General features: G+C 40.1%; 2 protein-coding genes across 2 annotated transcripts; both read right to left on the bottom strand.

Moving 5' to 3' along the window:
• Positions 1-19,171: 19,171 nt before the first annotated feature.
• LOC121992174 (auxin response factor 12-like) lies at positions 19,172-56,876 on the bottom strand. The gene is made up of 15 exons (XM_042546367.1): positions 56,400-56,876; positions 56,195-56,310; positions 55,997-56,095; positions 55,853-55,909; positions 55,612-55,767; positions 55,434-55,518; positions 53,452-53,542; positions 53,187-53,348; positions 52,978-53,100; positions 44,871-44,946; positions 27,054-27,195; positions 25,267-26,243; positions 25,011-25,201; positions 19,681-19,788; positions 19,172-19,509 (listed from the first exon to the last, which is right to left on the bottom strand). The coding sequence occupies exons 1-14, from the start codon at positions 56,425-56,427 to the stop codon at positions 19,719-19,721; spliced, it is 2,373 nt and encodes a 790-aa protein (XP_042402301.1). The 5' UTR covers positions 56,428-56,876; the 3' UTR covers positions 19,172-19,509; positions 19,681-19,718.
• Positions 56,877-65,863: 8,987 nt separating this feature from the next.
• LOC121990811 lies at positions 65,864-67,365 on the bottom strand. The gene is made up of 3 exons (XM_042544876.1): positions 67,306-67,365; positions 66,480-66,860; positions 65,864-66,403 (listed from the first exon to the last, which is right to left on the bottom strand). The coding sequence occupies exons 1-3, from the start codon at positions 67,363-67,365 to the stop codon at positions 65,864-65,866; spliced, it is 981 nt and encodes a 326-aa protein (XP_042400810.1).
• Between the last annotated feature and the right edge of the window lie 4,724 nt (positions 67,366-72,089).

Below are 72,089 nucleotides of genomic sequence, written 5' to 3'. Positions count from 1 at the left end.
TCAGCGTCAAGATGACCGCACCCTAGCTTCTCGCGGACAAGTCGGGCACTTGGCTCGGGAGGAGGAGAACAGGAACAATGTCGCTCGGGGAGAGATCAACATCATCACTGGTGGGCCGACCAGCGGTGAATCCAACCAAGCCCGCAAGACGTATGCGCGGCGTCTGGAAATCCACGCGGTAGGCTACAACCAAGAAAGGGCGAGCGGACCAGAGATCAGCTTCGGTACCAGAGATTTAGAGGGGATCGAAGTACCGCACGATGACATCCTCATTATCCGAGCGGTAATTGCTAACTACACAATCCACCGCATATTCATTGATACAGGGAGTTTGGTCAGCATCATCTTCAAGAATGCGTTTGACCAACTCTAGATAGATCGTACTGAGCTGCTGCCGATGAAGACTCCACTGTACAGGTTTACCGATAATGAGGTCCAGCCGATCGGCATGTTGGAGTGTATACTGAAAGCCTAAGCTTTGTAAACATTCATTATAAATAAAGAATCATATTTGGTCAAATTGTCTATATTTAGTTGTAGTTGTTCAATTAATTTATACTGTAGATAACATAGTATGTGGTGCCACATGCAGAAGATGATGTTATCAGTACCTTATAAATTATAAACAGTAGCTCACGACTAAAATGGAAAGGAACAAACCATTAGAAGGTCGTAGTTTAATTAGGTATCAGTTTATCTTGACTGTATAATTACACTAGTACACTTAGAGTGTATTGAGTAGGACCATTAGAGGTCGTTTCTTTTATATTGACTTTATAAAGAAATAAAGACCTCGGTTATTATGGAAGTGTGTGCTATTAATCCTAATATAATAACAAGCACATATATTTGATATTTATTTCTTTAATTTATCAATGGGTGAGATTTAGTTCGATGAATCAATAAACCCGATAAGTTGGGAAATGATATCACTTATAGTGTGTGTTGTTGATTATAGAAGGAAACTGTGTCCTAGAGATACTAGGTTGATAATGTCCTCAAGAGGAGCTCATAAGGATTGTCATGTTAAACCCTGCAGGTGGACTTAGTCCGACATGACGATAAGGTTGAGTGGTACTATTCTTGGACTAAGATATTAATTAAATGAGTTGTCAGTAACTCACTTAATTAGTGGACATTCGATATCTTAAACACAGGGAGACTAACACACTCATAATAAGAAGGAGCCCAAAAATGTAATTTGGGATTGGTGCGGTAGTTCAATAATAGTTCTCTAGTGGAATGAATTATTATTGATAAAATTAAGTTGTGTGTTCGGGGCGAACACGGGATGCTTAATTTTATCGGGAGACCAAAACCAATTCCTCCTCTCGGTCCCTATCGTAGCCTCTTATTTATAGAGTACTATACCCACCTATACCCACCTTCTATACCCAACTAAGGGCCAAGCTAGCTTGGGAACCAAGCTAGGGCCGGCCTAGGTATAAATTGGGGTGACCGGCCCTAGCTTGAATCCAAGCTAGAGGGGCAGGCCAAATTAAATTAAAAGAATTTTATTTTTAATTTTTATTATGTGGAAGATATAATTTATTAAAGAGAATTAAAATTAAATTATCTCTCTTGTAAAAGATCCACAAAAGATTAAAGAAAGAGATTAGATCTCTTTCCTTATTTGTAGATTGGTGAGATATTTTATTTTCTCTTTAAAAATTATTCACATGTTGTAAAATTAAAATTATGGAAATTTCTTTTTATCAACCATGAAGAGATTTTGAAAAGAAATTTTAATTTTAAAATTTCTGGAAACAAATTAGGAAGTTTTAATTGTTGATTGAAACTTGTCTAATTTGATTTCATGATGTGGCCGGCCAATAGAATTTAATTGGGGAAATTTTATTTAATTTTTCTCAATTAAATCATGTCAAGGAAATTAAGGAAATTTTATTGTAATTAAATTTCCTAATTTTCCTAGGCCAAGGAATATAAAAGAAAGGGTGAGGGTGCCTTCATGAGATACAACTTCTATTGTTTCTCTCCCTCTTTTGTTCCTTGGTGTGGCCGGCCATCATCATCATCATCCTCTCCCTCTCTTCCTCTTGTGGTGGCTGAACCTCTCTCTCCCTTTGGAGCTCTTGCGGTGGCCGGATACTACTTGAAGAAGAAGAAGAAGAAGGAGAGAAAGCTTGCATCTCTTGGAGCTTGGTTGGTGTTTTGTTCTTCATCTTGATAAAGCTTCTTTGTGGCCGAACCTAGCTAGGAGGAGAAGAAGGTGGTTGGTGGTTTCTCATCTCGGAAGATCGTTGTCCACACAATGTCCGAGGTTAGAAGAGGAATACGGTAGAAGATCAAGAGGTTTTTCTAAAAGGTATAACTAGTAATTTTTCTTTCTGCATCATACTAGTTATTTTTGGAAATAATACCAAATACAAGAGGCTTACGATTCTAGTATTTCGAATATGGTTTTCGATGTTGTGTTCTTTTATTTTATTTTTCCTTGTGATTTGATTGTTCTTTTCGGTTAACCTAAAGTTATTTTAGGAAATTAAATATTAGCTTTCTATAAAAGGTTTAGTCTAGTCGGTGGTGGTTGCTCCCATATCCAAGAAGGTCATGTGCCTCGCCACGTCAGTACTGGGAACCAATTATGGAAATTAATATTTAATGGAATTAATAACTTAAGGAGACTTGGGTCGAACGTGTTAAGTTCCGCAGGAGATCCAAGTCAAAACCTAAAAGAACAAATAGATTATGTTTTGGATCAAACGTGTTAAGTTCCGCAGGCAATCCAAAATTTAATTTAAAAGAACACATGGTAGCTAGGAAAAGGTTCAGACCTTTGTACAAAATTTTTGTACAGTGGAACCTATAGGTTTTCCGAGTAGCAACCAACACGGACAGATAAGGCTGGCCATATCCCTCAGAGAAGAGCCGCTCCGAAGAACAAGGACGACTACCTTCATCGTTGTAGACGCTTCGTCCGCTTACAACGTCATATTAGGCCGACCATCCCTTAATGAGTTCCGAGCAGTTGTCTCAACATTTTATCAGAAAATCAAATTCCCGGTTGAAGATCGGGTCGGAGAAGTCAAAGGGGATCAGCTGGCTACACGGCGCTGCTACGTCGAGATGGTAAAGATGGAGGCTAAGTCCGCCCGAAAGGCCCCTCGGATCGAGGTAAACTCTATAACTGAGAAACCCCCTACCTTAGTTTATGAAGAAAAGGAGGAAGTGCAGATACATCCTAGCCAACCAGAGGCGATGACTTTCATAATGTCTAATCTGGAAGCCGATCAGAAAGCCGAGCTGATCAGCTGCCTCTAGCAGAACCATGATGTCTTTGCGTGGTCAACACACAAGCTACCCGGCATCTCCCCTAGCGTCGTGCAGCATGAGCTTCATGTCCGATCAGACGCTCGACCAGTAAAGCAAAAAAAGAGAGATTTCAATGCTGAGCAGAATCAGATTATCCGAGCGGAGGTCGATAAGCTGTTGGAAGCTGACCACATACGGGAGGTCTAGTTCCCGAGCTGGCTAGCGAACGTAGTACTCGTCTCCAAGCCGAACAACAAGTGGAGGGTCTGCATCGACTTTCGGGACCTGAACAAAGCATGTCCGAAGGACTTCTATCCCCTACCCAGAATCGATCAGATGGTGGACTCGACCGCTGGGTGCCAGCTGATATGCATGTTGGATGCATACCAAGGATAACATCAGGTGTCGCTCGCTCAGGAATATCAGGAGAAGGTGAGCTTCATCACGACGGACGACACCTATTGCTACAACGTAATGTTGTTCGGCTTAAAGAACGCCGGGGCCACGTACCAACGACTCATGAACAAAGTCTTCCGGAAACAGATTGGACAGAATATGGAGGTATATGTCGACGATATACTTATTAAATCCCTCCGAGCTGCTGACCTCTGCGCAAACATCAAAGAAACCTGCCGAACACTCCGAGCATACGGGATCAAGCTGAACCTAGGAAAGTGTCTGTTCGGCGCAAAGAACGGAAAATTTTTGGGCTATACAGTTACCGAGCGGGGTATCGAGGCGAACCCTAGTAAAGTAAAAGCACTACAAGGTATGTCACCTCTAAGGAATTTGAAGGAAGTTCAGCGCCTCACCGGTTGGATAACGGCCTTATCCCGATTCATCTCCAAGACGGCCGACCGGAGTCTACCTTTCTTCAAGATCTTGCGCCGAGCCACCAAGTTCCAATGGGATGAGGAGTGCAATCGAGCGTTCGAAGAGCTCAAAGTCTATCTCAATTCCCTACCGGTACTAGCCAAGCCAATCGTCGGAGAGTCTCTCAGGATCTATCTGTCTTCGACCGAGCACACGGTCGGCTCGACCCTTGTAAGGCCGAACGACGAGGAGCAACCGGTGTATTTCTTGAGCCATATTTTAAAAGATGTCGAATCCCGCTATACTGGTCTCGAGAAACTTGCTTTCGCACTAGTACTCGCCGCTAGGAGGCTCCGCCCGTACTTCCTCTTACACACGATCATTGTAATGACCAACAACCCCCTAGGGAGAGTCCTCCTCAATCCAGAAGCATCAGGGCGGCTGATCAAGTGGACAATGGAGCTTAGCGAATTCGACATCCAGTATCAGCCTCGAACGACCATTAAGGCGCAGTCCTTGGCAGACTTCGTTACTGAGGTGCAGACTCCCGAACCAGAGGCCGCCTGGAAGATATACATAGACGGATCATCCACTCGGCAAGGAAGTGGAGTTGGGGTGCTGCTAATCTCCCCCCAGGAAGAACGAATGCATGTGTCAGTTCAGTTGGAGTACCGGGCAACCAACAACGAAGCCGAGTACAAGGCGCTCATTGCCGGCCTGTAGGTCGCTCGGCACGTAGGAGCTATCAAGGTTTTGATTCACTCAGATTCCCAGCTGGCCGCACAACAACTTACTGGGGCATTCGAGTTCAACAACCTGAGGCTTAGACTTTACGCCGAGGCCTTTGAGAAATTGAGGGCTGACTTCCGGGAGGTAGTTATACAGAAGATACCCCAGGCGGAAAACCAAGCGGCTGACGAGATGACCAAGCTAGCCATCTCCATATCGCTGATCATCGTCCAACAGCCGATCGAGCAGGTCTCCCTGGTGGCACACATCGACCGAATGGAGGGGCTCACCTTCCCGAGTGACTGGAGGACCTCGTTGATGGAGTTTCTGCAGTCCGGAAAGACGTCTCCCGGCCGGGAAGAGGCCCATTGGTTGAGAAGAAGGGCAAGTCGGTTCACGCTGATCGAAGATCAACTATACAAGAAAGCTTTCTCTCGACTGCTGCTCAAGTGCGTCGGACTGGAGGACAACGACTACATACTGCAAGAAGTGCACCAAGGGTCATGTGGAGGGCATCCGGGCGGCCGCTCACTGGCACGAAAGATTCTGTTGGCAGGATACTTTTGGCCGACTCTCTAGGAAGATGTCGCTCGGATAGTGGCAACCTGTCTATCCTGCCAAAGGTACCATAACTCTTCTCACCGGCCTACGGAAGAGATGAAGTCGTCCATGGTGTCTTGCCCATTCGATCAATGGGGAATGGACATCGTAGGACCGTTCCTAATGGCGACTGGACAGCGGAAATTCCTGCTTGTGGCAGTCGACTACTTCTTTAAGTGGGTCGAGGCCGAGCCGCTGGCGAGGATAACCGAGCATATGGTCAGAAAGTTCATTTGGCAGCACATCATCTGTCGGTTCGACATCCCGCGTCGGCTCGTCTCGGACAACGGAAGGCAGTTCGTTGGCCAGCAACTCAAAGAATGGTGCAGAGGGTATAGTATCCATCAGGCATTCACCTCCGTAGCATATCCCCAGAGCAATAGACAAGCGGAAGTCCCCAATCGGGAGATCTTACGGATCCTTTGAGTTCGGCTCGACCATATAGGGGGCAGCTGGGTAGACGAGCTCCCGGGAGTCCTATGGGCAATTCGCACGACTCAAAGGAGGGAATAGGAGTAACCCCGTTTCACTTGGTGTATGGAGGAGAGGCAGTCGTCCTGGTCGAAGTGGGGGTAGAGTCCGATCGAGTGCAGCGATACGATGAGGACAACGCCGAAAGGAGACAGCTGGAGTTGGACTTGGTCGACGAAGCACGTGCTAGGGCTGCCGTTCGGTTGACTTCCTACCGGCAAAGGATGCGTCAGAACTACAATCGACGAGTGATACCTAGATCCTTTCTGGTGGGCGATCTCGTATGGAAGAAGGTGAAGCCAGTCGGCGACGTCACCAAGCTGGAGGCTCCCTGGGCCGGACCTTTCAAAGTCATGGAGAAGCTTTGCTCGGACGCTTATTACTTTGAGGACGAGGATGGGCGGCGGCTCGAACGCCCTTAGAGTGTGAACCATCTCCAGCCGTACCGAGTTGGCTAAAAGGTGTGGTGATGTAATCAATGCCATGTCTCCCATGTTCTTGTCCCTTTCAAAATTGCATGATTGAATCAAAGGCAAAGGTTGTCAAAATTACTGTCAAATGGCAAGCTTAAAGTCAAAGATCGTCGAGCGACGACGTTAAACCCCAGGGTCGAAGCGGCGATCTTAAATACCCCATACTGAAGACCGTCGAGCGGCGACGTTAAACCCCAGGGTCAGAGCGACAACCTTAAATACCCCGCACTGAAGACCGTCGAGCGGCGACGTTAAACCCCAGAGTCGGAGCGGGGACCTTAAATACTCTGCACAGAAGACTGTCGAGCTGCGACGTTAAACCCCAGGGTCGGAGCGATGACCTTAAATAGCCCACACCGAAGTCCGTTGAGCGGCGATGTTAAACCCCAGGGTCGGAGCAGCAACCTTAAATACTCCGCACCGAAGACCATCGAGCGGCGACGTTAATCTCAGAGTCGAAGCGACGACTATAAATATCCCGCTCGGAAGACCGTCGAGCGGCGACGTTAAACCCCAGAGTCGAAGCGGCGACTATAAATATCCCTCTTGGAGGACCATCGAGTGGCGATGTCAAACCTCGGCCTTAGAAAATCATCTAACGTATATGCTAAAATTGAAGTCGAGCGGCGGCTATAAACCCTGGAGGTATAATCCTAAGTGAATACTTCAATAACGGCATGGGCGCCACAGCCGAGTGGGACTACGCATCCAAATACTTGGCAAGAAAATAACATATATGAAGAGGGCGCAAAATGGTTTCATTAATAAGCGTTGCCGAGCGGCAGGATTGCAGGTAAGACTTGAACAGGACACTATTGAACCTTCTCTCACTCGATGTATTTAAAGACCTCGTCGGGGATGGATTCGAGGAGTTGGACGCGATTCGCGTCTTTATCAGATGGGGCCTAGGGGACATGCCCGTTCGTCTTCAGTTGGCTAAGCATCGCCTCGATCGCTAGCTCAAACGATTGGACGATTCGATCGGCCGCCTTCCCCATGAACTGGTTTGAGCGGACATACTGTTGTTTCAGGACCGCGAAGCGACTTGGCTCGGCCTCCTGATAGGTCTTCAAAGCGGTGCACGAAGCCTCTAATTCTTCCTCGAGGCATTTTATTTGACCTTGAAGTTCAACCTCCTTCGCCGACCGATTCTCCCACTCGGTAGATAGAGAGTCCTTGGCCTTCTTCAGATCTTCGGCCAACTGTCGGGTTGCTTTATTCTTTTCCTCCAGGTCGACGACGACGCGCTGCTTCCTTGTGGTGGCCAGATCGAGTTTCCGATCGTACGTCTTCAACTGAGCCTCGATCTGACTCAGCCTACTGGCCTGCTCGACCGATTTCTGTTGCTCCTCTGTCAGAAGTTGCTAGACCCTCTCCAGCTCAACCTTTAGCCGAGAGGACAGCGGGCCCCGGTAGGAGGAGCCTTCTCCAGAAATTTTGAGCTTCTTCATCTCATCCTCCACCTGTGCCAACCGCTGGCACATGGCGATGCTTTCCACCGAATACTGCAAATAAACATTAGCGTCGATCGGAGATAATTTATGAAGTGATAGCTAAGACAACTTACCCCAGTGGACATCTCCAGATGACTGTCAGCCAGCGCGCCCGGGGATTTCATGGCCGCTCGCGCCCTCACCTCCTCCCAGACGCGGCCGAGCCGACCCCGGATGTAGACTTGATGTTGAGGAGATTCGACCTGGTCGCCCGGAGCGCGAAGATCCTCGGTTGGCAGACGAAGGGTGGCGGTGACGAATCGTCTTCCGCCAGGCGCCGATTGGGCAGAGGCAGACGGACCGGAGGATTGGGCCGGACGAACGGGATGAATGGCTGAGCGGGTTATCCTTCGTCCGACCGGAGGAAGGGAGGAGAGTGGCTGAACGACGAGCGGCTTCGTCAGCTCAACCATGGATGGAGTCCGATCGGAGGAAGTAGCCTCCATTGTCACGGGGGTCGGGGACGGGACGCCTCCCTCCGCGGTGGCTTGAATGGATGAAGTAGCGGATCGGGACGACGCCTCTATTCGGCACCTCTTGTGGGAGAGCGGAACTTCGTCGCCTGAGGATCCCGATCCCTCAGCAGGAATGACGGGCGACACGCCGTGAACCGAGCCGTGTTCGGTTACCGCTCCCACGCTCGCAGTTGTATTTTCTTCAGCAGTTGCAGTTTCCGCAGCCGTGCCCTCTTGCGAGCCGACCGGGGTCAAGCCTATCCACTCCATCTCCTTGGCAGCAGCAGTCTCGATCTCGGCCTGCTTGGCCTTCTTTATCCTAGCAACTCGGGCGCGCATCATAGTATCAGCTGCAAAAGAAAAACAGAATCAGTTAGATTCAAAGGAAGAAGGTCTAAGAAATTTTATACCTAGGCTGCTCAGGAGGTGCACTCGGCTCGGACTTAGCCCGAAGATGTACATTACGCCCTCTGGAAGCAGTTTGTGAATATCGAACTTCAGCCCGACCAACATGTTGGTTGCATAGAGGTAATTTGGCTGAGTCTTGTATCTCTTCAGCTCGGGCGAAGGTGGCAGAGCGGTCTGCCATTGAGTACGAAAGCTTGGCCAATCGGGGAGTCTAATGTAGTAGAAATGCTCCTTCCAGTGCTTGTTGGAGGAAGGCATTCTATCGAAGAAAACTAAGCCGATGCGGGATTGGAATAGGTAGGTGCCTAGCTCAGACTGTTTGGGGTAGTAGAAGTAATGGAAGACCCGAGGGGTCAGCGGGATATTGTGTGCTTTGAATAACACGACTACCCCCACATAACAAGCGGAAGGAATTGGGGACCAGCTAGGCGAGCGGGATGCGAAAAAAGTTACAAACTTTGGTTATGAACAGATAAAGGGGAAACCAGAGGCCGACCACGAACTGGTCCCGAAAGAAGCAACTGGTGCCGACCGGTGGGTCGTGTGGTCGATCGGACGGGCCAGCCAGGACAAGCTTGTGGTCGGACGGGAGGTCAAAGGTGTTTATGAAATATGTCGTGTCACTCGCATCAAACCTGGTCTCCATGGTGGTATACTAGGGACTAGGGGCGGGGTCGACCGGCTGGGAAGAACTGGCCATGGGCGGAAAACGAAGAAACAAAGGAGTTCGTTCAGAGGATCATCGAAAAAAGGGCGAAAGTTCACCGGGCAAGACAACGGGATGCCGGAAAACGCTAGGGGACAGGAAAGGCAGACAAAGGACCAGGAGTTAGAGTTATAGGGAATGGAAAAGCCATTGGAAGAAGCCGGAGCACTGGGAGCAGGCAACGTCGTCGGAGCAAATGGGCGAAAGGCAGAAGGAGAGCGCAGAGGAAGAAGCGGCGACGTTGAGGCTTTATAAAGAGGGGCGCGACCGATCGGGGCCGTCCGATCTAGGGCGCAGGAATCAGGGCGCACATCCGGTCGTTGAATTCGAACCGCCAAACGTCACATCAGCAGCTGTCACCTCGGACGTGTGGCGACTGCGCCAGCGACACGTGGCGTCGCCCCACAGGTTAGCACTTAATGGGCGCGTGCTCGACCTTATTGGAACAGATTGGCACGCATCACTAGGAGATTTGGGCGGCGTCAGCATTAGCTGACCGGCCCGCGCACCTCCGACAGAGGTAAGGAAAAGTATCCAAAATAGCCAAGTGTAGAGGCACGAATCGCCGATCTGAGGAGAAAGAGCAGTCCTATGGAGACCGAGCGAGGGTCCCACTCATTCAATAGGTTGACCCGCCAACCACTCGCCAGACTATTTGTCCAGTCAGTCAGACTTTCAGCCTCCTTTGACTAAACTTGAAGAGAAGGCATGTGATCTGGTGGTAAGAGGAGGGGACCCGCCTGGCAGGAGGTCAAAGTGGTCAACACTCGGCAGACGTTCGACCCGGGCGGGGGTTACCTTCCTGATCAACAGAAGGATTAACCGACCCGACATCTCGACAGCTGGGCCTGACGTCGAGTTTCCGATGCTCATAAAGCAAAGTAAGAAGAAACAGAGGCCGAGCAGCCATCCCGCTTGGCCAACAGTAGCCACGACATTCGGCCGAGCGGGCATCCGCCTGAAGGCCGTCAGCTGGAAGGCCTCCGCTCGGCCCAGGAAAGGCGCTAGCCGAGTGGTTCCTCCACTCGGCCCGGGAAAAGCGCCAGTTGAGCGGTTCCTCCGCTCGGCCTGGTAAAAGACAGAGGGAGCAAGTGGCGAGATCTTCCTAGGAACCAGTGTCGTCGACAAAAGGTATGGCCAGCGGCCTGGTCGAACAGAGAATCGTACGGTGGAAACTTCCACTGTCGCATCAGGGATATGCTCGTACTATTGAGGTATGGTGTCAGACATGTTTTCCTGACATACCCATTCCAGGTATGCTTCGAGGGGTGCGCACGTCTCGGGGAGCGTGCACGCGCATCTAGGGAGCCCTATATAAGGACTCTCAGGCTTCGACGGAGATAAGGTTTTACATCTCTACTGTAGCTACAGTTCTCGCTTCTGCTATACTGCTTTCTTTCTTGCTGCCGGAAGTTTGACTTGAGCGTCGGAGGGCCATCACTGGAGAACCCCTCCTCGGCTCGGCATTGTGTTTGTAGGTCCGCGGTGACGAGGGATCTACGTCTCTGGAGTCTTTGACTAGTCAATAGAAGCATCACGCCCCCAGCGTTCATCGACTCAGCACTCGAACAGGATCAGTGTATATCCTTGTTGATCTCGTTATGCGATGCTCCCCCTGTATTGTTGTTTTTCCTCTAACGTTGCCCCCCTCCCCCTTCATTGATGCTCTCAATGTTCATTTCGGATGAGCTTGTTTCGTCATCTTATTGGTGACTTGCCATCATCACAAGTCTAGCGTAGGCTTCAATCTCTGACTCTGATGACGATATTTCGTTTCACGCTGCCTTTAGGATCTTGTGTTTTTTCTAGGTCGGTCTTTTATCCTTATCTATGTCCTTCAATTTTGGGCAATTGTCCTTGATGCGCTCTTTTTCTTGGCAGTTATAGTATCATATCTTTCGTTTGCTTCATGAAATTTTCTTAGCCTGTGATTTGTTAAACTTGTTAGATTTAAAAATTTATTGAATTTTCTTACCATAAAAGCAGCTTCGTCTTCGTTGAGTGATGTGTCTGAATCTGGTTAGCCTTCAGTGCTAGATTATGAGTCGTCTTTTCTTTTTTGTTTTGTAAGCCTACACATCTCGATTCATGAAGTTCAAAAGTGAAAAATAGATTTTCTAATGTACTAATCTCGAGGTCTTTAGAGATGTAAAATGAGTCGACTATAGATGTCCACTCGGGTGTTCTAGGAAATGCATTTAAAACGTACTTTAACAAATCTCGGTTTGTTACCTTTTTTCCAAGATTCGTGAGTACAGTGATTAGTTCTTTGATCCTTGAATGTAGATGTGCGACTGTTTCACCTTTTTCCATCCAGAAGTTGTTGATTTGGTTCTGGAGCTAGTCTTATCTCGCGAGTTTCACCTTTGAGGTCCTTTCATGCAGTTCCAAGAATTTCTCTCATAGTTCTTTGACTGACTCATAGGCTTAAATTTGGTTGACCTTTTATACTGGTAAAACACTCATTAAATGAAATTCTGTCTTGTCGTTTACCGCGAAGTCAGCTTGCTCCTTCTTCGTCTATTGATATTCTTCTATGTCGACTCCTTACTGATCCTTAGGTGTTACAAAATTATATTTCATTATTAAAAGTAAATCAAAATCTGTTTTGAAAAAAATACTTCCATCTTCTTTTTCCATGTCATAAACTCCCCCTCGAATTTTGAAGGGTAGATACTCGGTCTGGCCATCATCTTATTTGCTTCAATCGACAGTTAGTCTTTCTATAGTAATTGGGTTCTGATATCACTTGTTGGTCTTGGTGCAACCGGTTAGAGGGGGGTTGAATAGTCGTGTAATAAAATAGAATAATATTTTACTTTTCGAACTTAGCAAGGATATAAGTTAGTTACACACAAGCAATTAATATTAAAGAAATAATAACAACCTAAAAGAAAAGAGACGCAATAGTTACTTGGTTACAATCAAGGTGGTTGTTAATCCAAAGCGGTTGAAAGCTCAATGAAAATCTCCTTTGTTGAAGGCAGAGAAGCCTCTTATACTCTTTAAAAGCTAAGAATAAACTAAAAATTGATTATAGAAGTTAATGTTTAATTTCTAGTTTCATGGGCCTTTTTATATCTCTTGAAAAATCTTATTTGTAGTTTAAAGGTGCCTCCAAGATGGTCCAAGGCGCCTTCAACGAGACAAGTTTTATCGCCGAAGATAAAACTTTTATCTTTAGCTTACGGGTATTGAAGGTGCCTCCAACAGACTGGAAGACGCCTTCGACACTGTTCATGTGAGGTGTCTTCCAAGCCAATGAAGACACCTTCAATGAGGCAGATCAACCTTTTAGCTAATCTTTGTTCGCGTAGGTGATGCTTTGGTTAACCGGAGTTGAGCTCACCCGAACCCAACTCCGACTTTATCCTCAAGCAGACTTCTTCCTCGGCTTCTCGTCCCTCGGTTACGGTGCGCGTGTCCTTCTCGTCTACCGGTGTACTCTTCCATAACTTCTCGTTCTTCGTATGCACTAAGTCCATCGACTCGATCCTCGTGTCATCCTTCTCGTTTGTTGTGTCTTTTGCTCGATTTCTTGTGCTCCTAAGTTCTTACACACATAGATACAAGGCATCAAACACAATAGGACATAACTTAACTTGGTTGACTATATCAAAACTATCACGAAGTACTTACACAAAGAAGTAGTGGAGCACATGAGGAGTCAGGGGAATTTCATACATGTGGAATAGAATGGTGATTCCATACAAAATGCGAATGGAGTTGTGGACGAACTGTAGAGTGGAATGCAGAAATACCAACTCACGTCAGAGAAAAAATTAGGGATAGGGAAGTGAAGACCCGTCAGGATTTGATCCTTAAAAAAAATCACATAGCCAGTAGGTGGCTTGTGAGGGTGGTCATTTTCAATTGGCATGATTACATGGAGGCAATGAGGAACCTTGTAAGTGAAGCGAAGGTCATTTAAGTCTACCCTAGTGAAGTCCGAGATTAGCTAGGTATACTACAAAGCGGAAGTATCCATGGCGGATTGGAGAAAGAAGTTAACTCAAGAAGAAGGATCTCAAGAAGAGGGGAAGAATAAGGGAAAACCAGGAACAGATGAGAACAAAGAAGTTGCTGTCGAGGTTGTCAAAGGGAGGAAATGAAGAATCATGATGAAGATGAAGTGCAAGTGTGTGTCAAAAGCCGTTAGGTCATTTCAAAGAGGGATCTTGTGAAATGAATCATGTGATTTTATCGAAATATGAACCGCTCACCAGGATTGTCGGATTAGATGATAGGTAGATTATCGTTCGTATAAAATGTCGCAAGTCAAATGTCTTGTCAGGGAAGAGTAAGTCTGGCAGGCACATAACAATTTTAGAAATGGAACATTTATGACATCAAAAGACAAAATAATGGAAAGGCGTGCCATCCCGAGGGTCTTTTCTGGCATTTATGACACATGGTCTAGCCAACTTTAGTCTATCGACATCACAAGAAGCTTTCCCTATCTTAGTCTACTCGACTATAGCCGAGTGGATCTTCAGAAGGGCAGAATGTCTTATCCTAACCGCTAAAGGCAGACCACTCAATAATAAGGCTACTGAGTATTCATTAACTAGCCGACTATAAACCGCCTGACTCTCATATGGCAAGCTATACGCCGCTCGACTCTTAGTGCAATCCGATTAGCACGTTGGGATTCCGTGTGACTTACTTCCTGGTCAGTGGTAATAGCCCAAGGTCCACTCGAGCTACTAATCACCGATCCCTTAGAAAAGATAGCTACTTGGACAACACCTAACGCCACTCGCGAAGATAAGCCAAGTCACACTACCTGACCAACATCTAGAAGGACGAGGCATTAGCCCTATCCTCGCGGGCGTGCCAATGTTCGCAAACACGTGAGAATAAGCAGCATAAACACAGGTATCAAGGACAAGCCAATAGAATTCACAATTAAGTATAAGCCATGAAAAGTTTTACACCCTATCAAGGCTTGGAATATTGGATAGCAGAAAACTACTTAAAGGTCGGGAAGGTTTCGTTAGGAAGCTCGCCCAGCAGTCTTTCATGGTCTAGAAAATCCACGGGAGGTTCAGATGCCAGTAGTTCAACCTCTTTTAGTTGTGCAATGGCCCCTTTAGTACCATGAATGATCATATGGTTAATAGTGGCACCTACTTGCAAGCCGAAGTTGCGAGAAGAAAGGTAGGCGGTCTTCTTGGTCTCGAAGTGGTTATCCTCCCCCACCTAGTAATTTGCTAGCTCACCCTAGGACTTGACTAACTCAGATTCCGCCCTAGCTAGCTTCAACTTAGAGGCTACCACTTTAGACAACTCGACACACAGGGACTCTAAGGCGATCCTCTGAGTGTCCATTTGCTATTGTTGGTTGGATACCAGTAGGGTGCTGGCAACCAACTCAATATCCTTCGCTGCTAGTGTCGCCAAGGTAGAAGCATGGGAAGTTTTCAACTCCTTTAATGTATTAGAAAGGTCCTAGGCTTCTAGGATTTTTGTATCAGAATCATCCACTGCTTGGACCCTCCTTGCACTTTCTAAGTGGAGCATATCATCGCTGATCTTTAGGGTGGCTTTCAGTTTTTGTACCCTTTCCGCCTTAATACTAGCTAGCTCCCAAGCTTCCTGGGCCTTCTTCTCCACTACTTTGAGTAGGTCAGTCTGAGTCTAAGCCTCTTGCGGGACGGTCAGGTCAAAAATCTGACATGTAGACATCTCCTTCTCAATTGTTTTCCCCCGTAGGGATTCACTCTCCCGGTGCAGCCCTGCAACGGCTTGGGACACACTCATTCTAGTCACCCAAAGTTGTGGAGGAATAGGATTAGCAACATTCTATATATAGGGGCAGAATAACCAAAACTCACCGTAGTCAACTCTTGGGAGAATTTTTCTGCCAACTTCAGCAACGAGCAATCCACTACTTTGTTTGGTGTGCCTTTCCATGCCTTTGCTAGCATGCCCTTCAGTCGCACTTCCCTATAGGCGGGTGAGGGATCTGAAGATAAAGCTAGGGCCAATACTTGGAGGGTTGACATGCTGAAAGTAGACGTGAACTTGAAGCAGCTTTTGGGTGGGTGTGACAACTGAGGAAGAGCCTCCGAAGGTTGCACGGTCGACAAAGGATGAGGCACCTGAGGAATGGAGGTGGTGGGGGACCCGCTCGCCCTATAGGCCACTTCTCCTTGTACTGAGGGAGGTGGGAGTGAAGCAACCTTCCCAGGAGAAGCCAAAGTGCTTTCCTAGGTTGGAGTAGATCCTCGAGTGGGTAAACGGGCAAAAGGCGGCTGCTCGAGGGATGATTGCACTACTGGAATAACTCGGCGCCTCTTGCGTTGGAGCCGTAAGAGCGGCTCCAGGTCCATGATGGGAGTTTCCTCAGGGATGGTGAGGGGCTATGCGGCTACCACCTCCTTGCTGGCAACCACAACACTGCCACCCGCCTGGTCATGGGAGGCCTCTCCTAAGGAACCAGCCAGCTGAGTCTCTCGGTCAGCCAATATGGCCTGCCCTCTCCATTTTATCACATCTTTTTTTAGCCATACGGACTCGAGGGCATGTGCCTTAAACATAATGCCCTCTGCATAAAAAGAAAACAAGGGATCTTAGTGAGTGAGAAAGCAAGAGGTAAGTTACCTAAATTTACGAAAAGAGGAGGGAAGCGCTATTTTGACGGGACTCAGTCCAAATACGTGAAGAAGACTTTCTCGTAGTAAGGAAGGGATATGGAACTGCACGTCCGCCAGTTTCTCTGAGTTAACAGTGCATGCAGGCATATAGTGATGGTCTGCCAACTCGGAGGAAGAAGGGAGATCCACTTATCATTCAATCGACCAAAGTATAGGCTTAGGCGCTTGGATGAAAAAGAAATGAGATTTTCATCCCTTATTCGAGGAGGGCATTTTTGGGAAGAAGATGACCTTTGGTTGAGATTGAGCCATAAAGACCCCAGGCTCTGACTTCTTAAGGTAATAAAAGTGATGGAACTTACGGGGGGATAAGAGGATATCATATAGACGAAATATGATCCTCATTCCACATATTGTGCGGAATGAATTGGGGGGGGGGGGGGGGACAAATTATGAAAGCGGAATGCAAAGATATTGGCTTATCTCCAAAAAGAACTGAGAGATGGAAAATCATAGACCAGCGTGCAGTTGATCTTTGAAGAAAGTAACTAAGGAAGGAGGAGGGCAATGAGGTCAGTCTTGAGGACCAAGAAGGCAGATACAAAAGGTTGTGGGAATCTTTAGGTTTAGCTTAGCCAACTTAAGTTCGCAACTATTGAAATCAGAGTGGAAGGTAGCATATCAGGGGGAGAAGTTTTCTTGAGACATTGAAGAGGGGAAAAAAGGAAGAGAATGGTCAAGGAAGAACACTTATTTGGAGGGTTATAGAGAAAATTACAGGTAGTAGAGATCGTCAAAGCCGAAAGTTGAAGAAGACGAGGCACGAATGAATCATTTTCAACAACACTTAGGGTTTTTAACAAGAGTCCTGAGGGTTCTTTGAAGTTTAAACCGTCCGATCGAAACAGCCCTACTAAGGACAACCGTCGGATCAGAGAAGGCAAATTGCTATTAAAATTTGCGCGAAAAGGCATGCGTAAGCTATCACATCAGAATGAAGTTGGTATGACACGGGGCACTCGCCCATAGAATGACATTTACGATAGATAAACAATCAAATCATTACACTGATACATTATCATTGAAACCCTACCTCGCATTTAAAACAACAGATAGACAACGGGCAGGTGTTTCCTCGAAAAAGCAGTGTTACAGATAGCCCCGAGAGGCCATTGGGGATGATGCTCGGTCAAACGGCAAGACGGTAGGAGGACTCGAGTCTAATCAATCAGACATAAACCTTCTTCAACTAGACTTGGAGGGGAGACTTGTGATATGACGTATAATGGGTGACCCCAAGAATAGTGGGAAGCCAATAGCCAAGGTGACGTGGCAGTCAAAAGACAAAAGGAGATGACAATCAAGGTCGGGGAGTACGTGTCTAAACCGACCATTTCCTCCAAGACTTAACTTCAAGGGCATTGCCCCAGTCTACTCCCAGCCAGCCCAAGTGTCAGTTGGACCCCAGGGTTCCACCCATCACTTTTCCTGGGCACTGTCCCAGTCTACTCCCTGCCGGCCCAAGTGTCGATCGAACCCTAGGGCTCCACCTATAACTTTTCCTGAGCACTGCCCCAGTCTACTCCCGACCGTCCCAAATGTCATTCGAACCCCCAGGGCTCCTCGGCCCATTACTTTTCTTGGGCACTGCCCCAGTTCACTCCCGGTCGACCCCAGCGTCGGTCAGTCCCCCAGGGCTCTGCCCCTCATTTTTCATGGCACGACTCCTAGTCTACTCCTAGTTGGCCTCTGTGTCAGACGGTCCTTCAGGGCTCAACCCCTCACTTTTTATTGGCATGACTCCTAGTCTACTCCCGATCGACCCTAGCGTCGGTCGGTCTCCCAAGGCTTAGTCTCTCACTTTTCATGGGCACGATTCTCTATCTACTCTCGATCGGCCTCCGCATCGGTCGATTGCTCAGGGCTCAGTCCCTCACTTTTCATGGGCACGACTCCCAGTCTACTCCCAATCGACCCAAATGTCAGTCAGAATATTACTAGAGAACAACATTGTCAGGGAATCACAACCACTTGTCAGAGAATAACAGCCATTTGTTAGAAAATATTCTGATATTCTACCACATGTAGGCCGCAGAACCTTCTTTCACCTAATGGAAGTCCGTCGCATATCCAAATTAGTGTGCCTCATTATGGTGGAGGTTATGAGAGACAATATAAAAAGGAAGATCATCTCCATTGGCCAAGTACGCGCGCACACACACATCTACTACAGTTCTACTTTTTCCCGCACTTTTCGTTCAACCTCTTTTTCTGACTTGAGCGTCGGAGGACCTAACCTCTTCCCTAGTTCTCGCTCTAATGCCTCCGTGTGAGCTCTCTATAGTGTGTACAAGCTCGTGGGTACCATTTTCGACATCTCCTCCCTGCTTCCCTCGAAGATCTAAAAGCCTGCAATGCATCTTTAGGTCCAGAAGCCTAGTCCTCTCTTCGTCAACGTTCTTACCCTTATCATCAGCCCTCCGTCTGACTCAACTTCTAGACAAGATCAATGTCACTATATCCAAATGCAATAAAGAGATGCAACATTCTACTTGAACTGCAACGTTGTTAGTTTAGAGAATCCTGACTTCAACATGGAAGGCAGTCAGAAAAGTATCCCAAGTTAAAGATCAGCAGAGCCATCATTTTGGCCAAAAAAATGCCAAAACTTGTCGGGCTGCAGAAACTAGCCATGAAAGAGTTGTTTGATATTTAGATTGGAAGATCTCTTGAATATCTGTAATTTTGACAATAGTATTTATATTTAGATTGGAAGCTCACTTTTCAATTTTTGATCAGATCACACTTCCATGATATTTTATTCTGTGGCATCTTAACTTTGTCTGTTTGTTTTTTTTTTCAAACTAATCTTCATTTACAACTCTCCAAATTAAACAGGAAACTAGTAGCATAATTTGTAGATAAAAAATAGTGACAAATTGAGATTTTTAAAATTTGGTTTTGTAAAAGACCTTGAAAACTGATTTAATGATTAATAATGGGTGTCTAGTGCCTTGTTATGCATAGCTTTAGATTTTTTTTACCATATAAATTAATTTACAATCAACTTTGGGTAGTGAAAATTGATACAAAAAAGAAAATAATAATAATAGCTGACAAGTTTTAGATTCAGTTCTACAGAATTTCCAACTTAAAGTGAGACAATATAGATTATTGATAACATCTTAGAGTATAAATCAACAAAAGCTCAGCAAACAGATAAAATGCCAGCATAGGGGAACTCACTGAATAAACGTTTGCCAAGGTAGATTAATAATATCTTGATCTGCAAGCAGTACGATACTAGAATCGCTCTTAAGAACTCGATGGACTGGAAAGCTCAAACTTCAGATCATAATTATAATATCCAAGTTTTGAGCAGATTACAACACACATAATGAGAGAAAAATATGGTTCCTCATGCTTGCTCCTGGGAATGTTTTGTGACGTTCTAATCAGAGAACCTCTTCGAATGTGCATACAAGAAACCTGGAGAAATGACATGATTACCTTAGACTATTATAAAACTTAGACATTGATACCAAAAAAAAAGATAGTAAATTGAAAAGGTGATTAAAGCAACGGACTGTGTGATGGAAGAAGCACAATGTTTAGGTACTTTGTACTAATCTAAATTAGGTAGTAAAGAATTTCAATTACCTAGTACTTCAAGAGGAATATCATGTGGACTCATCCCCTTATTTTCCCATCTTTTGCACATCTTCTGGTGAAAGTATCTTGATATACCAGACATTATTCACGAAGGATCTGCATTTAACGCCAAAATAAAATATTTAAGCAGCAAGGCATGGAGTCCAAATTAAAATTTAAGTTAGACCAGTTTAGGTATAAGGAATAGAGTGTCGATGCATATTCAAGATCTCAAGATCAAACTTTGACAGTCATGTGTTAGATTATATAATTAGAATTATTTGTTTATAATTTTGAAGGCAATTTAATCTTTTATCTTTTTAATTTAGGATTTAAATTTTCTGATAATTCACTATATAAGACTTTGTACTCTTTATTTTCTAACAATTTTTTTTTTGGATTCATTAATAAAGATGACTACTTTTCTTTGGCATCAATTTCTACATGGTATCAAAATCTTCATCTCTATACTTTTGATAATTAAATTTTTTTTGCGCAACCGTACAGTTTTGATTGAGTTTCTTTTGTTTTCGCAATACTTGGTTTTGTTTGATGTTCGGCTATTCGTAAACACAATTTGTTCTATCATCATGAGTGGTCGCACAGAATATTCGTTTCAATCGATCAGTGTCCGATTGGATGGAAACATTTATTCGTATTGGGGATATGTTAAGAAAATTTTTTTGCGAGAAAAATCTATGTGGGGATATGTTTCAGGTGTGCGAGTTCAACCTACGGACATTAATGCTAATGATTATGCAAAGTCATTGGATGTTTGGGAGACCGATAATGCGAAGATTATTACATGGATCAATAATTCTGTTTCACACTCCATTGGTACTTAGTTGACCAAGTACAAGACAACCAAAAATGTTTGGAATCATCTGGCAAGATTATACATATAGTCTAACTTTGCTAAACAATATCAATTAGAAGCAGATATATGTGCACTTCGACAGCAAGATATGGAAATCCAAGATTTTTATTCTACCATGTCGAAACTATGGGACCGGTTAGCACTCACAGAATCCTCAAAATTGCGAGCATTCCCAGCTTATGTCACTCGTAGAGAAGAGCAACGTCTAGTCCAATTATTGATGGCTCTTCGTGATGACTTTAAAGGATTACATGAAACAATTTCGCATCGTAGTCCTCTTCCTTCCATTGATTCAGTAGTACATGAATTGCTAGCTAAGGAGATTCGTCTTGAGCCTCAAGTTGATAAGAGGATTGTTGCACCATCTACGCCATCTGTTTTTTAGCACCACAGCGATCTATGGCGCATAATCAAAGTAGGTCGACATCGAAGGTTTCTAGTGATGAGTGTGCTTATTGCAAAGAAAAAGGACATTGGAAGTCTCAATATCCATTATTGTTGAACAAAGGTAAATTACCGTAGCAGCAAAAACAACCACCACAATAGCAATATCAGCAACAACGACCTCAACAACCACCATTGCTACATCAAAATGCTTCATGGAAATCTGGTAATCAACTACAACAGTCGTCAAATAGACTATCTCAGTCTAGTAATGCAATGGTTGCCCCCTCTTTAGATCCTTATATGCTTGAGCAGTTTCAACAATTCCTTGCTTCACAACCCTCTGCCATGTCTGCTTCTTCTCATATAGATTTGTCATCCTCCAGTACATCAGGTATAACTTCCTTTTTATGATCTTAGATTCTGGAGCCTCTCATCATATGTCACCTACCTTATTATCTTTTATCTCCTTATCTTCTAATTCATTTTTATCAGTTATGACGGCTGATGGTACTCCAATGCCATTACTAGGTGTTGGTTCTATTGTTACAACTTACTTGTCTCTTCCTGATGTCTATTATATTCCTAGTCTTACACTTAATCTTGTTTCTGTTAGTCAATTGTCTAAGTCTGGATATTAAATATCTTTTTCTTCGTCCAATTATTATGTGCAGGACCCACAATCTCAGAAGGTGATTGGGATAGGCCGTAGGCAAGGGAGACTCTATGTCCTGGATAAGCTTCAAGTACTAGATGTTGCAGCTTCTAGTGTCGATTTGTCATCTTTCCGATTGAGTTGTTCTTCTTCTGATTTTTACTTGTAGCATACTCGTCTAGGTCATGTTTCAGCCTCTCGTTTATAATTTTTAGCTTCGTCTGGAGTATTAGGAACTTTAAAATGTCATGATATTTCAAATTGTAGTGGTTGTAAACTGATAAAATTTTCTGCATTACCTTTTAATAAAAGTCTATCTTTTTCTCCTAATCCTTTTGTTCTTGTTCATTCTGATGTGTGGGAGCCTTCTCCTGTTACTACAAAAGGGGATTAAGATATTATGTTTCTTTTATTGATGATTGCACTCACTATACTTGGGTTTATCTTATGAAACATAGATCTGATTATCTTACCATTTTCAATAACTTTAAAGCTCTTGTCAAAACTCAACATTCAGCATTTATCAAGTGTTTCCGTTGTGATTTGGATGTGCAAATACACTTCCAATAATTTTTCTCATTTATTTGCATCAGAAGGTACTATACATCAAACCTCGTGTCGAGAAACACCTAAACAGAATGGGGTTGCAGAGAGAAAACATAGACATCTTGTTGAGACATCCCGTTCATTTTTATTGTCGGCAAATGTTCCTAGTATTTTTTGGGGAGAAGCAGTTCGTACTGCTACTCATGTAATTAATAGGATTCCAACTTCTCACAGTTCAGGTTTGTCTCCTTTTCAAAAATTATATGGTCATGTTCTTGATTATTCCTCTTTACGTGTTTTTGGTTGTACCTGTTTTGTTCTCCAACCACATGTTGAGCGTGATAAGTTGTCCTCTAAGTTTGCTTTGTGTGTCTTCCTTGGTTATAGTATTGGTCAAAAGGAATATCGTTGTTTTGATCCAGTTAGTAAAAAATTATATGTCTCTCGTCATGTTGTGTTTCTTGAGCATATTCCTTTTTTCTCCATACCTCTTCTATCATATGACATAACTCATGCATATGGTATTTGCATTGATCCCTTCAGTATCGACACCGACAAAGCCTCCCCCATAGCTATTCTTCCACATGATAGCTTCACTGAATCTGGTATTCTCGAGGCCTCTCCTCCACCTCCTACGACTGTTCCTTCACCTCCAGAGATTGCGGACAATCCTATTCGTTGGTCTTACACATCTTAGTAAGTCTACTAAACTACCTGATTTTGCTTATTCTTGTTATTCTACTTCCTTTCCCTCTTTTGTTGCCTCTATTCATCATCTTTCTGAGACATTGTCCTATAGAGAAGTTGTTGGTAATCCTCTTTGGCAGATTGCTATGGACGAGGAATTAACTACTCTACATCATACTCATACTTAGGATTTGGTACCTCTGCCACTAGGGAAACGTGTCATTGGCTCTCATTGGGTCTATAAGATCAAAATTAAATATGATGGTTCTATCGAACAGTACAAATCTCGTCTTGTTGCTAAAGGTTACTCTCAGGAGTATGACATGGATTATGAGAAAACTTTTGCCCCTGTTACTAAAATGACCACTGTTCGTATGTTAATTGTTGTTGCCTCTGTTCGTCAATGGAAGATATCTCAGATGGATGTCAAAAATACTTTCTTGAATGGTGATCTTCAAGAAGAAGTGTATATGGTGCCTCCTCCTGGAGTTGCTCACCGATCTGGTGAAGTTTATAGGCTTCGTAAAGCTCTCTATGGATTCAAACAAACACCACATGCTTGGTTTGCCAAGTTCTCCACGGTGGTTACGTCGCTTGGTTTTCATTCCAGTAATCATGATTCAGCTTTATTTGTCAAGTGCACGCGTGCAGGTCATATACTTTTATCTTTATATGTAGATGATATGATAATTACTGGTGATCATTTTGATGGAATTGAGTCTTTGAAGTTTGAATTAGCTCGTTGTTTCGCTATGAAAGACTTGGGGTTACTGCGCTATTTTCTGGGGATTGAGATCGTCTCTTCACCTAAAAGTTATCTCTTGTCTCAGTCAAAGTACATAGCTGATCTATTTGAGCGTGCACGTCTCACTGACAACAGGGTAGTTGATACTCCCCTTGAGACTAATGCTAGGTACTCTCCATCAGATGGTTCTCCTTTGTTAGATCCTAACCTCTACCGTACAGTTGTGGGAAGCTTAGTTTATCTCACTATGACTCGTCCTGATATTGTGTATGCCGTGCATGTGGTTAGTCAGTTTGTCACTGCACCCACCATAGTTCATTGGGTTGCTGTTCTTTGCATTCTTCAGTATCTTCGAGGAACTCAGTTTCAGAATCTCTTATTCCCTTCTACTTCTTTATTAGAGTTCTGTGCATACTCAGATGCTAATTGGGTGGGTGATCTTACAGATACTAAGTCGACCACTGGCTTCTATATTTTTCTTGGAGATTCTCTTATCTCTTGGAAAGGTAAGAAATAAGATGTTATTTCGAGATCCTCCACATAAGCTGAGTGTCATGACTACCACTACTTGTGAGATTGTTTAGCTATGTTGGTTGCTTGCAGATATGAGAATTTTTTTCAGAAATCTACTGCTCTTCATTGTGATAATCAGAGTGTCATTCAGATTGCGCGCAATACAATTTTTCATGAGAGAATGAAGCATATTGAGATAGATTGTCATTTCACTCGTCATTATCTACAAATTGGCAATATCACATTGTCTTTTGTTCCTTCCTCACTGCAGATAGCTGATATGTTTACCAAGGCTCATTCCGCTTCGCGCTTCCGATTTTTATCTGACAAACTCTCAATGCTTCTAGCTGTAGCATCGTGAGTTTGAGGGGGGATGTTAGATTATATAATTAGAATTATTTGTTTATAGCCTTAAAGGCAATTTAGTCTTTTATCTTTTTAATTTAGGGTTTAGGTTTTCTGATAATTCACTATATAAAACTTTGTACTCTTTATTTTCTAACAACCCTCTACAATATGAATATGGCGTTTAAGTCAACATTACATTGTTCCATGAAAGTAGGCATCAATATGCAACAAGAAGTCACACAAATTTGTAGTTAACATGTATTTTTTCTTCATAATATCAGTTAAGAAGTCCATCAAAGAAGTAATTGCACATACAATGACAATCACTTCACTTATGAATATTAGTGTACAGCTAGATATAACAGCATAAAATAGAAAAGGCAAATAGAAAGCAAGTGCTTAATCAGTGTTTGAGCCAGTTTGATGAATATTTTCTAAGAGATCTCAACATAACATGCAAATTCCATGGGTAAATCAATAAACTCAACCGGTTGTTAAATGACACAAGAAGTATAAAGTGACAAATGCAATAATTACAGTTGATTCTATTTTGAGAATTATATATGCTTAGAATGAATTCTTACTCCCAGGGGTCGTCTCCAAGGAGAAGCACATCATTCTCCCTGTCAACAAATACAAGCTGCCAGCCTGATCTACGAGGATCTTCAAATAGACCCTCAATACCAAACATATGACCCAGTTCCACACGCAGTTCATCATAGTTGCTGAACCGGGATATGTCCAAGGACCTTCCAACTGATCCTGACTTACAGACCTGCATGAAGTCTGAACATTTAAGATATCAAACCTAATGAAATATTACATTCACTTTATTCTGACCTTAACAAATGTTTGGGACTGTGAACCAATCTCTCCTGAATTTTTCAGCAATTTGGAAGATTCATCCAAATAACCGCAGAGAGAGTTTTGAATACTTGAAGCAATGTATGCATTGCTAGATGAATCGCTAACAGTTGCATTCACAGAAAAGTTAGGGGTTACAATGGAGAGAAGAGAGGAGGAATCCTTGCCAACCCCAAATAGGGCTTGATTCTGGGTAGCATGAGAATTTTGAATACAATTGGAATTATCTTTTTCCACAAATAAAGGAAACAGAAGTCCAATATCAAAAGGAGTCGCCTGAGGCATAGTTTGTTTTGATCCCAATGGTTGCTGACTAATCATGGGACAATCAAGATGGGAAGAGCTCCATATGTTGGTGTTTGCTTCAGGGTAACATCCTAAGATACCCTGGACAGAACTTGATGGAGCATCGGATGACAAAACTAAGTTTGGATTAGGAAAGCTTGATCTTTCATGAAATTGAGATGGCAAATTTGATTGTTGCTGCACATGATTGGTACACATTTGAAATGTTCCTGAACAGGCATGTGTTTGTTGAGACTGAGCCTTTTGCTGTTCATTAGGTAATTGCTGCACATGCTGGTGTGGTCCAGAATTTGGTTGGTTCTCCAATAATTGTTGTGTTTGTGAGCTGAATATATGCTGTTGCAGAGCCAACTGAAAATCTTGAATCGGCAGCAAATGGGTAGACGAAGAGCGTTGCCGAACAAACTGAGATGCTTGTTGATTTCCCATCGATTGTTGATTCAGAGCATCATCCCCTCGTATGTCCTCCAAAGCAGTAGTAGCCATAGCTTGGTACTGATTAATATCACTCCCTAGTAACAAAGGGTCGTGCCTCTGTTGCAACCATGAGCCCATACCAAGTGATTGGGGGACGTAAGACTGCAAGCCTTGATTGCCAGCCCCAATATGTGGCCACCTGAGAGCATATAGCTCATCCTCTTTGGTATCTGAAATTCAGAAAAGATGCACATTAAGTATAGAATGTGGCAAAATTATTTGATAAATTGTATGCCTATTGAGTTAATTTATTAATGGCACTCTCGTAGTTTAAATGATTCATAGCTCAAACTGTTACAGAGGAAGAGGATATATTTGAGAGAGGAAGATGATATAGTTTTTCTCTATATCTCAAATGCCAACTATCAGGGGTATTTATAGATACAAGAGGAAAATCTAGACTCTCCTCTCGATTAATGAACATTAATTTTCTGGACTCTACATATGATGAATGTATTCTAGATACAACAGATGTATTCTAGATTAAGATGGATGTATTCTAGTCATTCGTATTCATATCTAGAAAAACTAATATATTTAAATGCTTTATATTTGTAACAAAAAAATCAGCCTGTCTCAATGACAATAGCTTCAGTAATGAGATCACTATTGCAGGTTAGAGTGATCGAATGCTCATGGAGAAACCAGACTGAGAGTAATGGTGGTTCTTTGTTTGAGGGGAGGATTATTGGAATTTAATCAAAATCTTATATTGAAAAGATTTGAAAAAGATCATGAGTTTATAAGGATGTATGATATCTCCATTGGCATGAAGTCTTTTGAGTAGAACTCAGGAGCAAAGCTATGAAGACCTAGGCTCAAAGTGGACAATATCATATTATTGTGGAGATATATGGATATCCTTTTTCACCACAACTAGTGCAGGGGAGAAGCGTCCCAGTTATAATTTGGTTGAAACATAGTGAAATATCCACATCGTATAATGGAGATTACATATAGCAATGGAAATGGCACATTACCATGAGGAACTCCAAGATTCCAGGGCCGCTTGAACTTGAGTGGCAATAAAGATGGATACATGGGTAAGGTTGTCAAAGGTTCAATTTCCCACAGTGACGCCCTCAGCTGCCTCTCACCTGCTGTAGATTCATCCCATCCAACCTGCAATTACTAGAATGATATATCACTTCAACAACAACCAGTGAATAAACAAAAATAAACGCATAATCTTTATTTAATATCTCAGAAAAATCAGCCAACAAAAGCGTATAGCGCTTTTTGTAGCAAATATCAAAGTTTTTGTTAGAGAAGGTTTGTTAAATGAACCTATTAAAACAGCAGTAAATTAGCAGAAATTATGCTCTTATGAAGTATACACTGTTTGTAATCCTCTCAAGTCTCGACATGGTAGCAACAAGAGAGATTAAATAGAGAAAACAATCACGGCCTTCTGTGTGGTGGACGATAAATCATAATTTGAGAGCAAATTGCAGAGACAACTGTTACAGAAACAATTATATATTTCTCCCTACAAATTTATCTATGAAGAACCACATATAGCTATATCTAATAAGGCATCCACGTAGCCTATGGAAAAGTCAAGTCCATATTGCAATTCCCAAGCAAAGTCTGACCTCACATTGACATATTTTTGAAAGAAGTAAATCATAAATGCCAAAAGATATTCAATTAGCAAGTGAAATAATCATTTACCCTTTTATTTTCAGTTTTTATTTTACAATTTTACATTAATGACATACTTCATTAATTCTATTGGTCAATGTGTTGGAACCCCAAGGTTATTTTGGTATGATCAACAAGTTAAGTTAGGTCCTGTCTGTTTCTAACCTTTTGTCTAAATGTGCAGGAGCTTAGGAGCACAGGTACTCGAGCGGAAGACGCAGCTAGCGAGAAGGATGGCACGCGGTGCATCCGAGGGACGAGGTACTACGGAAGAGTATCCCGGTGGACGAGAAAGAAGCGTGCGGTGGTTTCGAGGGACGAAAGCCGGAGCGGAAGATTGCTCGGGGAGCAAGAGACGCAGCTAGCGAGAAGGTCGGCACGGGGTGCGACCGAGGGACGAAGACTACGGATGAGTACGCTGGTGGATGAGAAGGAAACACGCGGCGATTCCGAGAGATGAGAAGCCGGAGCGGGAAGGCTGCTCGAGAAGACCGGAATTGGGTTCGGGTGAGCCCTTTTCCGGATGACAGAGATCACCCAAGCGAGCGGATCCGGAGGAGAAGAATCGGACCGAGGCGGGACTGAACTAGAGAAGAGGTCCCAGACGAAAAAATCAACATCTGTTGACTTTGGGCTCTGGGGCGCCCGGAGTAGTCCGGGGCGCCCGGAACCCTTCCGGCCGCCCGGACTAGACTTTTGACCAGGATCGAGATTTGACTCGATCTGATCGTTGGGGGATAAAGTTTATCCCCCCAGGGCGCCCCGACCAAGGCTATAAATATAGCCTTAGTCCAGAAGCTTTTCAACGAACTCTGAATTGTAATTCCAACACTTGTAAGCTTTAGTCTAGAATTAAGCTTCTGTTTTCTGTGCTTCAACGCTGTACGAGGCTTCTCCGCCTGAAGGAGCTTTTAGTGAGCTTAATCTTTTTTGGATTAACAACCACATCGGTTGTAAACAAGTAAATCCTTGTGCCTCGCTTTTTCTTTATGCTTTTAATTTATCGGCTTCCTTTATATATACAAGTGTTAGCTTAAAGAGTTTGAGGAAGGGTTGTTTTGCTTTTTATGTTTACAAGACTAACCAACAACCCCCTCCTAGCCGACCGTAACGGTCCTACAAGTGGTATCAGAGCTGAGACACTTCAAGAAGGACTAACCGCTGTCTGAAGCAACAAAACGATGGCCGGAGCTAGCGACTACCCACCAGCATTCGAGGGAGAGTTTGCCGTTTGGAAACAAAAAATGGAGGTATATCTTAATTCTGATTTTGGTATTTCTTTAATATTAAAATTTGGCTATGAAGCACCAAAGACAACGAATGGAGAAGAACTCGGAATTTCACATTCTAACCGTAATACCTAATGAAGATCTCAATAGAGTTAGCGAGTACAAAAGCGCAAAAGAACTTTGGGAAAAGTTCTTGAAGATTCATGAAGAATCAGAAGAAGCCAAATCCGAGACTAAAGAAATTGTCGAAACAGCAATCATAGCAGAAGACCCACCTAAAGATGAAGAAAGCTCAACCGAGATGAGCATCGAGAAAGGGGGAGAGTCTTCAAAAGAAAGTAATTCAACAGGGGGAGAACCAACGGCCGATGAGGTAAGTAAGGTATGGCCTCTACCCTCAGAACAACTGGTTAATTCAAAAGAAAAGTTGCCTGAAGATTTTTGTGATTTAAAAATTGAATTATCGAAAGAGTGTTTCAGTTTACCAATTATCTTGAAAGATTCTTACGAATTACAAAATATTTTGATAACAGAATTTTGCAAGTTAGAAAATATTTTGACAAAAGAATTTTGCAAGTTAGAAAATATTTTGACAAAAGAATTTTGCAAGTTAGAAAATATTTTGACAAAAGAATTTTGCAAGTTAGAAATTTTGCCGAAAGACTTTTGTGAATTACAAAATATTTTGTCGACAGATTTTTGCAAATTAGAATTTATGACAAAATACTTCTGCGAATTACAAAATATTCTTCTGAAAGAATTTTGCAAAGTAAAGACATTGCCGAAAGAATTTTTACAAATTATATTGTCGAAAAATTCTATTAAATTAGAATTTATACTATCAAAATATCTTTACAAATTAGGAATTCAAAATACAATAGAAAATGACATGTTACAATTTATACAAATTTCTACATGTTCAAATTTTCTTGCTTCAAAGTTAAGAAATTATGATAAATTAAAATGAAAATTTAAAATTTTCTGATAAAAGCATTAGAATAAAAATAAATAAATGCATAGGAAAATTTTTAAATGTTTTCTTAAAGTTTTTCTTGCATAAAGTTTTGGGGCTCAGAAAGATTTTTTTTTATAGCAAAAATTAAGAAATTTTTTTTCACAAGTTATTTTTGACTTAGAAATTTTTTCTTGACTTGGAAATATTTTTTTTCTGAAAATCATTGAGATAGATTTTTATAAGTTTCTAAATGTCAACCTTTAGACTTTTCTTGCAACCCCAATTTTTTATGTGATCAAAGGAGGAGAAGAAAAAGTATAAGTCTAGGGGGAGGTAGAAAATTGAAAGTTAGAATTTTTGAATTTTAATTTTTCTACCTTGTTACACGTTATTGAAAAATTGAAAATTGAAAATTGAAAATTGTTTAATTTTTCATATCTATTTTTGACCCTAGCTTAACTTGGGTTGATCACATCAAAAAGGGAGAGATTGTTGGGACCAGACTTTTGACCAGGATCGAGATTTGACTCGATCTGATCGTTGGGGGATAAAGTTTATCCCCCCAGGGCGCCCGGAACCCCTTCGGGGTGCCCCGACCAAGGCTATAAATATAGTCTTGGTCCAAAAGCTTTTCAACGAACTCTGAATTGTAATTCCAACGCTTGTAAGCTTTAGTCTAGAGTTGAGCTTCTGTTTTAGTGAGCTTAATCTTCCTTGGATTAACAACCACATCGGTTGTAACCAAGTAAATCCTTGTGCCTCGCTTTTTCTTTATGCTTTTAATTTATCGGCTTACTTTATATATACAAGTGTTAGCTTAAAGAGTTCGAGGAAGGGTTGTTTTGCTTTTTATGTTTACAGGACTAACCAACAACCCCCTCCTAGCCGGCCCCAACGGTCCTACACAATGTTGTTAGATGCTACAATCTAGCTACTGATGAGCACTTCATGCATGCTCTAAGTAATGTGAATGTTACTGTTGAACAAACACTTGATTCAACAATAGGAATCATAAGTATGAAAAAATTTGTCCAAAGTTATACTTTCTCTCACCACTGTGTAAAATTGTTTGCATATCTATAACTCAATTGGAAAATAGTGCGATAGAACTAGAAGACATTTGGATTATTCAAGAAACAAAGTTGATTTTATAGGTATCCAACTTACGTTAACTAATTTTGAGAGTGACCGGCCTGATCCCACGAAAGATTCCCTATGAAATGGTTTTATGAACAATATTGAGGTAATATCAATCTATCTAAATATGACAATTCTATTTAGCATTTATATTTTTTTATGATGAGTTTGTTTTGCACAGAAGATTAATTGAACTATTGAAATATACATTTTCTCAGCTTAGTGATTATAGTTTAAAGGGTTAAAGCCCAACGTCAGAAAGTTGGTCATGAAGATATTTCATAAATAATTTCCTTGGGCGTCTATAGATATCGTGTGGCTATATAAACCGACTTTCCAAGACAATGCAAAGAAGCACAATGAAGATCCAATTAATACACCCTTCATACAACATGATGACAAGATGATAAAGTGATGGCCCACAGATGATGCATTCATGGACAAGCTAAAGAGCAAAGAGGTTGAAGTACTTATCCGCTAGGTAAGGCAGCATTATAAATACATAAACATCCCTCGACCAAAGATGATGTTTGGTAGAATCTCAAAATGTGAATCAATTTCAGACTGATTGGGACAATTTCTAGATATTGGAAGATTAACGTTATGAAGGATGGAAAAGAGGTAAGTAAAAGTGACGTGATACCCACTTTTCTCCTTTCCTAGGAGAGAAATGAGGAAAGGGGAAAAAACAGAGAGAATTGATTCTCTTCGATCTCACAAATTGTTTCATACAGATAGCAGATAACAAATGCTGACTATACCCCCAAAAAAAATCCAAAAATAAGTAAATAATATTTGTATAAGATACCTTCTTAAGTTTTGAAAGAACAATTTAATATCAATGGCAGAGGTTGTGGGCCATCAGTTGCTAAAATTATGGTCGCAATTATGGTTGAGATTTTAAGATCTACTTTATCATAATTTGTGTATTAGCTGTATATATTCTTACCTAAAGTAAATTAGCAGTGATTAGTATACTTGTTATAAATATTTTCTTGTCTAAAATAAGTTGTACAGTAATTCTTATTTAAAGGAAAGATCATCAAAGAAAGTGACATTCAATCATTTCATCAAATCTTGTCAAGATATCAGAGCCAGGTTCTGAAATTCATAATTGAATCTTTGTCAGTTTCTTTTGCCTCTATTTTACAGAGTTTTCTGATTTGCTTTCATTTTTTTGGTTGATTTCTAATCAACAACTTTGGCTTTAGGATTTCATTTTGTTTGGAAGAATGTCTGAAAATTTTCTTGGACGAATGTCTACGGAAACTTTGGCTATTAAATTTAAAGAAAAGAATTATGTAGCATGGGAATTTCAATTCCGAATGTTTCTAAAAGGGAAGGAATTTTGGAATCACATTGACGGGTCTGCTCCTAAAGAAGGTGGGATTATCTGCAATGGGAGGCAAAGGATGCTTGAATCATCTCTTGGGTTTTAGGTTCTACTAAACCTCATATAGTAAACAATTTAATTCCTTTAGTGCAACTAAGGAGATGTGGGATTATCTGCAATGCATATATCATCAAGATAACACTGCAAGATGATTTCAACTAGAACTTGACATTGGTAATTTTAGTCAAGGTAATCTCCCTATTGAGCAATATTATTCTGGATTTATTAATCTATGGAGCGAATATTCTGGTCTTATCTATTCAGAGGTGCCTAAAGAAGCCTTAGCCAGCCTTCAAGCAATTCATGAAGATAGTAGACACGATTAGTTTTCGATGAAACTGAGGCTAGAATTTGAAGTATTTTACAAAAGGAAAAACGTTCTTAGAAGAATTTTTACAAATTATATTGTCAAAAATTCTATTAAATTAGAATTTATACTATCAAAATATCTTTACAAATTAGGAATTCAAAATCTGATAGAAAATGACGTACAATTTATACAAATTTCTGTTCAAATTTTCTTGCTTCAAAGTTAAGAAATTATGATAAATTAAAATGAAAATTTAAAATTTTCTGATAAAAGCATTAGAATAAAAATAAATAAATGCATAGGAAAATTTTTAAATGTTTTCTTAAAGTTTTTCTTGCATAAAGTTTTGGGGCTCAGAAAGATTTTTTTTTATAGCAAAAATTAAGAAATTTTTTTTCACAAGTTATTTTTGACTTAGAAATTTTTTCTTGACTTGGAAATATTTTTTTTCTGAAAATCATTGAGATAGATTTTTATAAGTTTCTAAATGTCAACCTTTAGACTTTTCTTGCAACCCCAATTTTTTATGTGATCAAAGGAGGAGAAGAAAAAGTATAAGTCTAGGGGGAGGTAGAAAATTGAAAGTTAGAATTTTTGAATTTTAATTTTTCTACCTTGTTACACGTTATTGAAAAATTGAAAATTGAAAATTGAAAATTGTTTAATTTTTCATATCTATTTTTGACCCTAGCTTAACTTGGGTTGATCACATCAAAAAGAGGGAGATTGTTGGAACCCTAAGGTTGTTTTGGTGTGATCAACAAGTTAAGTTAGGTCCTGTGTGTTTCTAACCTTGTGTCTAAGTGTGCAGGAGCGGAAGACGCAGCTAGCGAGAAGGACGGCAGCAGTGCGTCCGAGGGGCAGTGCGTCAAGAGTACCCGGTGAGAGAGCGTCACGGTGGTTAGGGGAAAAGCCGGAGCGGAAGATTGCTCGGGGAACAAGAGACGTAGCGAGAAGGTCGGTGAGTGCGACCGAGGACAGGCTAATGGATGAGTACGGTGGGACGAGAAGGAAACACGCGATTCCAGGGACGAAGCCGGGCGGCGCTTGAGAAGACCGGAACTTGGGTTCGGGTGAGCACTTTTTCGGATGACAGAGATCACCCAAGCGAGCGGATCCGGAGGAGAAGAACCGGACCGAGGCGGGACTGAACTAGAGAAGAGGTCCCGGACGAAAAAGTCAATATCTATTGACTTTGGGCTCCAGGGCGCCCGGAGCAGACTTTTGACCAGGATCGAGATTTGACTCGATCGATCGTTGGGGATAAAGTTTATCCCCCCAGGGCGCCCCGACCAAGGCTATAAATATAGTCTTGGTCCAAAAGCTTTTCAACGAACTCTGAATTGTAATTCCAACGCTTGTAAGCTTTAGTCTAGAGTTGAGCTTCTGTTTTCTGCGCTTCAACGCTGTACGAGGCTTCTCCGCCTGAAAGAGTTTTTAGTGAGCTTAATCTTCCTTGGATTAACAACCACATCGGTTGTAACCAAGTAAATCCTTGTGCCTCGCTTTTTCTTTATGCTTTTAATTTATCGGCTTACTTTATATATACAAGTGTTAGCTTAAAGAGTTCGAGGAAGGGTTGTTTTGCTTTTTATGTTTACAGGACTAACCAACAACCCCCTCCTAGCCGGCCCCAACGGTCCTACACAATGTTGTTAGATGCTACAATCTAGCTACTGATGAGCACTTCATGCATGCTCTAAGTAATGTGAATGTTACTGTTGAACAAACACTTGATTCAACAATAGGAATCATAAGTATGAAAAAATTTGTCCAAAGTTATACTTTCTCTCACCACTGTGTAAAATTGTTTGCATATCTATAACTCAATTGGAAAATAGTGCGATAGAACTAGAAGACATTCGGATTATTCAAGAAATAAAGTTGATTTTTATAGATATCCAACTTACGTTGACTAATCTTGGGAGTGACCGGTCTGATCCCACGGAAGATTCCCTATGAAATGGTTTTATGAACAATATTGAGATAATATCAATCTATCTAAATATATGACAATTCTATTTAGCATTTATATTTTTTTATGATGAGTTTGTTTTGCTCAGAAGATTAATTGAACTATTGAAATATACATTTTCTCAGCTTAGTGATTATAGTTTAAAGGGTTAAAGCCCAACGTCAGAAAGTTGGTCATGAAGATATTTCATAAATAATTTCCTTGGGCGTCTATAGATATCATGTGGCTATATAAACCGACTTTCCAAGACAATGCAAAGAAGCACAATGAAGATCCAATTAATACACCCTTCATACAACATGATGACAAGATGATAAAGTGATGGCCCCCAGATGATGCATTCATGGACAAGCTAAAGAGCAAAGAGGTTGAAGTACTTATCCGCTAGGTAAGGCAGCATTATAAATACATAAACATCCCTCTACCAAAGATGATGTTTGGTAGAATCTCAAAATGTGAATCAATTTCAGACTGATTGGGACAATTTCTAGATATTGGAAGATTAACGTTATGAAGGATGGAAAAGAGGTAAGTAAAAGTGACGTGATACCCACTTTTCTCATTTCCTAGGAGAGAAATGAGGAAAGGGGAAAAAAACAGAGAGAATTGATTCTCTTCGATCTCACAAATTGTTTCACACAGATAGCAGATAACAAATGCTAACTATACCCCAAAAAAAATCCAAAAATAAGTAAATAATTATTGTATAAGATACCTTCTTAAATTTTGAAAGAACAATTTAATATCAATGGCAGAGGATGTGGGCCATCAATTGCTAAAATTATGACAGCAATTATGGTTGAGATTTCAAGATCTAATTTACCATAATTTGTGTATTAGCTGTATATATTCTTACCTAAAGTAAATTAACAGTGATTAGTATAATTATTGTAAATATTTTTTTATCTAAAATAGGTTGTAAAGTAATTCTTATTTAAAGGAAAGATCATCAAAGAAAGTGGCATTCAATCATTTCATCAAATCTTGTCAAGATATCAGAGCTAGGTTCTGAAATTGATAACTGAATCTTTGTCAGTTTCTTTTGCTTCAGTTTTACAGAGTTTTCTTATTTGCTTTCATTTTTTTGGTTGATTCTAATCAACACCTTTGGCTTTAGGATTTCATTTTGTTTGGAAGAATGCATGAAAATTTTCTTAGAGGAATGTCTACAGAGACTTTGGCTATCAAATTTTAAAAAAAGAATTATGTAGCATGGGAATTTCAATTCAGAATGTTTCTAAAAGGGAAGGAACTTTGGAATCACATTGACGGGTCTGCTCCTAAAGAAGATGGGATTATTTGCAATGGGAGGCAAAGGATGCTCGAATCATTTCTTGGGTTTTAGGTTCTACTGAACCTCATATGATAAACAATTTACATTCCTTTAGTACAACTAAGGAGATGTGGGATTATCTGCAATGCATATATCATCAAGATAACACTGCAAGACGATTTCAACTAGAACTTGACATTGGTAACTTTAGTCAAGGTAATCTCCCTATTGAGCAGTATTATTCTGGATTTATTAATCTATGGAGCGAATATTCTGGTCTTATCTATTCAGAGGTGCCTAAAGAAGCCTTAGCCAGCCTTCAAGCAATTCATGAAGATAGTAGACACGATTAGTTTTCGATGAAACTGAGGCTAGAATTTGAAGTTGCATGGGTTGAATTACTGCATAGAAATCTTATCCTTTCCTTGGATATATGTCTTGGAAAATTGTTGCGTGAAGAATAAAGAATGGCTACACATGTTGTTCTAGGTTCGTCCAAGGAGATATCTGAGGTTGTTAATGTTGCTTATGTTGCTCAAGGGAAGAACCGAGGAAAAGGACAAATGCAGTGAGTGCTATAGTTGCAAAGAGTTTGGGCATATTGCTCATAATTGTGGTAAGAAGTTATGCAATTATTGTAAACAGAATGGACACATTATCAAGAAATGCCCTACACGTCCAGAAAATCAACGAGGCCAAGCTTTTCAGGACTATCTCAGACCCTACCACTATCAGTTCTATAGCCATAATTGTTGACACAAATTAGCCTTTTGCTACTCCAAAAATAGTCCAACAGATGATCATTATAGCATTTTCTACTCTTGGACTTCATGGTCAAGGTAAGATTATTTCTTCTCCTTGGTTTGTTGATTCTGAGGCATCAAATCATATGATGGGATTACCTGATTGGCTATATAATCTTCAAAAGTATACTGACAAACAAAATATTCAAATTGCTAATGGTAGTTATCTTCCAATTACAGTCATTGGTGATATTGGACCTTCCTTTCATCATGTATTTGTCTTTCCTGGATTGTCTATTGATTTAATTTCTGTTGGACAGTTGGTGGATAATAACTATGATGTAAATTTCTCTCGTCATGGTTGTTTTGTGCAGGATTAGAGGTACAGGAAGGTGATCGCAAGGGGGCTAAAGTGGACAGATTATTTCCATGCAATTTACTATTCCTAGAACTTTGTCTTTGACTTCTATTATTATTGAAAATAGGGCTGACGTTTGACATAAATAATTGGGTCATCCAAATAATGTGATATTGTCTCATTTAATGAAACATGATTTTCTTAGCAACAAAAATCAATATTCTTCTAATAGTTTATCTCTTGATTGCTCTGTTTGTAAATTAAGAAAGAATAAAGTGTTACCTTTTCCTACCTATGATACTCATTCTAATACATGTTTTAAGATTATACATAGTGATGTTTGGGGTGTTACTCCTACCATTTCACATGTGCAGTATAAATATTTCATGACATTCATCGATGATTATAGTCGTTTCACATGGATATATTTTATGTGTATCAAAGCTGAAGTGTTAATGTTGGTACCCCAAGGTTGTTTTGATGTGATCAAACAAGTTAAGTTAGGTCCTGGTGTGTTTAACCTTGTGTCTAATTGTGCAGGAGCTTAGGAGCACAAGAAGTCGAGCAAAAGATGCAGCTAGTGAGAAGGACGACACGGGAGTGAACCAACGGGCTCGGTGCGTCTGAGGCACGAGGTGCTGCGGAAGAGTACGCGAGCAGACGAAAAGGAGGCGTGCGACATTTCCGAGGGACGAGAAGACGGAGCGGAAGGTTACTCGAGAAGATCGGAAGTTGGGTTCAGGTGAGCCCTATTCCGAATGGCCGAAATCACCCAAGCGAGAGAAGACGGAGCGGAAGGTTACTCGAGAAGATCGGAAGTTGGGTTCAGGTAAGCCCTATTCCGAATGGCCGAAATCACCCAAGCGAGCGGAGCCGGAGCGGAAGACCGGACAGAGGCGAGCAGAACCGGAGCAAAGGGCCTGGACCTATTCCGAGCGGCCGGAACCTGATTTTTATCATGTTTGACGTGGACGTTGACCGACGCGTCGGGGATAGAATTCTATCCCACTCCAGGTGCTTGGAACCCTTCCAGATGCCCCGGCCAAAGCTGTAAGAAGCTAAATAACAACAAGCAATTCTTGATACAACACTTGTGAGTTTTTCTATTTTGTTTAGCTTCTTCCTTTCTGAGCTTTCATTGTTGTAAAGAGCATTCTCCACCTGAAGGAGAAATTAGTGTGCATCATTTCCTTGGATTAACAATCTCCTCGGTTGTAACCAAGTAAAATCCTCCAAGCCTCCCTCTTTCAGTTTATTTCTTATTTTATTTATGCAAGTGTTCTTTACTTAAGTTTGTTGTTCGAGAAAGGTTCGTTTTTGTTTGTATTTGTGCAGGGGCTATTCAACCCCCCTTCTAGCCGGCCAACGGTCCCAACAAGTAATATCAGAGCCAGGACGCTTCAGGAGGACTAACCGCCGATCGAAGCACCGAATCAATGGTCGGACCAAGCATATACCCAGCGAAGTTCGAGGGGGAGTTCGCTAGTTGGAAAAAACGAATGCAAGTATTCTTTAAAACTGACTTTGAATTACTTTTAAAATGAAGTTCGATTTTGTAGCACCCGAGGGTAAGGAGGAATACCAGTGGACGAACGAGTAGGCCGACTACGTGGCAAACGGCAAAGCAGAGTTCCATCTGCTGAGCGTCCTTCCGCCACAAGAAATCAACCGGATCAGCACCTACGACTCAACAAAGGAGCTTGGGGAGAAGTTCCTTGAGCTACACGAAGGGACGTCCGAATCCAAGCTCGTGAGAAGGGACTTACTTCGCAATCAGCTCACCAACCTACGATTTGAAGAAGACGAAACGATTGCACAACTTCACTCAAAGATTAAGGAGCTCATCACCGAACTTTCGAATCTCGGAGAAAAGGTAAACAACCAAAATTCGCTAAGGTACTCTCTTAATGCATTCCTTAGAAATACAAAATGGACATCACTAGTAAATGTCTTCTATATCTCTAAGGACTTAGAATCCATTACCTTAGAAGAATTATTTTCAACTTTTGAAGTGCATGAATCAAGATGTACAGGTACGAAGGAGCCAAGCACAACATCGCTTTCAAGACAACGAGAGACAAACATGAGTCAGAATCCTCTCTCGACGACGAAGAAATGGTAATGATGGCAAGACATTTTAAAAAAAAATTTAAATCAAGAAAAACTAACCATCCGCAGGGTAGAAAGAAAAGAACCATCAGATGCTACCACTGCAACGAAAAAGGACACGTTAAGGACAACTGTCCGAAGTTAAGGAACAAGGATAAGGACAAAGGAAAGAAGCCGGTCCAAACGAACAAGTACAAGATATTAAAAGCGACGTGGGACAAAACGTCGTCCGAATTGGAAGTTGAGACTTTCTCTAGACTTGCGTTGATGGCAAGTCATCAAGACAAACACGAAGAAAGCTCTTCCGAAATGAGCATCGATGAAGGGGGAGCGACATCGGAAGAAAGCAGCAATTCAAAGGGAGCATGGACAACGAGATTGACAAGATAAGTCAAGTACAATTTCTTTCTCTCGATAAAATATTTAAATTCGTTAAATGATTAACAAAAGATGGTTGCAAATTAGAAAAAGATATTAAAGAATTAAAAGTAATTCTAGCAAAATCTTCCATTAGAAGTTTTTGATAAATTAAAGCTAGAAAATTACAATTTACAAAAATAAATAAAAAACTTTAAAAATCATACATGCACATATAGTACAAGTATTAGAAGATATAATTTGAACTGGTATTTTAAATATCACAATGGATAAATTAAGAAAATTTCAAATAAATATATTCCTAAAAAATTCTTAATTAATCCAGTTGGCTGGAACTTATATTGGATTTCAAAATCTTGTCTAACTTGAACATGAGTTAGACTTAGCGCTTTTAGCGAGGAAATTAAACGTTTGAATTTCTTTAAGAGGCTTTGTCTAGAAGTGGCTGATGATCCAATAACCAAGAAGGCCTAATGCCTCGTCATAGCCTGGAAGTCAAATATTTAAATAAAATATTTAATTGACTAACTGATAAAACATTAAAATTGAAATTAGATGAATTAGATGAATACTTTGAATAGTTATTCAATTTTTTTTTTTGGAAAAATTCTTAAATTTTTCTATGCAAATCTGTTTAACTTAGAATTTTTTTTTTAACTTAATTTTTTTTTAAGTTATTGTATAAACTTGTGCTTGGAAATTTTTAAAACTTAGATTTTTTTTTAAGTTATGCACAAATTTAAAAAAAAAACTTAGAAATTCTTTTTAAGTTATGCACAAATTTAAAAAAAAAACTTAGAAATTTTTTTTTCTTAAAGTTTTTTTTGACCAAAAATTTCTACAAAAAATTATTTGTTGAAAATTTGTTTAACTAAAGAAATTATTGATTGTTTCTCAAAATTTTTTCTTAGAATTTTTTTTTAAAATTATTGCATTGTTGATGCTATCAAAATTATTTTAAATCTTGATAAAGTTTTCAAAATTGTTTGCAAATCAGAGTTTTATAAAAGTTACCCTTAGATTTTATGATACCCTATTTTTTACGTGATCAAAGGGGGAGAAGGGAAGATTAAGTCTAGGGGAGGTAGATTAATTTTTAAATTTTTGCACTTGAATTGCAATTTATTGCTTTTATTTTATATTTGTTTACCCTAACTTAACCTGGATTGCTCACATCAAAAAAGGAAAGATTGTTGATACCCTAAGGTTTTTTTGATATGATCAAACTTAAGTTAGGTTCTGGTGTGTTTAACCTTGTATCTAAGTGTGCAGGAGCTTAGGAGCACAAAAAGTCGAGCAAAGACGCAGCTAGCAAGGACGGCACGGGAGAAAGCCGACGGGCTCGGTGCGTCTGAAGGACGAGGTGCAGCGGAAGAGTACGTGGGCGGACGAGAAGGAGGCGCGCGGCGTTTCCGAGGGACGAGAAGCCTAAGCGGAAGGTTTCTTGAGAAGGCTGGAAGTTGGGTTCGGGTGAGCCCTATTCCGGATGGCCAAAATCACCCAAGCGAGCGGAGCCGGAGCGGAAGACCCGGACAGAGGCGAGCAGAACCGGAGCAAAGGGCCCAGACCGAAAAAGTCAACTATGTTGACTTTATGGGTCCGGGCGCCCGAAACCATTCCAGAAGCTAAATAACAACAAGCAATTCTTGATACAACACTTGTGATTTTTTCTATTTTGTTTAGCTTCTTCCTTTCTGAGCTTTCATTGCTGTAAAGAGACTTCTCTGCCTGAAGGAAAAATTAGTGCGCATCATTTCCTTGGATTAGCAACCTCCGCGATTGTAACCAAGTAAAATCCTCCAAGCCTTTGTCTTTCAATTTATTTCTTATTTTATTTATGCAAGTGTTCTTTACTTAAGTTTGTTGTCCGAGAAAGATGCGTTTTTGTTTGTATTTGTGCAGGGGCTATTCAATCCCCCTTCTAGCCGGCCAACGATCCCAACAGTTAATTGTTTTCAGAATTTTTATGGCTTATATTGAGACTCAATTTTCCACCTCCGTTAAGATTTTACGATCTGATAATGGTGGTGAGTATATGTCACATGATTTCCAAGCTTTCCTACAACAGAAAGGCATTATATCATAATGATCATGCCCTTATACCCCTCAACAAAATGGGGTGACTGAACAAAAGAACTGTCACTTGCTAGATATGGTTCGCACTTTATACTTAGAGACATCAGTTCCACTTAGATTTTGGGTGAAAACTATGTCAACTGCAGTTTATCTTATTAATCGGCTACCTTTTCAACAATTGAATTTTGATTCTCCTTATTCCTGTCTTTTTGGTATGTAACTTGATTATCGTATGCTACACACTTTTGGATGTGTTTGCTTTGTTCACTTACCTTCATATGAACGCCATAAGCTTACAGCTCAATCAGTAAGGTGTGCATTTATGGGATATAGCACTACTCACAAAGGATTTCTGTATTATGATAATACCACTAATTGACTGCGTGTTTCTAGAAATATGGTTTTCTTTGAACATGAGTATTATTTTCAGAAGCAAGATCTCCCTTCAAATGATGTTCTTCTTCCTAGCTTTGATGATATATCTCCCTCCATTGAGCGTTTTAAACCTAGTTTTGTCTATCAGCAACAACAAACCCCATCATCGCAGATCCTTCCTAACTCTGATCCAGTGCCCATTTTAGTGACGCCTTAAAGATCTACTCGTATCAATCGTCCTCCTAATAGGTATGGTTTTTCTGCTATTTTAGCTGATATTATAGTCCCTACCCCTTATTCTCAAATCGCTAAACATATATTGGGAGAAAGCTATGCAAGAGGAACTTCAAGCTCTTCAAGAGAACCGTACTTGGAATATTGTTCCTTTCCCACTAGAATTAAACCCATTGATTGTAAATGGATATATTCTATTACGCTGAGATATGATGACTCACTTGATCGATACAAAGCAAGGTTGATGGCACTCAGAAATCTACAAAAGTATGGAGTTGATTATGAGGAGACATTTGCACCAGTAGAAAAAATGACAGCAATGTGACTTGTTCTAGTTATTGCTGCTTCTAAGGGCTGGTCATTACGACAGATGGATGTTAAGAATGCCTTTTTACATGAGGATCTTAAGGAAGCAATTTATATGACCATCAGGATTATTTTCTACACTCTCTTCTGATGTTTATAAACTAAAAAAGTCACTCTATGATTTAAAACAGGCTCCGCATGCTTGGTTTGATAAGTTTCGATCCACGCTTATTCGCTTCTCTTTTGTCCAGAGTCAATATGATTCCTCTTTGTTTCTTTGCAAGACTGCTAAAGTAATTATTTTACTCCTAGTATATGTTGATGATATCATTATTACAGGGACTGACTCTGAATTGATTTCTCAGCTTCAATAACGCTTTCAAAGCTCTTTTCATATGAAGGACTAGGGTCCTTTATGCTATTTTTTAGGCCTTGAAGTGAACTCTATAGCAGTAGGTATTTTCTTAAATCAACATAAATACATTCAGGTAATAATTACATTAACAGGTCTTCAAGATGATCGATCTGTTGATACTCGCTTAGAAGTGAATGTTAAATATCGTCTTCATGAGGGTGATTTTCTTCCTGATCCCTCTTTATATAGACGTCTAGTGGGGAGCTTGAATTATCTAACTATTACTCGACCCAACATTTCTTTTGTTGTCCAACAAGTTAGCCAATTTATGCAGGCCCCTCGACACCTTCACTTGGCTGTTGTTCGTCGCATTATTCACTATTATAAGGCACTTCTACTAAAGGTCTTTTCTTTCCTATAGATTCTCCTATTCACTTGGTTGCATATAGTGATGCTGACTGGGCTGATTGTTTTGATACTCGACATTCCATTACTGGTTGGTGCATGTTCAATGGCAACTTGTTTGTCTCTTGGAAAAGCAAGAAGCAAGATCGGGTGTCGAAATCATCCACTAAGTCTGAATATCGTGCTATGTCCTCTGCATGTTATAAGACTGTTTGGCTTCGAGGACTGTTGGGTGAGCTTGGGTTTCCTCAAATGGAACCTACTCCACTTCATGCGGATAATACTAGTGTTATCCAAATTACAGCTAACCCAATGTTTCACGAGCGCACCAAGCACATAGAATTATATTGTCACTCTATTCGTGAAGCATATGATGCTCAAGTCATTTCTCTATCTCATATCATCACTGGTCAACAGACTGCTGATGTATTTACTAAGACTCTCTCACGACAACAACATTATTTTCTGGTTACCAAATTGATGCTGGCAGAGGTTGTAGGCTGTCAATTGCTAAAATTATGGCAGCAATTATGGTTGTGATTTCAAGATCTAATTTACCATAATTTGTGTATTAGCTATATATATTCTTACCTAAAGTAGATTAGCAGTAATTAGTATAATTGCTGTAAATATTTTCTTGTATAAAATAGGTTGTACAACAATTCTTATTTAAAGGAAAGATCATCAAAGAAAGTAACATTCAGCCATTTCATCAAATCTTGTCATTTAACAAATGACAGAATCAAGGGAATATTGAAAAATAGGTAGGCTTATACATCTATTTCCTTTTGAGGAAACAACACCAGGAAATCACTCTAGCATTTCTCTTCTACCACTCTTTTCCCTTTCAACATTTCTTACTTCCCCATTTTCTGTCCCTTCTTTTAAAAAGAGAAGACTAATATTTAAGGATCCAACTCCACGAGGATTAGAATGAGTTTTAGATATGTTTGTAGGTTGTACTTTAGTAGTTGGAATATGCAAACTTTATCCTATTGTCTGATTGAGTCAATCTAAACATAGAAACATGATTTTCTGATATTTACAAGGCAAAGAATGCTTGAAGTGATTAGAGGGGAAAACTAGAGATGGCAATCAACTGAAGTGTCATAAAGTCACAACAAACCTGAAGAATTCTTTTTATATTTTTGTTGGAAACTCAGTATCGCAATCTACAGAATAGTTGATGATAAGATTGAGAAACCAGAAGCCCATAGTTATTCTTCACACCTCGAGTGCAAAGTCAGATATCATTACAGCTATAATTTGGAATCCACATTTGGTGAAAGAAAAACCTAGAGAAATTTACCGCTTCGAGAAATTGATTAGCATGCAGCAGTAAAACATTAAATAAAAACACGAAACCACAGTAAATAAACTTGAAGAAAATCAGAAGCTTGCTCATCAACTAATCAAAAGAGAGCACAAATAACAGTTCATAAATGTAGATCTCATCCTTCGCATGAGTATGCACAAAGATATAGAAGCCAGCAAAACATCAATAATCTTTATAATAAATAGCAAGAACAGCATAAGATTTACCTTCACTGACCTCCAATGAGAATTTGGCCACTGCACAGGATCCAAATCACTAATGCCAGTAACTGTTCCCATGTACCTTTGCTCAGTACAAATTTAAGTTAGAAAATTTTATAGCAAATGCTTATCAACAAATAGAAAAGATTTCTGGATATTTTTATGGTACTTGTTAAGAAGAGAAAAACTCCATGTCTTAGACACCATGGAGTTATCGACTTATATAGAGGATGATATACAACATAATTATAATAATACCTTTAGTTATGTTACAATATTCTAATACTCCCCCTCAAGCTGGAGAATATAGATCATATGCACCAAGCTTGTTACATACGTAGTCAATTCGAGGACCTCTCAGTGACTTAGTGAATATATCTGCTAGTTGATCATGTGAATTGACAAAATTAATAGATATTTCTCCCGATATGACTTTCTCTCTAACAAAGTGACAGTCAACTTCAATACGCTTTGTCCTCTAATGAAAAACTGGATTCGAAGCAATATGCAGGGCGGCCTGGTTGTCACATATAAGTGACATTTGTGTAACCTCCCCGAACCTGAGTTCCTGAAGCAACCGTTTTAGCCATATAAGCTCTTGAGTAGTTATGGCCATAGCTCGATACTCTGCCTCTGCACTGGATCTTGTCATAACATTCTGTTTTTTACTTTTCCAAGAAACAAGATTACCTCCGACAAATATACAAAAAACCAGAAGTGGGCCTTCTATCAGTAGGAGATCCTGCCCAATCTGCATCAGAGTATCCTATGACTCAAGTATGTCCGTTGTTTGCATACAAAAGACTCTTTCCTGACGCGCCTCTGATATATCAAATAATACGACTCACAGCATCCCAATGTTCTTTGCATGGAGAGTTGAGAAACTGACTTACTACACTCACCCCAAATGAGATATCCGGACAAGTAACAGTAAGGTAACTTAGTTTCCCTACTAATCACCTGTACCGTTCAGATGATTTAGCAGGAGCTTGAGATTAGGATCTATAAGGTTGTCGACTGTCTTTGAGTTTAACATTCCTGTTTCTTCCAAAATATTCATTGCATACTTCCTTTGAGATATGACGATCCCCTGTTTAGACTGTGCTACTTATATCCCGAAGAAATATTTGAGTTTGTCGAGACCCTTTATTTGGAAATGTTTGAAAAGATGTTTCACCTGTGAAATCCCAAGATGATCACTACCTGTGATGACAATATCATCAACATAAACCACTACGTAGATGCAACCGATAGATGAATGGCGATAAAAGACAGAATGGTCAGCCTCACTCCGAGTCATGCCAAACTATTGAATTACAGTACTAAATCTACCGAACCATGCTCTGGGTGACTTAAGGTCATATAAAGATTTCCGCAGGTGACATACAAGACCAGAAGACTCCCCCTGAGCAACAAAACACGGAAGTTGCTCCATGTAGACTTTCTCGAGCAGATCACAATGCAAGAATGCATTTTTGATGTCCAACTGATAAGGAGGCCAATGGCGAATCACAACAATTGACAGGAATAGACGTACAGAAGACATCTTGACAACCAAAGAAAAAATATCCCCATAATCTAATCTGAAGATCTGAGTATAGCCTTTAGCGACGAGACGAGCCTTAAGTCTGTCAACCATACCGTCTAGACCAACTTTCATCGTATACACCCATCGACAACCAACAACTGACTAACCAGATGGTAGAGGAATGAGGTCCCAAGTCCCACTACTCTATAAAGCAAAAATTTCATCGAGCATAGCCTACAGTCTTAGGAAGAGAGACAAACGACAAGGAAGAAAGATAAGAATAATAGGAAGGAGAAAGACGATGATAACTATAAAATACGGTACTCAAATAATAATTAAATAATAAGGTTATTTGAGAAATAGTCTTATTGAAATTTTTAAAAATTTTCGAGGATTTAATCGGAGCTCGTATGACGTATTTTAAGGGGGTGCATTTATAGGCTTACGAAAAAGTCTGTTTGGAATACCCGGAGGTGGGAGTTGATTGAGAAATTGATCTAGGGTTTAATTTAGAAAATCCCTAAGTTATAAGATTTGTTCCCGTGCCCTAGCTCCCACACGTCGAATTCCCTCTTCCCTGAGCCCTCACGCGATCTCTTCCCCCTCGCGATTTTTCTCACCAAAACCGCCGAACTTCCTCTTCCTCGAGCCACAGCCGTCGGCCCCTCTTCGATTCCCACTGCCGCCTTCTCCTCCAGGCATGCCCTAGCTTCCACCCGACTCCCCTTCTTCGCTCCTAAGCTGCCCAACGCCGCCGCTTGTTCGTCAGCATCGCCGCTACATCGCCGCCTCTGTTGGATGTGGCTAGCCCTAGATCCCTCCAGCCGATCACCTCTTCTTATCACCGGATTGTTGGATCAAGGAGGTTCAGCGCCTCCTCTTCACCGGAATCTCGGAATAGGAGGTCCAGCATCGTCTTCGTTTCCCTCCACCGAAGCATTGTTTACCTTCTTGAAGTTGTGCCCTAATTCTGGTTAGTCACTGCCGATCACACTCTCCCCCACTCGATCGCTGGTTTTCCCCTGTGCTCTAGCATCTATCGTTGATGTTATTTATGCCTGGTGCCGCTGTCACTGCAGATTCACCGGATCATTTCTTCTCCTCCCGTTCTTGCGCGGATGTCCATTGGCCGGGTTGAGCTCAACCAGCAGTTATCACCTTCGCTCCAACCGTTGCAGCCACCTCAACCAACTTGCTGCCACCATTGCTAGCCGAGACAGGTCGGGACTGTTCTTGTCACCGTAGCACCGATTGTGTGCCACTAGCGACCACATTGGAATTGGGTGAGTGCTAGAGATGAGTTAAGGATTTGTCGTGTCTTTCCTTAACTTTATCTTAGTGCTAGATGGTAAGGTTTTCTTTAGATTGTCACTGTAGCTCCAACGGTAGGTGATCCAGAGCTCCGACCATCTTCTCTGATTGTGCACCGTATCTAGCTGTGAGCCACTAGTGACCACTGCATATCTTGTTGAGTATTATGAGGAGTTATAATTATGATTAATCTAATTATGTGGATGGATTAGATTAGGGTTAATAAGGAGATTTGATTAGTATTTGATTGGTGAGAATTAAGTTATTTATTGGTGGATTAAGGATGGACTTATTATTTAATTGGAGTTGGATCATTTGATGGAATTAAACTTGATCAGATTAATTGGTGATTCATGTATAAACCTAATTTAATTAGGTTGTAGTATGATTATGGTTGATTGAGGGATTACTCAATCACCATGTTTGATTAGAGTTACCCTAAATAGGCTTGGGGATTTGATTTAGTTATTTAATTCTTATGTAACTAGCTAAATCTGTATATCATGTAATTGCAGGATTTTGGTTCGAGACAAGTACTTTGACGCGGGAATTGTTTAGCTCGATTTACATTTAAGGCGGGTACTTCTTGCTTTGTTTCTTTTAGTACTTTGACCTTGGTGCATGAGTTATTTTTGGATAAGGACTGCTTTACCTTGACTACACTCGTATTTTTCTTGTGCTTAATACTTCCGCTCAAACCTTTGAGTTATTCGTTTCTACATCCATACAGTCTCTTGTTGTCATCTATGATATTTAACAGATATTAGATACCAACCTTGTATGCTTTGATTGTTGTTTATTTATGTATCGTATTGAGCATGCTGGCTTCATGTAACATATCTGATTCCTATTTATATGTATATGATGAATGTTATATTTTGCGCATCATATCATTACATGTATGTCAACGACAAATTCTCTCTTGTGGTCGAGAGAGTCGTTGACCAAGGCCGCATGCTCGGCCACTCGCTTACTCATGAGTAGAGGAAGCTGGAATTGCGAGCAGCAGGGACCCTCGTCGCAGATGTAGCTAATTAGCTACTATGCAACTGTCCACTCAGCCACTCAAGAGAGTGGTAGCTGGAGTGTTGTACAGTTTGTCACTGACCCGACCTCACGACCATACAGGGGTCATGATGCAGAGGGGTGGGCGGGAGTAACCATCAGTGCATACGCTTTTATTATTATTATACCTGCCTATGTTGTTGCTTTCTTATGTTTACAGTTGTTAGTTTTGCCATGTGGTACCTGTGTACTTGTTGAGCTATATATGTTGTTTGCATGTGGTTCGACCCAGGTTTACTTATTGATAGAATGTGTTTACCTCACATGTTACCTTCGTAGTGATGAGCAGTTCAGTAGTTGATCTGTATTACTCCTGACCTTTTATTACTAGCCTAGGATATGGTTACAGGTACGAACACGTATCATGGTTTTACTGTAGTATCTGCTATTTCCCTTATGAGACTGTATACTATTGGCACTCTCTAATTGTATGTTATGTTCATGCACTATCTTGCCTTTACCCGCTGAGTCCCAGTATTCACCAACCCACCAACTGGTTTTTCTTTCGCCAGGTAGCAGGTAGATGAATCAAGGATGCTTGGAGAGTCCTCGCTGCTAGTCCCGTGTCACATTCGAGGACAGTTTTTCTTTTCGAACTTATTTCTATTTGGATGGTATATTGAATTTGCGTATTTGCTTTCTAACTAATTGATGTAGATTTTGGAGTCTAGTATGGTGATTTCAGGTATTTTGGTTAATGACCTTGTTGGTCTTACATTCGATTTTTCCTTGGAGTTTGTATTTGTGTTGTTGTGGTTGTGGTATTAAGCCTAGCCGGCTAACTGTGTGTTGTTTTGGTTTACATGAGCTCCCTTTATCAATTTTTCGCTGTGTTGATTTTTAGTATAGCCGAGTGGGCTGTTTAATATATATATAACTGCGTGGTTGTGTGTAAATCCAGCCGTGTGGGCTGATGATTATTTTTTTCTTATTTTGAGTGTTGATGTATATGGTTATATGGTTATGTATATATGCTTCAGATTATCACTAATACAGGGAAGATGTTACCGGATTTTCGTCTAGCAGGGACTCCTCTGGGGCGTGATAATAACTCAAAGAAATATAGTGAGAGAAGGATTACGAGTGGAACGCATATCCTTCCGAAGTGCAATAGGAATATCAAAGTCAGGAGATGGGACCGGAGGAAACGACGAAGGACTTGGCTCCAAAGATGTGTCCACGACAGTGTCAGTGTCAGTGTCGGTCGACGGCAAAGCAAGACGAGGACGACGCTGATAAACCTGCAAGGGAGGAGACGAGGCTGGGGATGATAGAGGCACCTCCGGAAGACAAAAGATAGTCACCGGTGCAAGTGGAGAGAGAGAAACCTTAGACTAGGAAGCGGGAGGCCCAAAAAATGAAACCGGATCAAAAAATGTGACATCGAGATGAAGTACCAACGAAGAGTGGGGGAATAACATTTGTACCCTTTCTGAGACCGTGAGTACCCAAGAAAAACACACTTATGAGACCGGGGAGAGAGTTTATCAATGCTAGGTTCAAGATCATGAGCAAAATATATAGAACCAAAGACCCGAGGTGGTAGAGGATGATGAGGGTAGAGGATATGATGAGGTATTTTACCCTGGAGAGTGGAGGAAGGCATGTGATTGATGAGATAACACGCAGTAAGTACGGCATCACCTCAAAACTGATGAGGAACATGAGAATGGAGAAGAAGAGTCCGAGTAGTCTCAAGGAGATGACGATTCTTGCGTTCTGCAACCTCATTCTATTGAGGGGTATGAGAGCAAGACGTGCGATGCAGTACACCATGAGATGCAAAGAAGGAAAGAAATTGAGTAGAAAGATACTCACGTGCATTATTACTTTGCAAAGTTCGAAGAGAAATACCAAACTGAGTTTTGATTTCATGAAAAAAAGATTAAAAAATAGAAAACAATTCTGAACGTTCCTTCATCAGATATAACCATGTACAACGGGAAAAATTGTCTATAAAAATAACAAAATATCATGATCCCAATGTAGAAGAAACACGACTCGGATCCCAAACATCAGAATGAACCAAAGCAAAGGGGGAGGTAGCCCGACTCACAGTGCGAGGAGAAAAAGAACTACGAACATGCTAACCTAACGGACATGACTCACAAGGCAAAGACTCTAAGTGAGAAAGACTAAATGTAATTGTTTCAACTTATCAAGACTTGGATGTCCCAACTGAGCATGAATAAAAAGTGGAGATGCCACCGCCGAACCAACAAGAGAGTGTTGTTGAAGCCAATAAAGTCAATGAGACTCACATCCGAAGCCAATCATCCTCCCCGTACTCCAGTCCTATAAGGAAACAGACGTTTTAGTAAAAGAAATAACACAATCAAGAGACCGAGTAAGTTGACTTATTGACAATAAATTAAAGGGAGCTCCGAGAACATAAAGAACATTATGAATGGAAAGAGATGGAGAAGGATGAATAATACCAATACCCTTGGACTCAGTTTGGGAACCATTGGTTATGGTGACAATTGGTAAATAACCAGAAGTAGTGAGAGAAGAAAATAGAGATTTATTACTAGTGATATGATCAGTGGCCCCAGAATCAAGAACCCAAGGACCTGAAGAGCGAGATATGCCAGCAAAGGAATTACCAGCGTGTGCAATAGTAGCAGTGGAATCAGAAGCCTGACGATCCTCAAACCATTTCAAAAAGTCATTATAGGAAAGTTGTGGGGTCAGATCCGGTGTTAACTGTGAAGTGGAAGCTGAAGAAGCAACAGAACTCTGAACGATCTTAGCAGCGCGAGGAGGTCGACCATGCAGACCCCAGCACTTATCAATCATGTGGCCAGGGCGGTGGCAATGATCACACCAAGGACGTCCTTTGCCACCCTTGCGAGGTGGGGGTTTATTGTTGTGTCGAGAGACTAAAGCCGACGAGTCAACATGAACGGAAGGAGACATCGTCAAGATCTTCAACAGAATTGGCCGCAGGTGGTAGCAGTTCATTGAAGTCACAAAGAAGGCTAGAGACCGAACTCAGATAAGTTGACATTGAATCCTTAATCTGATGGGCACTGAGGATGGCCATGAGATCTTCACAAACTTGATAGAGTCACTGAGAGATGTTTGTAAAGAGTTGTTGAGCCTGTGTCCAAATAGCTTTGCAGGTTTTGTGAGTACGGAAGACATTCCTAAGAGATGGATGGATGGTGGCTCGGATAATACAACACAATTGAGCGTCAACCTTCTTCCATAGAGGACGATCGGCGTCTTGAACATCTTCTTCGGTTTGAGTGAGATGTGTCTCATAACCCTGACCAACAAGTCAAAGCTCAATATGAGATGCCCAAAAGACGTAATTCTTACCATCCAATTGCTCGAAAGAGAGGGGTGCAGTGATATGGTTGGTAAAATTAGAGATATCTAGTTTTGGGACGCCGGATGTAGCCATTAATTAGTTTGGAAGGGGCGGCACCAGCAACATGGATAAGGCAGGACGGAACCGAAGAAGAGGGCAACACACTGAAGTTTCCGTTGGAGAATAATGAAAGGGCACCAGAGTTCTCTGGGGAAGACTCCTGCCTTCACAAACCACGTCTGCAAGGAGTCCTCTGTAGCGCTCGGTGTTGGAATTAGGGATGAGCTTCGCTGGAGAAGTGGATGAATAGCTGTTGTCACCTTCTTCGAAATCCCTTGCCCGTCCAAACCACGGAAGGAAAGGGGTGTCGGAAGATTGCTTGGAGGTGAAGGACACACTGGAGAACCACTCTGATGCGGTGAAGAAGATCGGAGCTCGCCGCTGTCACCGTTCCTTGAAGCCCTAACTTTTGCAATCACTCCAACTAGGGCTCTACGGAAGAAGGGGACTCACCGAAGAACTACTCCGGTGAGTTGAGCACGATCAGAGGTCACCGTTGCCGCTCGCAGCCACTGGCAGGAACGCCGTCGTTGTCGCCTCTTGGAGCAGATCATGGGGAGAAGAAGAATTGGGGGTGTCGGGGGAAACACAAAGATGGGAGGCGACGACGGTAGAATCGGGGGAAATTAGGGCAATAGGAAGTTAGGGTTTTTTTTTTCTTTTAACTTGGCTCTGATACCATGTTAAGAAGAGAAACCCCCCATGTCTTAGACACCATGGAGTTATTGACTTATATAGAGGATGATAAACAGCATAATTACAATAATACCCATAGTTATGTTACAATATTCTAACAGTACTTATAGGAAAATACTAAGATACATGAGTTTCACCTGCGAACACTGCATTCTTCAGTCTCAAAAAGCATTCGGAATCTCATACCAATGGAAACATGAGTGCGGAAAACAGCCTTGACATACTTGGAAAGCGGTATCACAAACTCGGATGGACTTGCCCTATGTAAAAACTCAACAGTGAGTTCTCCAATGACCAGTCAATACATAAGAAAAGAAAAATGATATGTATAAGTTGTTTTAACAACCTTGGATTATAAAATACTGTAAAGCGACTGTTCGTAGCTGCAGCATGAGCCGCAGCAGCAAGAAGCCCTATGTGCATGCTGTCACTTGACAAAAATGAAGGCATCACAGTTTGTGGTCGATTTGCATGCCTGATTCCCAGCAATAGCTGGTTTTGCTCATTCCTAATAATATGCGAGAAGAATAAGTTTTCAAATCCCAGGAAGAAAAGATAGGATTATGATCTCAAACCCCAGGAATAGAAGGAAAAATTTAAATTATGATAACCAGATAAAAAGAACAGAATCGCCAGCAATTAGTCTCTTAGCACTAACGAATACGCTCCAGCCAGTGGTAAGCAAATGCCTTTTTGGTTGACCTGCAATCACAATATAGCAAATAAAAAGATATTATAAATTTTCAATTAATGCTGAAGCTAACAAAGCAAATGGATTGGCAAACCATTGTTGCACTTGTGTTTATGATGTCCAACAATAATTTTCTTATTCTCCTAAATTAAATGCCTATAACATAATAGGTTGGTAGAAAAGTTTGTACTTTGTAGTTCTGAATTGTGCAACTAAGAGAGGAATATTGCTCATATCAACAAAGTAATGTGTGTGTGTGTATAACAAAGCATATTAATTTCTCAAAATTTATATAAATAAAATGCATAAACAATTTGGTAAAGCATGTAGAATAATGGCTAGGCTAAAAAGAAACTAAAATAAGACTATGGTACCCGTACTTTATGGATTGAATTGTTGGATATTAAAAAACAATGAGTGCAAAAAATTAATGTAACACAGATAGAATAAAAAAGATAAATCATGAATGTATAGGATATAAAATGTTATGACCATTTTGACCGGCAAGGTATTAGATTTCAAATCATGGTAAGGAGTTCAGATATGCAATTTAGCCTAAATCTTTTCAAGCTTTGAATCAATGATGGGTGAAGCCCCAATTAGACCTTTATATTTCAACTCTATTTTATGGAGAGCATGAGCTAAAAGAGGTTGTGGTTGCTTCAAAAGAATCTAACGTCAACAATCAAGATAGAGAAACAATTCAACCAATTTAGGTCCAATTAAGTTGAACCAATTTCCCAAATGAATAATCAAGCAATGCAGTCAAGTTAAACTTATTTTGAATAAAGAATTATACCAGTGATCAATTTGTACATCGGTCTCTCTAACCTACCCAACTATTTGCAGGCATGCATTAGGCCAACATGATCAACATAGAGAGTTTACAATGACAAATTGTCTCCTCGTAGGCTTGCATTTTAATTGAGTAGGGGATCACGTTGAGGCTTTTAAGGGGAGGATTTCACATGAAAAGGAAAGTTTTGGACAAGTATGCTGCAACTAATCAACAAAGTGCTAAGGAATTTTTTTAGCAATTTTTTTTCACCATTCAAGTAAACTCAATTCGATTCGACCACTTTATGTTTCATCACTTAAGTAAACCTTAGCTACACAAAGTCAACCCACCTTGACTCACCTTGTGCAAGTTGTAACGCAGTTGAACCTAACTCAATTCAACCAAACTCTAAGTCCGGCCATATCAAGCTCAAATCACAACTCAACTCAAACCACACACATTCCTTACTTAGCCTTCTCTAGCTAACTTTCCCAACAGAGAGCCATGCTAGATTCATATAGACTTATCTACCTGTTATAACTCTCTCTATATCAGATGTTTTATTAATTGAGTTGGTCTATCTATGTCTTTGATTCAAATGGGATCATGGCATACTCCAGTTTCTTTGCAGAAAATGCAACATGTGCAGTATCATTTATAACAGAAAGATTGAAAGACCAGGACGTTTATCCCTTATCTTATTCTTTTTAAATTTCAAGTTTCCAGAAGGCCTCATTTTTTTGCCACATTTAACCAATGGATTCATCACAATTCTGCCACTTATCATAGGTCTAAATTATCATTCGTAATATTCTCTTCCTCTTCTTGAATGCTAAACAATCAAGAGAGGAGATGATCATGTAACCCCAAAGAGAACCATAATTATGCAGAAATTATAATCAAGTTTTATTTGAGTAGTTTTCATGAGCAATGATGGCAATTTATTTTCAGAGATTTGGAAAGCCACAAGAACCTGTATACATATTTCTTGAGTCTTGACAAGTGAAAATTGTCCTACCATAACAAGTTACTGACACATCGTAAGTATCCCATTTTTTGCCTAGTAATTCATTTTTTCCCTTTGACTGCAAGTAAACAAAGAATATTAATTTCATTTTCCTTACCACGATAGATATGCTTGAACTTCCAGTCAACATCATGAAGGTCACGAGCAACAAGTTCCTGAGCTGGTGGCTGCTGTGAGAAATCCTACGGTATAACAAAGTAGAAATATGATTAATTCAAGTTCTCTTGCCTTTTCAATAAGTTACTACAAAAACTTCTATATTATGCCTAACGCACCAGTGGAGGAAATACTTTCTCAGCTGCTCGACGAGGTACAGAAAATCCTCCATGAGTGCTAGTATCACTCGCAGTTAAAGTCTTGCAGAAATAATTAGTTGGTTGCTTGCTCAGTAAACCCATCTCTATTGGAAAGTAGGCATCTTTCTGTTCTTGCTGCAGAGAACAACAATAAGATCCCAACATTTTCTGATAACAAACAAAATTGATTGGTAAAAACTGCATTTCTCATATAATTTACCAGGTTTAAAGGTTGCAAAGTCATCTGTGCATAAACTTCATCGGTGTCAGCATCTGCCTAAAATGTGTATAATCATCAATTATTATATTGTTCATTCCAGAAATGAGCGTTGAAATACCAATTATTTAGGCTGTAAGAACTCACATGCATTGTTACATTGTGAAGTTGGCAAAACAACTGAGGAGGTAAACTCGGATAATTTGGGATAGGTCCATCCACTACCTTGTTTGTGGAAGCAGCAACCTTATTTGATAAAAAGTAATAAAAAAATTCAGGATTCAACATCAACTTCATGCCAGCGGAAAAAAAACAGAAAAATGTTTAAAAAAAACAAAATTTAACCTGCTCACTATGACCCTGAGGAAAGTAGACAACCCTAGTACCGGCTGTCGGTAAACACACAAGTGGTCCGGCGCAGGCATGCCAGAGCTCTGAATTCAAGCATCTCTTCTCCAACTCTAATAAGACACCGCGAGGACCACAATCAGATGTCTTGGCAGGTTAGACGAGAGAACGGTGGAAGACAAAAGCGATTTAAAGACAATACCTTCCGGTGTTTGCTCGCTAGTACTCATGGTCGAAAGGTTCAGGTTTTCTTACTACCTTAAATCAATAACTCAACCGCGACTTCATGGACGGCAGAAGAATGCCAAGCTGTGGAGCTTCCGAACTAGGGTTTCAAAACCTCCTCAAAGTGTCGAAACAACGAGATCGCAGCCCAAAGTCGTAGAAGCATTACGAAGGAAAGGCGGCGGCTTAGTTCAGACGTCTTAGAAGACTTAAAGCAACGCCTTCTGGGGAGGGAACCAATGACCGGAGCAAGCAACAACCTTCAACGGCGCCGGAGAAGGGAACGTCAAGGACGAACATTTCTTAACGGGGCTGGGAGGAGGACTCATCCGAACACAGAGCTCTCGTTCGTGGAGGCTGCCATGGGAGTCCACCGCGCTCCGAGCCCTCCAGGAATCTCTGAGACCAGCGCAGCAGAGAGTAGAGTGGCAAGTGGACGAAGACGAACGACGATACCATCAAAAATTCGAATTATTTGCAAATTAACGAATTAAATAGCTTCCCTGCTACGCGCCTACGCCCATAATCTCAATATGGGGGGCACCTTACTTACATCTGGATCAACCCCCACTCAATATCGGACGGTCCGTATTTGAATGCACTAAGCTCATCTATGCGGAGTTGTTCATAGTCACTGTAGACCTCGACCGTACCAACTTGCCGATTTCGGAGCTACTCCTATTTTCAGTTGCTTGTTATTGGATTGGTGGTCGCTGTTGGGACCCACCACTTCTGCACCGATTCTTCTTTAAAAGTTCCGCAGAGAAATCAATAAGGTAATTGGGCGATCCAAGCGCCCCGGATTTATAGGAAGCGATCTCCGTCCGTTGAAATCAGAGAAGACAGGCATCGCCACCGTTCGTCTTGGATGACTCCGATTTACGCGTACTCAAAATCGTCGTACCCGACATATATCCGTCGACACAGAAGTGGGACCCGGTCCAAGGCGATTGTACCATTGACGTGACGTGACGGGCCATTTGCCGCACTGCGCGTTAAGCAACTCCACTGCCACGGGTACGAACATAACGCGTCAGTGGCCGCAGTAGTCACCGTACGGTCGAGGCTCCAATAAAAAAAAACTCTGCAGGTGTTTTTTTACAAAATTAGCTACTTCAAATGCATCCTTGAATTTATTTTTTTCTCATATAGCAACCGTATTATAATTCGCTAATGTGGAAACCTTTTTGTAAAGATTAGGCTAAGTTAATTAAGGTGGTAAACAGTCCAGCCAAGCCAAGTGATACAAAGGAGATCCGAATTAAATTTTTTTTAAAGTAGTTATTCATTAATTAAGATTTTTTTAATTATATTTAATTTTATTTTAAATCTTAGAAAATTAAGTCTTATCAATTAATTTATCCTAAATCTTAAGGAATAAGTGTTGTTATCATAAATCTTAAGAAATAAGTTTAGTTGATTATTTTTTATATTTAGATTTTTTTTTGAGGATTTTGAGATATATATAAACCTATGCTTAGATGATATTTAAAACAAATTATTTTGAGATTGAATTAATTGATTTTGCTTAAGTCATGTTACGGATACATCTCTTTTTCTTTGCGTTCTTGATTTCATAATAGGTCTAAGCCTAATTTAGGCTATTCCTTTTTTTGTGTGTGTTACTTCTCTCATATTTTCTTATTAATCCCTCTGCAACTTCACGTCCCAGAATAATATACATATTTTACTCTACGTCAATTGGTATCAGAGCTCATTAAGATCTAATAGAGGGTCATCATGGACGTGGTCATGGTCATGAAAGGCAAGTTCCGGCCGAGGAAGCCTCACACAGTGGTTGTATCACCCGAGATGAGATTCAATATCTACAAAGACAAGTCACAAAATTATCTCGGCATCTAGCGGCACAAGATCGTAAGTTCATTTATTCCCCTTTTGAAAAATCCCTAATTTTCAATCAAAAAGAGATGTCCAAGCGCAAGTTTGGTTTCAAGAAATACGGGATCAACCGTCCCACCACCTATAACTTAGAGAGAACGCCGACTCCGCAGCGCCTCTACGCCCCCTTTCTCTCACGGTAGCCGAGACAACCATGAGGATGGGGACCTTGACAATATCGAGTACGACCATCCCTACTCTCTAGATCATCCAATCGCAGGAGACAACGGAGACGACAATAAGATCGAATTATACGGTGATCCAATTTATGACGATGATGAAGTGGATGAGGTTGTCAATGAAGTTGGTGACAACGTGTTGCAAGTTTCGAGCACTGATAATTTCCTTGTTGAAAGTAGGGCTGTGCAAAAAAACCGACAAATCGAAAATCGGACCGGAACCGGTAGCTTACCGGTTTCGGTTTACCGGTTAACCGGTTAATCGGTTTTAATCGGTTCCGGTTAACCGGTTTTTACCGGTTTACCGGTTGATTCCCGGTTTAAGATTTTTTTTAATTACCGGTTTAACCGGTAAACCGGTAAAATTAGACACCAATGACCAACTGGTTGACTTGGTTTTAATACGAGCCATGGATTACAAATTACATGGTAAATGAATCTAGTCTATAAAATGAAATCTGAGTATCTGACCAAATGGTGCTTCAAAATTCTTTCATATACCTTTCAATGGACTCGAGCTCAACCAGTAGAACTCTGAACTCTTCACAATCTTTCACAATCTTCTGGATAAACTTTGTTAAAGCACATACCTCTCTAAAAGTATAAATAAACTTAGTCCCATCTTGAAAGTTTTTATATAAATAAATTTTTGGACATGTCTACGTCTCCAATCTGTCCAACCGCCGCCACCACCTGATCTGCAAAGTAGGTAAGAGTAATATAATAGTATGAACTGGATATCAATCTACAACATTTAGTCGAGAACATGAGAAAATTTCTATATTAAGCCTTTTAATTAATGGTCTTTTTGTTTGTTTTGTTATTTCATCAAAGGTCTGGAACTCTTAACTTTAGTTTTACCAGTTCTCGGTTGGAACCGATTAACTGACCGGAACCGTTTCAACCGGAACCGGTAGAACCGGTAAGATACCGGTCGGTTAACCGGTTTTAAATAAATCATGGTAAACCGGAATTAATCGGAACCGATAAACCGATAAACCGGTTAACCGACCGGTTGAACAGGCCTAGTTGAAAGTGGTGGAAAAGTTGAAGAGAAAGAACCTTCATCCGTAGGTTCTGTTTAAGACAAGGAGAATGAAGTTAAAATACTACCCGTAACTTTATGGAAAGATGGTATCTTTGGAAGCTCACGCACTATGGTGACTTCTGCTTTTGAAGTTGCATATGCTTTTGCAACTTTCAAAGTAGTAGCTTGTGCAAATTCTATGATAGCAAAAGTTGCAATTGATAGTGGAAGCTATAAAAATGTTTTATCTAAAAAAGTTGTGCAAAAGTGACAGTTAAAGACGCATCGTCATCTAAAATCCTACAAGTTGTCATGACTGAGCAAAGGAAGTGAGGTAACCATAGATAGGAGGTGTCTTTTAACTTTTTCTATTGACAACAAGTATTACGATTAAGCATGGTGTGATATTGTGTCAATGAACCATGCCATGTATTATTGGGATGACCTTGACAATATAATCGTAGTGTCATCCATGAAGGATGGAATAACATCTACACCCTCAGCATCAGAGGGAGGAACATCATATGGGCTCCTCGACGAGAAGGAACCCCTTCAAATTTGGTAACTAATAATCCTACACTATTTTCTATGTCCAAATTTTTAAACAAGATGAAGCATGAAGATATGATCTATGCTTTGCTTCCTTACAAAAGTGATGAAATAGACATAAACTCGGATCTACCAGTTGAGGTGCAGTAACTCCTATCCGACTTTGTTGATTTGATGGCCGAAAACCTTCCTCCAGGACTTCCCCTATGAGAGACATTCAACACTAGATTGACCTCATTCCAAGGTTAAGCTTACCTAACCAGTTGACATATCGTCTTAGCCCTAAGGATGTTGAAGAACTACAACGACAAGTTGTGAAGCTATTGAGACGAGACTATATTTGTGAGTATGAGCCCTTATACAGTCTTTGCCCTACTCATGCTAAAGAAAGATGGTTTGTGGCACATGTGTATTGATAACAGAGCCATCAACAAAATCACGATGAAGTATAGATTTCCAATTCCTCGCTTAGATGACATGTTGGATCAACTTTCCGATTCAAATATCTTCTCCAATATCGATCTTAGGAGTGGATACTGTTAGTCCCAGTGCGGCCTGTAAGAGGGGGGCAAATTACCTGAAACTAGAGTTTAAAATAATATCTCTTGCTTTGCTTAGCAATGATGCATAATTAGATTAAGCAACTCAAAATAATTAACATTAATGAAGAATAATAACAACTTAAAAAAGAATAAGTAAGAAGGCCAGAATTTACTTGGTTATAATTTAGGTGGTTGTTAATCTAAGGCAGATGAAAACTTACTAAAATTCTCCTTCGTTGAAGGCGGAGAAGCCTCTTACACTCATTGAAAGCTCATAAATAAACTAGGAAATGAATACAAGAGTTGTTATTCAAGTTGTGTTTAATTTCCTAGTTCCAGAGGTCTTTTTATAATCTTTGGAAAACTCTATCTGAAGCTGGAAGGCGCCTTCAATTAGGTTCAAGGCACCTTCAGTCAGAAAAGTCTTATCACCGAAGATAAAACTTTATTTTCGGCCAACGGTCATCCGAAGGCGCCTTCAACAAGGTTGAAGGCACCTTCGATACTATTCATGGAAGACGCCTTCCAAGTCATTGAAGGTGCCTTCCCTGAGGCAAATCACCTCCTTAGCTAATATTCTTTGTGTGGGCGATGCTCCAGTTAACCGAAGTTGAGCTCACCCTAACTCAACTCTGACTTTCTCCTCGACCAAGCTTACTTCCCAACTTCTTGTCCCTCGAATGTCGCGTACGTTCTTCTCATCCACCGGTGTACTCTTCTGCAACATCTCGTTTTTCAGATGCATTGAGCCCGTTGGCTCCTTTCTCGTGACATCCTTCTTGCTAACCGCGTCTTCCGCTCAACTTCCTGTGTTCCTAAGATCCTGCACACTTAGACACAAGGATCAAACACAGATATAACCTAACTTAACTTAGTTGACCATATCAAAACTATCACGAGGCACTTACAATCTTCCCTTTTTTATGCATATCAATCCAAGTTAAATTAGGGTTAAAAATGCAATAAGATAAGTTGATTGTAAAAAAAAATTATAATACAATAAATTAATGAAGTTAAAAATTTTTGAATACATGGATAAAAAAATCCTAACTCCCCCTTAACTTGTTGTATCTATTTCTCCCCTTTTGACCATATCAAAAAACTTAAAAAACAAAATAAATAGATAGAAAATCTTAAAATATTTTTCTAAGGAGATATAATAAGAAGTACTAGTAGGCTAATATTTTGTAGAACTATTTTTAAAAAAATACTCTATTTTTACTAATTAATCGTCTCTTTTGATAAAAATAATTTAAAAATTATTTTTTGGTTTCAAAAAATTCTAAATTTTTTTGTCAAACTTAAATAGAATCATCTATATCTGGAAAAAAAAATTATAGGAAAAATTATTTAATCGAACAGAACTGATTTATTTTACTAGAAAAAATCTAATTTTTTAAAATAAAATTTAAAAAATATATTTTCAACTCTAACAATTCTACTAATTTTCTTGGATATGTAAAATAGATAGTTTAATACAAAAAAAAAAAATCAAAGTCTCTAAGGTGGCGTTTGGTTCTCTCATAGGAATCGGAATGAGAATGAGTATCATAGTATTATGGAATGAGAATGAGTATGAGCTTGGGTATAATTCCTAAAAATAATGTTTGGTTAGTTGAATATTTTCAATCGGAATAAACTTAAATTTCCTTTTTTACCCTTAGAGGAAAATAAGAGAAAAAATTAGATGGAAGATAAAGTTGAATGTGAGAGAAACATATGATGAGAGAGAAAGTATAATGGGAAAAAATGAAGAGAGAGAAAGTGTGATGAGAGAAAATGAGGAGAGAAAGCGTGATAGGAGAGATTGAGAAGAGAAAAAGTATGATGAGAGAGAAAGTGTATTGAGAGAGAAAGAGTGATGGAAAAAAATGAAGAGAGAGAAAGTGTGATGAGAGAAAATGAGAGATTAAGAAGAGAAAGTATGATGAGAAAATGTGATGAGAGAGAAAGTGTGATAGAAAAAATGAAAAAAGGAAAGTGTGATGAGAAAAAATGAGGAGAGAGAGTGTGATGGAAGAGAATGAAGAGAGAGAAAGTGTGATGAGAGAAAATATGGAGGGAGAGAGAGAGTATGGTAAGAAAGATTGAGGAGAGAGAAAGTATGATAAAAAAATGAAGAGAGAATGAAGAGAGAGAAAATAATGAGAGAGAATATAAAGAGAAAATGGTAGAGAACGTGTGATGAGAGAGAATGAGGAGAGAGAGTGTGATGGAAGAGAATGAAGAGAGAGAAGGTGTGATGAGATAAAATATGGAGAGAGAGAGTATGGTAAGAGAGATTGAGGAGAGAGAAAGAATGATGAGAGAGAAAGTATGATGAAAAAATGAGGAGAGAATGAAGAGAGAGAAATATGAGAGAGGGTATGTGATGAGAGAGAATACAGAGAGAAAATTGTAGAAAATGTGTGATGAGAGAGAAAATATGTTGAGAGAGAAAATGTGATGATAGACTGAGGAGAGAGAAAGTATGATGAGAGAGAAAAAGGAGAGGAAGTGAAATGAAAGAAAAATTGAACAAATATACTAAGGCTATTTTCGTCCAAAACTTAATTTTTATTCCCATTCCATCAAAATCCAAGGGAGGGGGTGGGTTTCATCCATACCCAAATTTTTGGGTTTCATTCCAAAATCTTGATTTCATTCCCATCAACCAAACATAAGATTTGGGAATGAATTCATCTCTCATTCTCAAACCTCTAAACCAAACGCTACCTAAATTTCTATTTCCATAAAGTTTTAATATTAAAAATTCACTTTTTGGAAAATAATTTATAATAATTCAGACAATATTAAAAAAATATCAAAAAATTTGATTATAATAGAGAATATCATGTTTTATCACAAAAAAATAAAATTTTTTAAAAATAAGTTTGTAAAATATTTTTAATTTTCAAAATACCATTTTTGTTAATAAATTTATAGAAAATAGCTTAACAGTAATTTTTTTTTTCAAAAATATTTATTTTGACAGAGAATATTATATTTAATTATAAAAAAAATAAACTTTTCAAAAAAATAAGTCTGTATAATAATTTACATTTCAAAATATGATTGTCGTTAATAATTTTATAGAAAATAACTCAATGGTAAAAAAATTTTGAAAAAAATTCTATTTGTAGATAATATTTCTATTTTGTACAGATAAAGTTTTGAGCAGAAAATATAAATAGAAAAACTACTCAAAAATTATTTTTCTATTTAAAACAATTTCTATCCTAATAAATTTAAAATTGAGAAATTTAATCTAAAAAGGATTTTGGAATCCAATATAGATTCCTTACTACTAGATTCACTAAAAATTTTGATGGTACATAATTCTTAGGGATTTTTTTGATCTATCCCTGGTAATTTTTAATGTATTAGTTGATTCTACTATAATTTCTAAATCTTTATTTTTGAAAATTATTTGAACCTGCATGGTCATTTTCCATTTTCTTAATTTTTGTTTTTAGGTTTTTATTTTCTATTTTTAAATTATCAAACATATGTAAGAGGCATGAATTTGCTAAGTTTAATTTCAACATAGCATTATCTTTTTTTAATTGTACTATATTCTTTGAAAGCATTTTAATAAATTCAAAAGACTATTTGGGAGAAAGTGTGCATACCTCATTTATCTCGTAGTTTGTTCCTCCCTCTTTTTTGCTGCTTTTCTTTGAGGATCCTCCCCCTTTGTCGATGCTTATCCTTGAAGAACTTTTGGCGTTCCTCTAATGGTCTGTCATTAGGGCTAGTCTGGCGTAGGCCTCGATCTCGAATTCGGAGGACGATGATTCATCCCACTTTGCCTTTAGGCTACGTTTGGTATGACGTAATGTAATCCAGTTTGTAATGTAATCAATCTTGTAATGTAATGTAATGTAATCAGAATTACATTACTGTGTTTGGTAAAATAATTATATACTATGCATGTAATCTTTGATTACAATGATGATTACATTCTCTTGTTTGGTGTACATTATTTTTGATGGGAATGTAATTCACATTATTATAAATGACAAAAATAACCTTATAATAGAATTTAAATAATTTTATTCTTCCTCTCAATTAAATCAAATTTAATCCGACTAAATTAAATAATATCTTAAAATGTTTTTGTCTCTCAAAATATTTTTTTAGTCCTGTTATAATATCTTAGCCGACTGTTATCCAGATGGAAATCCATTATCAATCACACGTTCATCACATAAAATGGCAAGATCTCAATGTTATGGTCTTGACAGTTCTTGAGGTAGAAATGGTGTGTACCTTGCAACTACACACCAATGCTATGAACGTTAATTAAATTATAATAAGATATCTCGATTGATAAATAAATTGGTCATGTACCTTGCAACTACATCACATTTTACAACAGGGGCCAAAGATTGAAAGGAATCAACTGGAGTAGCGACTATAAATGCTTTAGCTTCCAGATTTCATCAAAATTGCTGAGCTATGACAGCTTGTTAGAACTTTGAAAGGATACAAATTACACATATGTAAATTCTACCAATTGTTAACAGGAACAAAAAAAAGAAAATTCTACCAATTGTTAACAGGAACAAAAAAGAAAGATATTTGGTCCAGTAGGTGAAAATATCAGTCCAGTATACTGACTAATACTAGAGAAAATGACATTAAAATTTTCAAGTCAGACCAGCATCATACCATGACAGAAACAAATTGGATCGTTGTTACAAATACATCTAACATGAGAAACATAGCAGTCGTGTCTACATATGCTATACAATACATTTTCTATACAATACATTTTCTGACTTGATGCATGCACAAGCTGCTAAATTCCCTGCAAAATATCAGAATCATATACATGATTCTGCACCACCTTTTCAAAATCTGTAGCAGCATGCCCAGCAATACCATACCATGTTTTGGAAGCTCCACAATGATGGTAACTAACACTGGAAGAATAAACCATAGCGCAGGATAAGTCAATGAACTATTTGATTTAACAAGAAACAACAAAACTAGCAAGGATAGCATAATTCTGCTACCTATACAAATAACGAATTCCAAGAATGAACACATATATATTTTTTAAACAAGATCAAATTAAATCAAACTAAATTTAATCACAGGAACAAAACCAAACTAAACTAAATCAAATCAAATTTTAATAAACCGAACAAAATTAACCACCAAGTTTGCATTAAAAACAAAGTTTAACCACTAAATTCTCTAGGAAATTACAAGTTTAACTTGTCCAAAGAAATGACAACAAAATCTACAAGTCTACGCCTCAAATATCTCCATTCAATAATATTTTCACAAAAACTTCTTTCTCATCATCTGGTATGGTAAAGAAAATATCTGTAGTCTCACGATCACAACCAATTTTTCTTGTCGCTTTGTGTCGCTCCAACATGCTAAGCCCAGGTAACTTTGTTAAAACCTCATTGATTTTCATTCTTTTTTCAGTGCCTTCATCATATTCCAATGCTTTACTTAATCGGTTACTTGCATTGTTAAGTTCTACCCCAAGAATAGCTATCGCCTCTCTAATAACTTGAGACAAATCTTTAGTGCTCTCGGTCTTTCTCCTTTTTGGCTTAGAATTCTCTTCGTTTGATCCAAAATTGAAATCTTGGCCATATGAAGCATAATCCCCATCAATGCCTATACTTTCATCATTATCAACTGCAACTTTGTCTATTTCTTCCACAATTTCAGCAGGAACTTGAGCATCTTTCCCAGATGCACGGTCTCCACCAAAGATGACAGAAAGTTCCTCATAGTAAGCCAATGACTTGTATCTAAATTGTTCTGCATCTCCATGGGTCTATAAAATAAAATTTATATTACTAACTAAACAAAGTAAAATAAAAATAAACCATTTTAATAATAAAATAAATTACCTTAATATATTCATCCCACACGGAATTCTCAGCCATAACAAGTTTTTTTTCTGAGTCCCAACCAAAACCGCTGCTACCAACTCCATACAACATGTCATGCACAACATTGTGTAGCTTCTGGAAAGTTCTTAACCTTGATTCAATGTGTGGTTTTGCCTTAATTCCATGTCCAGGCAAGCTAACCTCAAGCATTTGTTGTAGCTTTAATCCATGTCCTGGCCTAAAACCTTTCTCATTCTTGTTTCTAAGATCTCCAGCATTATTTAATTGCATCAATGCTTCAATAAGTGCAACATCTTCTATAGCAGACCATTGATGTTTGTTTTTTCTTGGTCTTTTTGGGTTGTAAGATTCTCCTGAAGGATTAGAAGCCATGTTCACCTATAGCACAAAAAATTACAGAAAAGACCTAAGAAAAAAAAAGAAATTATTGATGAGGAACCCAAAAAGAATATGCTCCTACTAATTAAAGAAATCATTTCTGTAATTATTTCTGCAAGGATCCTTCTATTGGTTACTATTGTGTTTCTTAATGGGCTGATCAGGAAATGCAAGCTTGAAATATTGTAATTCAACATACTCAAAATAAGTTAAACACATAATTAAAAATTGTAAGACATGTCACATGTAAATTATAAAGAAACAGAATAAGGACTATGGTCTTTGTCCATTTACAAAAATTTAATAATCCATAAGAATTACACAAATGATCTCATCTAGATCTTTTCCATTCATTAAACATGTCATTGGCTAAATTATCTCGCCAATCGCTAAATTCACTCGAAGTCTCAATGGTTAACATCATGTTTTCACCAATGTCATCTACTTCATCTGGTTGACTATCCAGCCTTCTCTCCAACCTTCTTTCTGCAAGATCCCCAGCCATTTCTGTAACGACCCGCCTTCTACTGACTAGGCTGTGAGGCCGATCGTTACATTAATCTGTGCTAACTACTCCCTAACCATCCCTAAATCTAGATGCGGAAGCTGTACTAATTAAAATTTTGCTAAACTATTATCTTTTCTCCATTCTACGTATGCTAAGGGTGTAATCTAAACTATTCATATCGTTATTACCTCCCCCTATGGTCAAGGAACTTAACTAGAGATTTCCCTGCTGTGATCAGGCCTCCCAATCGATCCACAGATCGATAGGAAAGATCGGATCGATCCAGTGATCGATCCATCATGCTACTGTATGGTGAATTCAAGTTGGATCGATCCAGTGATCGATCCGGCACGCTACTGTGCTCGGGACGATATTCTGGGTCGATCGGCTGATCGATCCAGACTGGCTAATCGATCCAGTGATCGATCCCAGAGCCTTCTGTTCGCGACGGAATTCACTGGATCGATCAGATGATCGATCCAGAGGCCTACTGTTCGCGAGACAAGTTGGCCAATCGATCCCTCGATCGATTGGAAACTCCCGAATCGATCAGCTGATCGATTCGGGTTTCTGATTTCGTGCCAAAGGTCTGATTTCAGCACTTGTTCGTGGAAAAATTACTTATAACAATTCTAAACTCAACCAAAACATTCTGATATCACACAAATACTATTCTAAGCATGATAGGGTGCATGATTAGCTAATTCATAGCAATTAACATACTAAGGTGCAAAATAATAAAATGCTAAAAGGTTCTAATGTTTAAAACAAGTTTGCTGAAATTTCCTAAGATCTCTATTCCAAGTTCCATCCACACACATCCTCATCGCATTGCCCTCCAGCCTCCGCTAGTCCATCTTTCCTTTACCTTTATTTGCAGTATAAGGAAAAAGTATTTGTAAGCTTTATGCTTAGTAAGAAACCATCTACCTCACAAAACATGCATACGATGCGAATTATGTTTTTGAAACATGCTATTTGAAATACATTCTAAATATGCTAAGCATGGCATGACATACAACACATAGAAGCAAAACTGATCATGACAATACAGCTAATTATAAACTATCATGTTGCATCAACAGAAAACTAACTGATACCACGGTTGAGCTAAGCTAATAATAATCTGATGCTAAAACTGAACTGGACTCACATGACTAATTTGTGATGTTTGAAAAATATATTCATAAGTAGATTAAAATAATAATCAAGCTGCTGTTTGGGCCCGGCAACTGTACTTGCTGTGCGCGCATTCCTAACTAGACCCGGGTTTGCAAGTCCCGAATTTAGTAAGGTTACTAGGTTATCTGAACCTAGGGACGACTGTGGGAGTCCAACCCAATGGATATTTAATCCAGTACAGTGCCACTGAAAAGTAAAATACTGAACGTAGCTAATTATTGATTGTCTTGCTCTTTCTAGGTTAACTGAACCTAAAACTAGGTTGTCTGAACCTAGAGGCGACTGTGGGAGCCCACCCATTGGACATCTAGTCCTATAAGAGCTGTAGCAAGACTAAATAAGCTGTGAAAATGCTTCTTTTGCATTTATCTTAAGCTACTAAAATGCCTAAGTTGCATTTGACTATGCTAAACATTCTACCGAGCACTTGGTGTACGCTAGTGCACACTCTATGTGCTAAAATTTGCATACAACTAAACTAATGCATAAAAATCATATGAATAGCTACTTATACTGCAGGTGAGGGGTTTCTTACCTCGTGCTCGAAGTTTCTTACGATTCTAATCGCTAGATTTCCCGGAGAAGAGATCTTCACGACGATCCTCTCGCGTCTACGCGTTCCTCTTGCGGAGAGGAACGTCCTCGTATCCTTTATGTTGCCGGGAGGTGCTCCTAGGGCCCTTGGCTTGGTGCGCCGAGAGAAGGAGGAGGAGAGGAAAGGGCGGCGTGAGGCTAGGGTGAGGAAGAGAAGTTGCGTTCAATCTAAACCCCACTTAATAATTCCCTATTTATATTAAGTGAAAATTTTCGACCCAACTTGAATATAAATTTAATTGTTTCCCTTTCCTTTCAGCACGGCCCTGCTGGGTTCACTTGGTTACTAGAGTCACCCTATAAGGCATAGAGTTTCGCTAGGTCTCGGGTTCAATTCCCGCGTAGGCTATTTTTATTTTCTATTTGTTTTTGCTACTTCTGCTACTCTAAAAATTCCATAAAAATATCCTAAAATTCCAGAAAAAATCATAGAATATTTCTAAAATAGTTTTGAGAATTTTCGGACGTTACAATCCCCCATACCTTATAAAAAGTTTATCCTCGAACTTAGAATAACTCTGGGTACTTCTGTCTCATGCTGGCCTCTGTCTCCCAAGTTGCCTCTTCTGCTGTGTGACTGTGCCAAATAACTTTGACTAATGGTACTTCCTTGTTCCGTAATTTCTTAACTGCTCGGTCTATTATCTGAATAGGCCGACTGTCATAGCTGAGGTCTTCGCGGATCTGTACCGACTAGGGCTCAATCACCTGGGTGGCATCTGGGGTATGCTTCTTCAGCATAGAGACATGAAATACATTATGGATGACTGACATCTCCTGTGGTAGCTCTAGCTCATATGCTACCTTGCCAACTCTTTTAGTGATAAGGTATGGTCCCACATATCTGGGACTTAATTTGCCCTTCTTCCCAAAACGCATTACTCCCTTCATGGGAGCCACTCTGAGGAATACTGAATCCCCAACTAAAAACTCTAATGGTCTGCGCCGTGTATCAGCATAGCTTTTCTGGCAGCTCTGAGCTGTCTCTATCCTCTGGCGGATCTGCTGTATAGCTGCTGTGGTATCTGCTACTAGATCTGTCTGAAGTTCTAGTTCTTTCTGTTCACCACTCTCATACCAGCAGATTGGAGATCTACACCTCCGCCCATAGAGAGTCTCGTAAGGTGCTATGCCGATGGTGGCCTGATAGCTGTTGTTGTATGTAAATTCTGCTAAACTCAGATATTTGCACCAACTACCCTTGAAATCTAAGGCACATGCTCGGAGCATATCCTCGAGTACCTGATTTACTCGCTCCGTCTGACCATCTGTCTGAGGATGGAAAGCTGTGCTGAACTTTAACTTCGTGCCCAACGCTGACTGTACACACTCCCAGAAGTGTGATGTGAACCTACTGTCTCTGTCTGATATAATGGTTCGTGGGACTCCATGTAATCTAACGATCTCCTTGAGATACAACTGAGCTAGCTGTTCCATGGAGTAGGATATCCTGATAGCTAAGAAGTGAGCTGATTTAGTTAACCTGTCAACTATTACCCAGATGGTATCAAAACCATTCGTGGTTCTGGGTAATCCCACTATGAAATCCATCGAAATGTCTTCCCACTTCCATTCTGGGATCTGAATGGGCTGCAAAACTCCTCCTGGTCTCTGATGTTCTGCCTTGACCCTCTGACAGGTGAGGCAGGTGCTGACATATCGAGCGATGTCTCTCTTCATTCCGGGCCACCAAAAATGCTTCTTCAAGTCCTGGTACATTTTGGTAGAGCCTGGATGCATCGCATAGGGAGTCTTGTGAGCCTCATCTAAAATCTTCCTTCTGAGTTCCTCCTGATCTGGAACACATAATCTGTCGCCAAAATACAACACCCCGCTAGCTGACGCTCTGAACTCTCCACTTCCTGTTTCTGCCAATCCTTGCTTGATTTTCTAAATTTCAGGATCCTGTTCCTGAGCTGTCTGGATGTCACCAAGCAAGGTAGACTCTAATGTCATAGCAGAGAGCTGTCCATCTATGAGTTCGAGACCGAAATCTGTGATCTCTTTCTGTAGGGGCGGTGACATGGCTGCTAGAGATAATAGGGCAGCACTGGACTTTCTGCTAAGGGCGTCTGCTACCCTATTTGCTTTTCCTGGGTGGTAGAGGATGTCTATATCGTAGTACTTGACCAGCTCTAGCCATCTGCGCTGTCGCATATTCAGATCCTTTTGAGTGAAGAAGTACTTCAGACTCTGATGATCTGTATACACTCTGCACTGAGCTCCATACAAGTAATGTCTCCAAATTTTGAGAGTAAACACCACTGCTGCAAGCTCAAGGTCATGAGTGGGGTAATTCCTCTCATAATCCTTGAGTTGTCTGGAGGCATAGGCGATCACCTTGCCATTTTACATCAGCACTGCTCCTAGTCCCAACTTCGAGGCATCACTATATATATCGAAGCTGTCTGTATTTTCTGGTAGAGTCAGAATAGGTGCGCTGGTCAATCTTCTCTTTAGCTCGCTAAAACTGTTCTCGCAGTCCTGGGTCCACTGAAATTTTTTGTTCTTTCTGGTAAGAGCTGTCAGTGGGGAGACTATCTTGGAGAAGTCCTCTACGAATTTTCTGTAATAACCTGCTAATCCCAGAAAGCTTCTGATCTCACTTGCGTTCTTGGGTCTTTTCCAATTACTCACAGCTTCTATCTTATTGGGGTCTACCATGATACCATCCTTTGAGATGATGTGACCCAGGAAGGCTACCTGATCTAACCAAAATTCACATTTTGTGAACTTGGCGTACAACTGGTTCTGCTGAAGGGTCTGCAGTACTATTCTCAGGTGCTCTGCGTGTTCTTCCTGAGTTCCTGAATATATAAGAATGTCATCGATGAACACGATAATGAACTTATCTAAGTATTCTCTGAATACCCTGTTCATGAGGTCCATGAAAGTAGCTGAAGCATTTGTCACACCAAAGGGCATGACTACGAACTCGTAATGTC

Source organism: Zingiber officinale, chromosome 6B, assembly GCF_018446385.1.
Source record: "Zingiber officinale cultivar Zhangliang chromosome 6B, Zo_v1.1, whole genome shotgun sequence".
Lineage (NCBI taxonomy): Eukaryota > Viridiplantae > Streptophyta > Magnoliopsida > Zingiberales > Zingiberaceae > Zingiber > Zingiber officinale.
This window is presented reverse-complemented; position numbering and strand designations above follow the sequence as displayed.

Excerpts from the sequence above, each read along its gene's own strand:
- LOC121992174 (XM_042546367.1), bottom strand. The coding sequence starts at position 56,427 with ATGAGTACTAGCGAGCAAACACCGGAAG. Across the intron at positions 53,543-55,433 it reads GTTCAAGCATATCTATCGTG|GTCAACCAAAAAGGCATTTG; the intron begins GTAAGGAAAATG and ends TTGTGATTGCAG. Across the intron at positions 27,196-44,870 it reads CTCATTGGAGGTCAGTGAAG|GTTGGATGGGATGAATCTAC; the intron begins GTAAATCTTATG and ends TAGTAATTGCAG.
- LOC121990811 (XM_042544876.1), bottom strand. The coding sequence starts at position 67,365 with ATGGCTGGGGATCTTGCAGAAAGAAGGTTGGAGAGAAGGCTGGATAGT. Across the intron at positions 66,861-67,305 it reads TGGATAGTCAACCAGATGAA|GTGAACATGGCTTCTAATCC; the intron begins GTAGATGACATT and ends TTTGTGCTATAG. Across the intron at positions 66,404-66,479 it reads TGTGGGATGAATATATTAAG|ACCCATGGAGATGCAGAACA; the intron begins GTAATTTATTTT and ends TTTATTTTATAG.